The sequence below is a fragment of the Bidens hawaiensis genome, unplaced genomic scaffold (assembly GCF_021521415.1).
Source record: "Bidens hawaiensis isolate Kalapana, Puna unplaced genomic scaffold, B.hawaiensis_p1.1 tig00010730_1, whole genome shotgun sequence".
Classification (NCBI taxonomy): domain Eukaryota; kingdom Viridiplantae; phylum Streptophyta; class Magnoliopsida; order Asterales; family Asteraceae; genus Bidens; species Bidens hawaiensis.
This window is the reverse complement of record NW_027491820.1, coordinates 88,480-159,354: the sequence shown is the minus strand read 5'-3', so window position 1 is coordinate 159,354 and position 70,875 is coordinate 88,480. Positions and strand designations below refer to the sequence as shown.

Here is a 70,875-nt window from a genome sequence, read left to right as displayed (position 1 = left end):
TCTGGATGATGAAAGTGAAGTATGTTTACGTTTTTACTCTTTATTCAATTATTATTAGTTCTCTATTTTCTCATGAACTAACTGTTGTTGCAGAAGAGGGTTTTAACAGCATTGGAATTTTCACGTCCGATGGCTTGGTCAAAGATAAGGTCAAACAGTACTATTATATAATCGGCTGTAAAGTGTCCAAATTACCCTTGTTTGGAGAATAATTCTTATTGTAATTTTGTTGCAGGTACTCTTTTGTAGCACAGATATTGGACGGACTTCTTTTGTTCGGCAATTGGAACCTGATTGGCATATAGATTCAAATCACGAAATTAATTTTCAATTAGCGGTATATTATTTGCTTTATTAAATTTTGTCCACTTTTTACTTTTGAAAGTCAGCCCACTACATTTCATTTCCAATTTTATGATTCAACTTAGTGTTAATAAATATAATCATAAAAATAGACTATACATGTAGTAAGGGTAGAAACTGTTTGGTTCTTATAAAAGTTTAGAGAAATATAAGGTTTGACTTTCAAAAGTCAACATGCTGATTGATATATGCATTTGCTGTTCTTTCTAACATGATTGTTGTATTTGTTAATGACAGAGGTTCATCAAATGTCAGCTTCACATTTCACCAATCGAAACCGAACGGATTGCTTCTAATGTTTTCAGTTCTTCATCGTTGGAACAATTCTTTGGTGTTTGACTTTTGGGAGTCAATGATGCAAATATGTATATCTCTCTCTTTTAGCTGTGCAGCTCCAATGTATGATTATAATACATGAGAGATGATGTATGTGTAGTAGTTCTGCTTAACAATTACCATTTCTTGATATATATATTATTATAAACATGTTTAATGGATATGATTAAAAAAGTATTAGGTGTCAATCCGTATAAATATCGCCATTCGTCAAAAGTATAGTTGAACGAAAATAAAGTCAATTTCATTGAATCAGTTATATTATATTGCACACACTAATCAGTTATTGGAGTATTATAAGTGTGAAGATGGCGCAGCATGAATGTAAAATGAAATTTATAGGTTTAGGTTTAATTTATATGGGCTTGGGTCGTGTTTGTGTCAACCCATAGGCCTGTGTCAACCCGATGGGTCGTGGCCTATGGATTGACTTGTTTAACCCGTTTATTTTTTCAAAATGTGTTTAATGTAAATAACTTAAAAACTGCTTTTGTACTTTATTTTATGTCAAAGTTAAAGATTCAATATATTATTGATGTAGTTTAAACATAAACATAATTACTTATAGAGAAAACATTAGTACACAAAAAACTTTAAATAATTTTTGTACTCGGATTAAACGGATCATGTTGATGTCAACCTACCAATGCATGTGTTGCTTTCATGCCATATATGTGACACGATTTTCTTACTCGTGTCGGGTTCAACCTGTTACCAGTTCTAAACCTGTTTCTATTCGACTCGAGCCAACTTTTGTCACTCTGTGAATTAGCTTGTATTTCGGAATTTTGATGACTGTATAAATTTTTTATAGAAGTATCAAATAGTAACTAACAACAATATCAAATTATACAACTGTAAAATAAACAAAATCCTATGAACATGACATCAATCGGCTAAACCTTTCAGCTTCATCTGTCTGACCAGAACTAGTCAAGAGTCTTACAATACTCGAATAATGTTCTTCATTAACTTCCGATTTATACCTTTTTAACATCAAATCAAACACTTTACAACCTCCATCTACAAACCCACCCTTCTCACAAACACCCAAAACCACTTTAAAAGTAAACCGATTCGGAACAAACCCGCGTCTAATCATCTCATAAAAAAGATCAACCGCCTCTTGATACCGAGCATTACACCCATACGCCTCAATAACTGCGGTCCACGTCATCGTTCCCTTCACATGAATCATCCCAAAAGCCCTCACCGCCTTGCTTACATCACCACAAGACCCATAAAACCTCACAATCTCCGAACACACAAACGGAACCGACCCGAGATCTTTCTTCAAAACCTGCCCATGAATCTCCCGTCCGAGCTTCAACGCGTTAATCTCACCACACACACTCAACATTCTTGAAATTGTAACTGAATCCGGGCGGTGCTTTGACCCCACCATTGACCGAAAAACACCCATCGCTTCTTCGAAACACCCGTTTTCAACATATGATTCGATCATAGCCGTCCAAGAAATCACATTTTTACGGTCTAGATTATCAAACAGTTTAACAGAATAACTGTAACAACCACATTTTGCATACATCATCATCATTGATGTAGTTATAGATACTTGATGTATAAAGTTATTCTTAACAGCAAAACAATGAACTTCTTTACCATGTTTTAAACTTTTGAGCTTTTCAATTACGGGAATAACCGTGTTAATCGTGACAACATCGGGTTTAAACCGTTCTTGTTGCATCCAAACGATTGACCTTAACGCCTGTTCAAGCCTACCATTTGCAGCATATCCTGACATAAGCGCAGTCCAGGATATCGCGTTCCTTTCTGTTGACCCGTAAAAGACTTTTCTACCCGACCCCATATCGCCACATTTGCAATACATATCAATCAAACCCGATTGAATAAACAACTGTTTTGAGTACTCTTTTGTTTTGATCACATAAGCATGAACCTCTTGACCAAGTTTCCTAGATTTAACATGGCTAATTACAGGAAGAATTGTGGTTATAATAACAGAATTTGGGAGTATTTTGTCTTTCACCATCCATCTTAAATACTCAAGTGCTTCGATTTGCAGCCGATTGTGTGCAAAACCAGCAATCATGGCTCCCCATAACACCACATCTCTTTGATCCACACTAATTTCATCAAACACTTGATGTGCAAGTCTCGTCTTTCCACACTTAAAGTACATATCAATCAGACAAGTGGTTATAATTGAATCCTCAACGAACCCGTTCTTAATCAACAGCCCGTGTGTCTTCAAACCTTGAAAAAGCGCCGACGCGCCACCCAAACTTTTGATCAAACACGAAAACGTATAAACGTTCAATTCAACCCCTAATTCCCTCATTAACGAAAACGTCTTAAGCGTTTCCTGATGCTTCTTCCCACCCATAATAACATGTCCTCTAAGTAAAGCATTCCAAGGATAAACGCTTCTTGTCGGCATTTCATCAAACACCTGGTGTGCATCTTCCACAGACTGACAAACCGTGTACATATTAACAAGCTTTGTTTTCAAATACTCATTATTCTCAAGCCCGTTGATTCGGATGTGGGTGTGAATTATTTTCCCAATTGATAACGATTTCAATCGAACCACTGAAGCAATAAGTTCAGAGAATGTGGTTGTATTTACAGGAACCCCACGTTTGTCCAAGTAATCGAGTATGGTTAAAGCCTCTTTGAGCTTGTTTTGCTTGGCGAATCGTTGAATGTCTTTGTAAATGGCATTAGGGTTCTTGGTGTGCAGTGGTATGGATGATGGGAATGCGTGTTTTTCTTGGAATTTTGGTTGTTTTCGGTGGGTTTTTGATGTGGGTGTTTGGAATTGAGATTGGATTTGTGGGAAAGATTTGATTTTGGCTAGTGGGTTTGGCGGGAAAGGGTGGAGATGAATGGTTGTGGAAGAAGATAGGAAGAGGTTGCAGAGTGATTCCATTTTGGTTGATCGATCCAGTGTATCAAGTTAAAAAGATAAATAGTTTGTAATGGGCGCGTGCTTGGTTCGTCTCGTTTTGACTTACGAAAGAGTTTTCCGGGTGTTTGGGTTTCAAAGTTTTTAATCCATAATCGAAACCCAACCGAAATCTCTCACGGTTTATTCGGGTTAATCAAGTTTCTTGTATCCTAGGCGAAAAAACAATTACATTGCTAAATTTAAATGGTAACATATCCTTCTTTATTCGTAATGTAAATAAACCTAGAATTCGGAACTAATGATCAGCTCGAATTACTCCGGTCCAGGGTTGGGTTAGTTCGGGTCCGAGTACAAGTTTTCTTGGGTTGGGATTATGGTGAAAGTGACAACCCTACTAGAGCTCGAGTTTGGCTATTATTATTTCTTTATGTTTTGAGGAGAAACTTAAATGAGTTCAATACCACGTAGCAATCTTTGCAGACCTTTTGTGACCTCTGAAGGCCAGCTAATCACTTCGTTTATGATCAGAGTTTGCTGGTTTCGTCTTGCCTTGGACTCATCAGACGAGTGACAACAACTCCCTACCAGCGATGCGTTCGTCATGCAAGCACAACTAGACATGCACACTTCCTTTCTCGCTGAGGTCAGACCCAATGAAGTTCGAGACGAGCCTAGCAAACCTAAGCGTTAAGCACAATCCAAATAATTCGATCTTTAAATATTTGATACGTGACATCAAGCTTGTGTAGCAGCACCTTAAGTTTAAGAAAGGTAAAACTTACAATTACATGACGCTCAGAGCTCGAACTCAATAACTAAATGAGCTATTTTTTAAAAAACCAGGTCTGTTTTCATTATAATAATAATAATAATAATAATAATAATATATTCGGATAGGGTAAACAAAAGCTTAAACCCTTGGAGCCTCCAAAACCCAAACAAGGCATTACAGAAGCAGCAGCTTATTGGTAATGGAGGTGGTCTGCCCCATAGATGCTCAGTTCGCTCACCAAATCTCTATTCTCCTGGAACCACCTTCACCTGTACAAGTTCAGGAGTATTTCGATGAGCTTACCACACGTAAACTTACTCACGGAATTAAAGTCAAACCAACCAACGACCATGGAAAAGGTAATTCTTTTTATGCCTTTTAGGCAACTTAATACGGTTTAGAAATAACCCATTTCATCATTTTGTGCGTCTTAATGTCTAGTATTGTTAATTAGCAAAGGGGGTTTATTTCAATCTTTTGCACACCAGGTGTTTGATGAATTTCCTCAGACAGAAATTGTCTTTTTTTTTTTTTAAATAAATTTAAGGGTACACGTGTTTTCAATCTTGTTACATGAAGGGCGATTAATCTCAAATTTTGCCGTTTAATCTCAAATTATTACAAATTGTTAATTTCAATCTTCCTCACTTGTGTTGATTCCGCACAACGTAATGAGCATGCAGTTGAACATTATTATATTTAAACATACAGGTGTTTATGCTGACGTGGACTTTGAAGAAGAGGACCTTGTTTTGAAAGACCAAATGCTAGTTGGTATGCAGCATTCTTCAAATAAGGTGGTTCAGTTTGAGTATTCAAGCCTTTATGATTTGTTAATTTTTCTTGACTTTTATATTGTTCTGTTGCAGATAGATTGTCTTGTATGTGGTTGCTGCTTCTGTTTCATCGGGTCAATAGAAGTTCAAATTGGTAGAAAGTTGTATCTGCAGCATTTAGGCAGTTTAAAAGATGCTTGCTTTAATGAACAATTAGAATTATTAATGCAAGAGAAATTGGAATTGCCTCATTCAAAGAAGTTTCCATTGCCTGCGGTTATAAATTGCCCTGGTGGATGTAAAGAAGTTTATTATTGTAGGTGAGTTGGTAGTTTGATTTTGGTCATATTTTCGTTATTAGTTAGTCAACCATTATCTTGCATTCATGCCTCTATTTCTTTAAAAAATCATCAATTGAAGTTGATGAAAATATGAAATGCCACTTTTCAGAAAAAGGGTCAATCTGCGTTATGTTATATGTTATATTGACAACAGGCCAAAGATGTAAATTTATAAATTATTAGTACTTATTAAATGGGGCGAGTGATAAGCATGTAAAAGAATCTTTCGTTCAGTGAACTTTTCGTGAACCGTTCAACGGGAAGTTCGTTTATCTAATAAACAAGCGAACATGAACAATTTTTTGTTCATTTAGTTAAAAGACATTTATGTTTGTGAACGTTCATTTATTTACACTCATTTATGGCTGTTAGTTTACGCTGTTTTTTATATATTCATTTAAATTTTTTAGGCTCATCATAATTTAGTCTAATTTTATAAAATTAAATTATCACACATTACAATTTAGTTTAGTTTTAATAATATTACAGGCCTGATGTTCACGTTTACTTATAATGGTCGTTTGCTTGTTATGTTTGTTTATCTTTCTTCAATTATGTTTGTTCATATATGTTCAGTTATGCTTGTTTGTTTGCTTTTGTGAAGTGTTCGTTCATGCTATTAACAGACGGACATAAACAAACATGAACACACTCATTATCTTAACAAACGAACATGAACATAAAAAACTTGCTTGTTTAATTGTTCATGTTCGATCCCTTTGTTCGTTTAATCTTAAACTTATGTTTTTGCTAGTAATAGGCTGTTTTAAAGATGAGCTAATTAGATTCCAATTATTTGTAGCAAATCATGTGCAGAGGCTGATTGGGATGCATGCCATTCTTTGCTTTGTACTGGAGAGGGATCCAAATCATTAAGCAAAAAGGCACTTTCAAAGTTCATACAACATGCTAATGGTAAGGGTGTAACATATTAACCAATTATACACATATTGTCCTATGTTTTCCTTCTTCTCCTTGATTTCTAAGTTTATTTATTTATGTATTTTTTTTCCATCTTTCTATCATCTTTTCTTATCAGAGACAAATGATATTTTCATCCTTGCTGCCAAGGTAAGTTCCTTCTCAACGCCAATCAAGTTGTTGCAACCAATCATTTTATTTATTTGTTTTATAGGTTTATATATTTTATATCATTTGAGGGTAGTTTTGTCATTTGATATATGTAATTTTACGATTACATATATGAACAGAATAGTTTAATGCTTTTTTCTAGACATATTGTAGACGTAAGTATGTAAGAAGTAAAAGTTTAAAAAGATATGAACCACTGATAAAAAAAAATATATATATATATTTAGGTTTGTTCTTTTTTGTTCTCGCAATAATTTAGTGTTTTTTTTGTAATGAACGTCTCCCTGTATATAAGTATGTATGTGTGTGTTTGTGTATAATCAAAAGAATTATAATGACATTCTAATATATGTAAACATATTTGTTACATATGAAAGACAAATTTGTTGAATTTCTTGGCTTCCATTTGCAGGCGATTTCTTTTACGATCTTAAAATACAGGAAGTTGAAAGCAGTAAATAATAAAGATAAAGAGAAAGAGAAGACTCAACTTTCTGATGCTTTAGGTAACCACAATTTTTGCATTCTTTTGAAGGCTTGGAAGCCTATATTAATGGGATACAAGAGGAGGTATGCAATTTATTTTTTTCCTTTTTACCCTTGGGAAATATGCAATAACATATATAACTATTATTGCCTCTCGATGTTAAGGTAATAATATAAAGTTATGTAATATAGGTGGTGGGATTGCATTGCTTTGCCAGATGATGTTGATGTTTCTGATGAAGCTTCATTTAGAATGCAAATAAAACAGTTGGCATTTGAGGTCCGTCATATAATATTCAGTTTCTTAATATAGTTTCTAAAATTAAGCATACTGGTTAGTATACCTGTTCAGAACATCATAATATGATTACCCTCCGATCTTGAACTTGTCTCTTATTGTTTGAACTTGTTTTGGATACCATGATGAACAATCACAAATCCAAACCTTAATGCAACACAAAATGAACAAAAGATTGAAAACCAAATGTGAACACGATTAAACGTGATAACTGTTTACAACCAAAGTTCCTGATATCGTGGATTTGGTCTCATCAAGAACAAAGCGGATAAATTCGGTTTGTTGGTCTACGACCCAAACAAACGAACCCATCGAACTAAATAACCCAAACGGGCCCAACCATATATAACATAATTCTTATAAAGTACTAAAAGCCCAATAACGAAAATAAACTAAACGAGCAGCCCACTAATGAATTAACGGGTCATATAATTAAAGTAAGAAATAGTATTCCTTTTTAAATAAAGCAATTGGTTGTAAGTTGTAATTCATTTAAATGTACTCATGGCAACTTATGAACCATTTGACCTGTTCTATTTTTAGCTAAAAGTTAATTTATTATACATTAATCACAACTAGCAAATATTTTACATGTTTAATTGATATTGTTGTCATCTTTAATGCTGGTTGACCGTTAGTTTGATTTTTATAGTCACTGGAGCTCTTGAAGGGGGCGATATTGGATGAAGAATGTTTTCCATGTATCCTGACTTGTCACACGCTCAAATTTGCTATATTTTTATACAATCATCAAACTCACACGCTTATGTTTAAGCAATAAACATGTTGCTAATTTTTACTTTTGAAACACAGCACATTACTCATTGTTTTCCTTAATCCTTCCAAGTGTTCTCCTTAGAAATATACGGGAATATTATTGGCATGTTTGAGCTAAATAACCTGTAAGTTATTTAACCCATAAATTTATACCAAAATATTATATATTTTCATGTATGATATGAATAAACCTTTCGCATGTGACAGTGATTTGGTTGTAGCATCCCCGATGGAGGATTACTTTTTGTATATAGATGATCTGCCAGAAGCTGAAAAGGTGTTTGAATTTTTTAAATTAATAATATTAAGTTCTATTTTGCATGATTATATATCTTTTTGTTTATTATACCTTTGACAGAAAAAAGTTGATGAAATAACACAACCTTTTCTTGATGCTCTTGGAGAGGACTATTCAGTTTGTTGTGAAGGTAATATCAGTTAAACAAAAACACTTTTTAACATTTATTTGTAAATTGTTAGTGCATCAAATATGATTACAAAAGCTATATTATTACTGTTATTTTAATTATAGGTTTTGTAATTATTTGTTTTATTGGCAGGTACTGCATTTTTCCCTCTTCAGAGTTGTATGAATCATTCCTGTTGTCCGAATGCTAAGGCTTTTAAACAAGAGGAGGTATTTCTTTTATAATTTTAATATTTATCTTATTTCAGTAAATCTTCTCAAACAAATTTAATATTCTTAAGTGCAATTGCAGGATAGAGATGGGCAAGCAAACATAATTGCCACTAAACCCATCAAAAAAGGAGAAGAGGTGATGTTATTATTCCTCATTCCATATATTCGTTAACTTCTTTTTTCCTATTTAATGGATTTTTAAGAGTATATTGCTCACTGAAAATGTTTTACTATCCCTCAAACAAGATAAATATAAAACGAAGTATAATGTGACGAAATGAAAACATAAGCACCTAAATCATACTGGAGAAGTTATCTTTAGGGGCAATTTTATCTTTCAATAAAATGTGAAACTTTTCACTTTTTAAAGAAACTTCAGTTAGTTTAACCAAACGACTGCATGTTACGGAAGGAAAGAGGAAGGAGAATTTTGCTACGCTATAGGTGGTCTACATCAAGCATCTATAAGAATAAGTTGGGCCTAAGAAAATTTAATTAGTTAGGCTTTGAACTTCGGACCTCCAATTCCCCAATCTTTTTACTCCATGTTGATATAATTCACATTTCACACAAGGATGCTTATTTTATTTGATTGGTTAACACTAAAATGTGATTTTGCATTGCAGGTTACCATATCATACATAGATGAAGATCTTGAATTGGAAGAGAGACGAGCATTGCTTGCAGATTATGGTTTTATATGTAAATGCACGAGGTGTGTTGACGAAGAGGCATAGTTCACAATGATCCATTTTTCATATAACACCAAAGCTGAAATCGTAACGGTTTCTGCCTCCTGAGAGTTTCCAATATTATAGTGTTTTAGCAATTTTGGCAGTTGTTCTTGTCTTGCATTTAGGCAAGGAATAGAAATCATTTAGTGCTATTTAAATTAAGTTCATCCTTTGTATGCGTCTTGAACATTTTTTTTTCAAATCGTAATTTGAGACCGACTGGAATTGTTTTTAAATGTTTACAAACTCATATTTGAAAAATATTACTTATTTTCTTCAACTATGTAGTTTGAGGCCTTATTAACTGCAAAAGTAAGGTCTGTTCTAGTGATTGCTAGTATATGATGATACTTGGTCAGGTTTGCAGATCAGTGGGAGGCATGAAAGATGGAGTTGGCTTAGTATCTGAGAGACTATCCCTACAAGGTAAATCAAGAATGTCACATTGCCGCAAGGTTGGATCAGATTATTAAGGAACTCTAGGGTGTTACCCCTTCACCTATGGTGCATCTTAAAATGTCATAGCATTCACATTACGAAACTAAAGATTTTGTTCCGAAGTGGACTCTTTATTGGTCATTTCGTCCTAAAGGACTTATTATAACAATTTTATATAAGATCTACAAGACGTGCATTGTATAGCTAGGAACGCTATTAGGTACATTGTTAGGACCATTTTGAGAGTCCTAGTAAGGCATATTTGTTCTATTGTATGTTCTTACATTTAAATCCTTTCATAACAAAATCTAAATTTGACAGATTTTTACCTAAAACATGAAAATTGACGACTAGAATTCAAATTAAACATCAATAAATGTAAAATAAATAAAACCGCCTTTCATGTGCTTTTAAGATTAGAACGGAATCATTAATATCAATAAAATTATGAAAAACATTTATAAGTTATTAAGGCTGTTTTAAAGAAACTCAGGTTCAATAGTTAAGATGTAATAGACCATCCTTTATACCCATTTTAGTTATACCCATTTTAGTTACGCCACTATGTTCCCCTTTTACCCCTACCCAATTAGCCCACATCAAATCTCAATACTATGCCAATTATCATTTTCTCATATTTTAGTTCGATTTTTGGTGATCGTTAAATAAAAATCTTTCCTTTGTGGTCAAAACAATTTTCTCATATCCAAATCAAATCATTTCACTAACCCCTTTACTTTGAATGTTTTTGACTTTTTTCCATCAACTAAGATTCTATTTCAAAAACCTTATTTTCATCATAATCATATCATCACATGATCATCAAAAAGGCCATTTCTCATGTCCAATTCAACCCATTTCATCTTCAATCTTTTTCTCCAAACCTAAACAATGCGGAGTTATAAATTCAACAACATTGCATATAATTCTAGATTGAATACCCTCATTTTGGTTGTATCTATTTTGTGTTTGATTCTATATATTTCATCATTTTTGTTTTCTGTTCTTTCCAACACAAGCCCCTCCATGCACCATGACCTTTCATCCAATGACCCCATTTCCATTCATCATATCATTTTTGGGATTGCCTCGACCGCGAAATCATGGTCTAGACGTAAAGAATACGTTAACATGTGGTGGAACCATGATAACATGCGAGGTTGCATCTTTCTTGATGCTCCGTTAGACAATGACACGTTTCTTGATTATGATTCGGACATGCCCCCGATTTGTATCTCCAATGACACCTCCTGGTTCGGTTACACGTGGGATGGTGGCCTCCGGTCAGCCATTCGGGTGGCTCGTGTGGTTTCGGAGACCGTAGCATTAAACCATAAAAATGCTAGGTAGTTTGATATGTTTAAGGTTTTTTAACTTTTTTTTATATATATCTATGTTTTTATTTTTTGAATTGTGTTTTGTTATGATTTAGGTGGTTTGTGTTTGGGGATGATGATACCTTGTTCTTTCCGGAGAATCTTGTTAAGACATTGTCGAAATATGATCCTAATCTATGGTATTACATAGGATCGAAATCCGAGAGTTATGTACAAAATCGACATTTTTCGTTTTCAATGGCGTATGGTGGGGCTGGGTTTGCGATAAGTTATCCGTTGGCTAAGGTTTTGGCAAAGGTTCTTGACTCGTGTTTGGAGCGGTATGCACATTTGTATGGTAGTGATGGTCGGATTTCATCGTGTTTGGCTGAGCTTGGTGTTGCGGTTACTAACGAGCCTGGTTTTCATCAGGTAATATTACTAATCACCCTGATCCCATTGGTTAGCATTGGTTAACAGGGACGTAGGGTACTCGTTATTTTAATGGTTATTTTGTTAAATACTTAAATTTGGATTTTATTTCTATACTTGACTAGATGGATGTTACTGGAGATGCATTTGGATTATTGATGACACATCCAATGAACCCATTGGTGTCTCTCCATCACCCGGACCGCATTGATCCGATTTTCCCAAACATGACGGAAACAAACGCTTTACGCCATCTATACGAAGCTGCAAACCAAGATCCTCATCGGATCTTGCAACAAACCGTATGTTATGACCGCTGGTATTCTTGGACAGTGTCAATATCATGGGGCTATGCTATTGAAGTTTTCGGGGTCCATGTTCTTGTACCCGATGTACTTCGTACTCCAGTTACATTTCAACCATGGCTAAAGAATCGTGTTTTTAACACGTTTTTTAATTTTGACATGCGACGACATCACCACGAACCGTGTAGAAGACCGGTCGTGTTTCACTTGGATAGAGTGAACTCCACAAAAGATGGGATTACTAGCATTTATAGAATCATGGTAGAACAAAATTGCACATTTGGGATGTCATCTCCAAGAAGAATCCAAGAGGTCAAAGTATATTCCCAAAAGTTAAATCTAGACATAAAACAGGTAACATATTTCATATATAGACTATACATATACATAACTGCATAATCTAAAAATAATAAAATAAAATAATTAACATATGAATGATAAAAGTTATATGTATTAGCGAATATATATCCGCTAATAATATGTACTTTCTAAGTTCCAAAACAGACAAGACCATTACATTGACAAACTATAAAAAACGAACCATTTAGATTCCAAATCGGCCAAAAATTCCACCAAATTACTTTGGTTTGGGCGGTTTAGTTGGTTTAAACATTTTATAAGCACCCCTGTCTACTTAGATGTGGCAATTCTTGACGCTACTTGAAAAACAAGAATAAGATTCACAAATAAGTAGGTTTTGAATTGTCACGCCAAACATGTTAATAACCCGTGGTAAGTGGTCACATAAATTTGTCTTTTAAAAATTCAAAGTTGAGTTTATTACTAAAACTCATGATGTTTGGGTTATTTGTGAACAGTTGCAGGCCCCTAGACGACAATGTTGCGATATATTGCCTTCATCATCGTACAATTTAATGGAAATCAACATTAGGGCGTGTCATGAAGAAGAGCTAGTACGTAAGAAACCATAGGATTGATCATTTCGACTGTGGCCCTATATACACCAGAGACGGATAATCGATCAATGATAAGTCGTGTATACATGTAAAGATAGAGAATTTCTACTTGCACTTAACGCAATGATCGATGATAAGTCGTGTATTGGTTTTAGTTCAACATTCAGGGTCGTTAGGTCAACCTGATCACTGACTCGTTAGTTTGATCTCCAATTAGATTATACTTGTAGTTAATAGGTTGTTTAGGATCCAACTGTCATATATGTATAATCCAATACCTTTGTACAATATCTAAAACCTAACACTGATTCTACCATGTTGTCTTCCTGTCTTAACTGAATTTATCAAAATTATGTAAATGAAAGGAGTGATCAAAAATCAGATCAAGACTTACGCTAGTTTCAAAACTGCCTATTGCACCTGACTGATTAGTTTTTGTAAATTTTGTATATTAATGATAGTGCTAATAGATGACTTGTCACAAAACACATGACTCACGGTGACAGCATGAACATGATATATTTTAAATATTTTATAGCAACCCATCAATGATCCATAAGTACAATAAAATTCATTAAAACCCATATTCGTTTATTAACATGTGTTCATGTTTGGGTAATTGGCACGCTCAATTAGACAGGCTGTATTCATATTTGGTACCCTTGTTAATCATGTCATGTTAAAACACGCTTTTCTGACCCTCCCATCATGTCAAGATGATGCTGTAGTTTTCTTTAAAGGTAGATATATTAAAATCGAGCAAGGAACTAGAGCCGAGTACAACGAAATAGAAAAGGACAAAAGCAAATAATTACAAATAGAAATCTGAACAATTAAAGTGACTCCAATTCTCTCAGTCGATAGTTTTCAACTTGGACAGGGTTCTGATCCAAAGAAAGGACGGGGCCTTTATGTCGCCAATGGTCTTGCTCACGGAAGGGGGGAATTGTTGAAAACTAATGCGTTTCTTGAAAGCTAAATAACCCAAAAAGTAATGGCAAAGATGGATTGGAATCTTGGATAGTGACTTTATTGCTTTTAGTCAAAGTACAGCTTGTTTGAGTATTCTAGTACGTAATTCCAAAACCGAAGATGATTAAACGTGAGGAGGAACTTTCACCCAAAGGCAGATTTGTGTCAAGATCATAGAAGCAAAATTATAAAATAGGAGTAACTGCTTACTATTTTCTAGCTGCAAGTTACAGAAAGCACAGCGAAGGTTAGGTAGTGAGATACCACACGCCGAAAGAGTAATCCGGGTAAAAATTCGGTTTAGAAGACCCGTAAAGCGAAGCAATTGACCAAGAAACAACCTAGTAAAATAGAAAAATATAAATTGAAGGATATTATTATTTATGGATTTTTAGTTGTTTACTTAAAGCTAATCATAATATAATAAATTAACCGTGATTTTTATGCGATAATAAATCCATATTAATTAAAACAAATATATAAATTATTTATTTACACCCTTCTTCAATAATCTGCCACGTCTCACTTGGAACCCAAAAATAGTTTGTAACAGCAAAGTTTCTTCAGGATCGTCTTCTAACAAACAGGTTTTTTCCTTTGAAATTCACACGCAATAATTCCTTCCGTCACAATTGATTGCACCCACATTCTGATATTAATTCAACTGGACTCTCTGTTTCAGCATTTAAGTCTCCCAATTCCAGATCACTTGTTTTTTTTCATAGCATGAATTACATTCCCGTGCTTATTAATGCACACTATTCCATTCTCATTCTAATTTCGCAAACGAATTTCTTCGAGATTCGTGATATTTTATTGTTTGAGGATAATTTGCATTCTGAATGAATTGGCCCAAACGGGGATAGTTAGTTGATTTGGCGCATGAATTATTATTATTATTATTGAAATTATGGGGTGAATGTATATTGATGGAACTGGAATGTAGATTAAGAAGCCTTAGCCAATGGATGCCAGATGCTTATGTTGTTTAGGTATTTTCATTGCTTTTTTTGTTTTATCCGTAGCCGATTTCGGTGATGGTAACCTCAGAATCCTGGAAAAAGCAGCTTCATACAACCATAATATTATTGTATGATTCTTCAGTTTCTCTCTTATAAATATATCATGATAGTTTTTTATATTTATGTTGTTAGTTTTTTGGATTGAGTACGATTAGAGTGTTGTATGTGTACAGGGAGAACAAGTTTCAGTATTGTGTAGGAAAGGATTTGAACAAATAACAGAAGCTATTGACTATTTTAAGCTTAATTTACCAGAAGTGAGAAACTATTATACACACCCTCATGTAGAATTGTTGAGAACAATTCTTGTAAAGGAAGACGGTTATGGGAGGCCGAATGCTAGAATTCTTAAACCAAAATACCGTCGACGGAAAAGGCGGCGGCGGCGTAGGCGGAGACGTCGTCGTGATCCATGGGTTGAAGGCCCTGCGCCTGTGCCAGCACCGGCTAGTGGTCCATCTCCATGGTGGAGCCCCCCTGCTCCCCCATTAGCTCCAAATAGAGCCCCGCCGCCAACAACCCCAACTCCTCCAGGAGGGGCCCCTACTCCTCCTAGAAGTGCCCCGTCTCCAACCCCTACTCCTCCTGGCGGGGCTCCGCCTCCAAACCCTACTCCTCCTGGCGGGGCGCCGCCTCCAAACCCTACTCCTCCTGTAGGGGTCCCGCCTCCAATCCCAACTCCTCCTGGAGGGGCCCTTACTCCTCCTAGAGGGGCCCCAGCTCCTCCTAGAGGGGCTCCGCCTCCAAACCCTACTCCTCCTGGCGGGGCCCCACCTCCAAACCCTGCTCCTCCTGGTGGGGCCCCGACTCCTCCTAGAGGGGTGCCACCTCCAAACCCTGCTCCTCCTGGCAGGGCCCCGACTCCTCCTAGAGGGGTGCCACCTCCAAACCCTGCTCCTCCTGGCAAGGCCCCGACTCCTCCTAGAGGGGTGCCACCTCCAAACCCTACTCCTCCTGATGGGGCCCCGCCTCCAAACCCTGCTCTTCCTGGCAGGGCCCCGACTCCTCCTAGAGGGGTGCCACCTCCAAACCCTACTCCTCCTGGAGGGGCCCCGCCTCCAATCCCAACTCCTCCTGGAGAGACTCCGCCTCCAAACGCTACTCCTCCTAAAGGGGTCCCGCCTCCAATCCCTGCTCCGCCTGGAGGGTCCCCTTCTCCTCCTAAAGGTGCCCCGCCTCCAACCCCGGCTTCTCCTAGAGGGGCTCCACGTCCAAACCCTACTCCTCCTAAAGGGGTTCCACCTCCAATCCCAACTCCGCCTGGAGGGGCCCCTACTCCTCCTAAAGCTGCCACACCTCCAACCCCGGCTCCTCCTAGAGGGAAATTGCCTCCCATATCGACTCCTCCTGGAGCGGCGGCCCCTACTCCTCGTAGAGGGGCTTTACCTCCCATCTCGACTCCCCCTGGAGGGGCCCCTACTCCTCCCAGAGGGTCCCCGACACCTCCCAAAGTGCCCCCTACTCCTCCTAGAGGAACCCCACCTCCAATCCTGACTCCTCCTGGAAGGGCCCCGCCTCTAATCCCGACTCCTACTAGACGAGCCACGCCTCCAACCCCTACTCCTCCTAGAGGGGCCCTGCCTCCTACAAGGGGGCCGCCTATAGCACCGACCTATGGAGGCAGGCAGGTTGGGGCCCCGTCTTCGACAAGTGCTCCCAATAGGCCTGAACCTCAAAGGCGTGTGCCTAAACCATCACCAGATTTGGATCCTTATCCCCAGGAAAAGTCCCTGGATTTGCCGCAGAAAGACAATGGCAAAGAGCGTAAATTGTTGATCATTGCTATATCTTCAAGTATAGTGGCAGCTTTAGCAATTCTCTCATTGTGTTTGGTTTGCTTCTTTAAACTAAGAAAGAGAAGGAGACATAATGATGGGGGAAGGGAGCGTGGGCTTTTTGCTACCGGTAACTACTCAGCTGCAAACCTTTTCTTTTGTTCCTATAATGAACTTTGACTGTTCAGGTCAAACCTATGACTTTTTAAAAATTTTAAATTGCATTAATTTTTTTTATTTCACCATGCCAGCAATTTCTGACATGCATCACTTTCCTTATAAAGTTTAAATTTGTTAACCGTTCTTTGTTGAAACATAACATAATCATGAAATTTGAAATCCAAAAACAGTTAGTTTGACCTCAAGAAGGTCAAGGTGTAGTTTCTTCTTTCAACTAGAAATAAAAACTATCCAGTTTTTAAACACAGGGTGTTCGGATGTCCCTTTAAATAAAAATTGTGTTTCAGGTTCCTTGTGGAGATCTAAAAAAGCTGGAGGTACAAGAGAGGTGGCACACAATTTATCAACCAAAGGTGTTTCCATTCCTGGAGATAAAGTATCAGAGGATGGATCATTACCATTTCAACCAGGAGGAACCGTTCCTCCAACAACAACACCGCCGCCACCCCCACCCCCACCACCACCCCCACCCCCACCAACGCCACCTCCACCACCACCGCCGCCACCTCCGGCCCCTGAAGCACCACAACCCCCACCACCACCACCCAAGAAGGCCGCTAACGTGCCTAATCCACCAATGGCAAAGCCACCTCCACCTGGCAAGTCCACCAATGAAGACGAGGACGCTGCGGATTCTGATGCCAATAAAACAAAGTTAAAACCATTTTTCTGGGATAAGGTCAATACTAGTCCTAACCGGTCAATGGTGTGGCATGATATCAAAGCCGGATCATTCCAGTAAGACTCTCAACCACTAACTACATTATCTACTAACTACAGTTTGTAAATAATTATGCTTCTTAACGGACAGGTTCAATGAGGAGATGATGGAAGATCTATTCGGCTATGGTCCGGGTCCTCAAAAGAACGAGAGTGGAAACACCGCACCAATCCTACAAAACCAAACCAAATTGATTCAGATTATCGAGCCTAAAAAGGCACAGAATTTGGCTATTCTTTTAAAAGCATTAAATATAACAAAAGAAGAAGTCTCTGATGCCATCATGGAAGGTAACTCTCTCTAATCCCTCTTCAAGTTTTATATACGATAAAAATGTTTCATAAATATTAATACAACATGCATCAGGTAACGAGCTTCCGGTCGAATTTATTTCAACTTTGTTAAAAATGGCACCGACCCGTGAAGAAGAACTTAAACTTCGGTCATATAACGGGAATCTTGAGCTTCTCGGAACCTCAGAACGTTTTCTTAAAGTACTGGTCGATATACCGTTTGCATTCAAACGTCTCGAAGCTTTATTATTTATTGCGTCGCTTAACGAGGAATCCTCTTCCGTTAAAGAGTCCTTTGCAACTTTAGAGGTAGCTTGCACAACCTTAAGAAACAGCAGAGTCTTCCTGAAACTTCTAGAAGCAGTTCTCAAAACAGGAAACCGTATGAACGTGGGTACGTTTCGCGGTGGGGCCCAGGCATTCAAACTCGACACACTATTAAAGCTCTCGGATGTTAGAGGCACTGATGGCAAGACCACATTGTTGTCATTCGTGGTCCAAGAAATGATCCGGTCAGAAGGAAATAAAGCTGCCCGGAAAGAAAAAAATTCATCCTCGAAACATTGTCAAGGGTACGGTCTAGAGGTTGTTTCAAAGTTAAGTGAGGAACTTGAAAATGTTAAAAAGGCAGCACTTATTGATGGTGAAACCTTAACATCAGCTGTTTTGAAATTAGGAAACATGTTAAGGAAAACAAAAGATTTCCTACACAATGAAATGAAAACCTTGGAGGAAGAGAGCGAGTTCCAGAAGTTTCTGACCGAGTTTGTGGGCCGAGCAGAAGACGAGATCATGTGGTTGTTGGAAGAGGAGAAGCGAGTGATGGCTCTCGTTAAGAGCACTGGTGATTATTTTCATGGCAAGTCGAGAAAAGACGAGGGTTTACATTTGTTTGTTGTTGTTAAGGATTTCTTGATACTTTTGGATACTGTGTGTAATGATATAAGAAGAACATCCGCGACGGAAGCAAAGAAAAACCAAACAGAAGATCAGTCAGGGCGTGATAAGTTGTTTCCGTCTAGCAAAGATGATCCATCGGGTTATACTAGTTCGGATGAGGAGACACAAGAGAGTGATTCTTCTTAGTTTTTGGTTCTAGTTGAATAAAAGATATCGAGGTATATATGAACAAGCTCTAGAGTAGAAGGACTGAATGTGAAATAAGAGAAGTTGGGGGTCTTACGTTGTAAATAGACAAAAGGGTATACAATGTAAATGTAAATCAGTAAATATGTAAAAGATGATTGGAGAAGAGAGCCAAGAGAGTTATTGGTTCTCCTTAGTTCTTGCTTCTAGTTGAATAAGAAATTGGGGGTATATATGAAAATGTTCTAGATATAGGGACTGAATGTCAAATAAGAGAACCTGAGGGTCCTGCATTGTAAATATTCAAAAGGGTGTATAATGTAAATATACTGTGTAAGATGATGGAAGAACCGAGAACTTCTCCATGCTTTTGGATCAAGAAAACAGAAGATGAATATTTGGTACATCACATTCAATGCATGTCTTTAGGATGCCATTGAACAATGGATCATTCTGAGAGGGCTTGAATGGAATTAAGAGAAAGTTGAAGGCCTTGTATTGTGAAAGTTTGAAGGGCTCAAAGTGTTAATGTTATTTTTGTAAAACATTTTCTAAAATTCTATGTAATGTATAAAACCATTGACATTAATAGAATCCTCTTTCTTTTAAACATCTAGTATAATAACTTATTTCTATAAACGTAAACAAATGCTATAAATAATTTTTATCATATAATAGAAATATAGATATTTTCATGCATTTATTAATTTTTCATATATTGGTAGATCATATTCTGGTTTTCATCGATCGTAAGGTTACATAAATTTCAGTTACAGTCTCACTATTCACTCAAGCGTAACACTTTTGAAACGGATGATTGTTTACTTTTTGAGTTACGCTTTTGAAAATGACAAGTAAACAAGATAAATAAATTACTCATCATGGAATCAAACTACCAAGTTACATATTTGTAATGAAAGTTTCTTAACTTGCTAAAAGAAATTTCAAATTCCCATTGTAACCTATCCAAAATCCAAATCCATCATTTTGGACAAGCTCCAAAGGGCATGTTCCATATCATCATTTATAACCAACCGATTACTTTTACCACAACCAAACTCCACAACACCGCCATCAACTGCCTCGATCACACTCTTCCCACCCTCCTTAACCACCCCTTTCTCCAACAGAACCGCCCTCATCTTCATCACCTCATCCCACATTCCATTATCAGCATAAATATTCGACATCAAAACATACACCCCACTATCATCACCACCAATTTCCTTAATCTTATTCACCACAAATTCGCCAAACCCAACATTCTTTTGCACCCGACACTCCAGAAGAAGCGAACCCCACAAATCTTTATTCGGTTCCATGGGCATTGAACCTATAAAGCTCAATGTTTGATCCAATTTTCCACCCCGAACAAGAAGATCAATCAAGCATCCATAATGTTCAACTTTCGGGTTTCTTATTCTCCTAAAAATCTCAACACCTTTTGCTACAAACCCACTATGACTACAAGCAGATAACACACTCACATATATTAAATCATCCACTTCGATTCGTTCTCGCTCAAGTTGACCAAAACAAGTCAAAGCTTCATTTCCAAAACCATTCACACCTAGCCCAGAAATCATAACATTCCAAGTGACCACATTTTTCTCAGACATGCTATTAAAAACGGCACGACCCTCTTCAATGCTACCACATTTCATGTACATGTCAATAAGGGCTGTATTCACCACTATATCGCATGCAATTTTGTTCTTTTTGACGTACATGTGAATCCATCTTCCTTGATCAAGTGCACCCAATTGTGCACAAGATGAAATTGCACTCACAATGCAGAATTTATCCGGTTTTATGTTACGAGAAAGCATTTGATTGAAGACATTCAATGCTTCTACGGGATTATGATGATGCGTGTATCCGTTTATTATTATGCTCCACGAAATTAGACTCTTATGTTCCATTACATAAAATAGCTCCCGAGCTGCTACCATATCGCCTACCTTCGTGTACGAATCCAACATCGTGTTCCATGACACCAGGTCTCGTTTAGGCATTTCATCGAACAGCATACGGGCACGCGTCACGTCACCTTTTCTCTGCAAAAGAACATGAAACCACACACATGAATCGTTATCGAATAACACGAAATACTGTTTTAGTTCAAGATCATTAAGCAAACCTTGCCATACCCATCAATCATAACAGACCAAGAAACCACATCTCTTTGAGGCATTTCATCAAACACCTTGTGTGCTTCCACCATATCACCACACTCTACATACCCACTCACCATCAAATTCCAAGACACCAAATCCTTGTCATCAAACCAGTCAAACACAGCCCTTGAACACCTCATCTGCCGACACTTGCAGTACATACCAATTAACCCATTTATCACAAAAACATCCGAATTAAAAAACCCATATTTTACAACCTCTGCATGAACTTGTTTTCCTTCCCACAGTCCACGAATCATCTTACACGCCTTTAACACAATTGGGTATGTGTAATTATCGCGACGAATCCCATTTCTTTTCATTTTGACGAATATTTCGAAAGCTGTTTCTGGGAGTGGATTTGAATTAGAGAGATGCGATTTAATCAGTGTGTTGTAAGTGTAGGTGGTTTTATCGGGTTGATGAAGTTGAGAGAGCATGCGTACTACGGGCCTCATCGATGACAATGGCAATATCATAGAAGGATTAACCGCTAATTATTGGTCATAAATGTTTAGCACTGACCTGCTAGTATTTTAGTGTAATTGTATTAATTGGTCGACAATGTATCATAACGGGTCCCGTCTCTGTAATTAAGATTCACTAAAAATTTATGATTATGTCACACATAATCATAACTAATTTTAGGGTTTATTCTGTAACCATAATTGTCTTGGAGATAAAACACGGCTTTGTTTTTTACTGGCAAATTTTGTGGTTCATCTTCTTCACAAATTCATACTAAATTTTTGTCTTAATTTAGAGTTTTATCCGATTAAAGTGTTTCGAAAAACCATCAAAATAACTTTTAATCTGAAAGTTATCACACGACTTTCTAAATAATCCATGTTGCTATATTAAAATCCCCAGCACGACGATCGTTTGTCTAGAATACTAATGCATATGCGAGTCAATAATTTTCCTTGATAAAAACTGTAATGTTGCGTGACAGAATTTGTTACACACGTATGTTAGAATATAATTCCATGTTAAAAGCAAATTAATAAAACAATCTTAGTGTACTAAAGTTCAATACATGTATGGTAGGATGGTGTTGCTATTTTTGTACTAAAGGGGTAGCGGCGCAGCTTGTTACCCGCTTACCTAGCTCTCTATGTTAACTAGATCCTTTTATTTTATTTGTTAATAATAAAAAAGTTATTACATTCCAACATGCAACTCTCCAGATGGAGCGCTACCCAATTTTACAACTTGTCCCCGTGTTATTTTCTTCACCTCAGCAGATTTTCTAGCTACTTTTAGGGTACACATAGAGGCAACTAAAAGCTTGTTAAAGAAATATGATGCAAAGTAGCCGTCTTAATTTGATGTAATGAATTTTTCTTTGTCTAAAGCACCTTACAATTATATATTTATCTGAAATTATTAACAATGACTATTTTAAAAACTTTATGACTATGTCAATGTATTTAAATTGGTATCCACAACTGGTATATTAGAAGGTACTATTAACACATGTAAATTTAGTATAATTCTTAGATTGTAAAGATTGAATTATGGAATTATACAACCATGTCATATATTATTATTTTACATTTTAAAGTATTAGAAGCATTCATTCATATTAATCTGATTATTTAAAATTGAATGAACCATGCACGTATTATATGATATTATAAGTCTGAAATAAAATGCATGTCCATTTCCAAATTGGTAGTAAAATAAATGACAACATTTCCACACATTACATTTGGTAAGTTACCTTTTGACTCCTATGAAAACTAAAATCAATACATTAGATAGGGAATAATAAATTAGTCAATTCTATGAATGATAAAGGAGATCCATAAACCCGAAACTGTAAACTGGTAGCATGTTAATTTGGAAGAAAAGGTCAAAACAACATTTGATGATTTTGACGCTTCAGTGCATTGACGCAGAGGCAGTAACGTAATAAGCGATAGAAAAGAGGCTATGAACGAAGCACAATATCCCCCCGATGGAAAGGAAATGATGATGCGAGAGTCCACACGAAGCGTTCGATTTGTGATTTGCTTTTGTCCCAATCACCAGAAGCCCCAAGGCAACGGCTAGGATTATCCTGATCCATCGGCACCAATTAACACAAATCATTATTAATCAAATAAACCCATTAAAATAAGCTTACATAAAGTATATACTACATTTTATGTATTTATTGTTTTAACAAAAAAAGGCTAACATGTTAACGAAGTTGTGTTACATATAAAACATTTCATTAAAGTTAAGTGGTTTCAAAAGTATTATTTTCTAAAAGGTTTGTAATTATGAATTGGGAAAGAATTATATAAAGAAAATATATATACATGATATGGGAAAGGGAAAGAGTACCATGTAAAGAAGAGTGATACCAATGATAATTGTCTCCCAAGTGAAGCTTTATGGATCTCATCATGACTACAAGCGGTGCAACCACTTAGCAAATTAGCCAACACATGAGCCACAATCAAGAGCACAATGGCAGCAAAACCTAGCTTATATGCTTCTTGGCTTGGCTGTTTGCACTCAAACAACCACAACCTCAAATGCTTCTCCTATTTTCATCAAAAAAACACACATTCATTCATACAAATCGATTCATTTGTTCATATGAATAAACATTAGCGTACCTCATTCTGAGCAGCTTCAGCTCTGATACCAAGAATGCCCGCAGTTATATCCAACACGATAATGACAAGACAGACAAATGCGCCTACACCTTTGTTAACCATTGTGAGACAGACGTGGTCAAGAAAATGGTGAGATTGGTTGGGTTTTGAAAGTGTTGCTGGCTTTGAGATCAAAGGGATGTATTTAATATGTGGTTTTCATGCATAATGGGAAAAAGGGTATATAGATTTGTTTTTCAAAAAGGGGTTTTTGAATTCTTTTTGGGACGCTTTTTTTCTTACTTTGGATTCTTTGGAAGGGTTACAAGGAAAGCAGGGTATAAAACAGCTAAGGGGGAAGGTGGGTGTGTCTCAAAAGAATCTAATACTTTCTTCCATTAGTTGAAAACACAACCAATGCATAATAACCCATGTTTTAAGTTATCTTTGCACCCTAAAGTTTTAACCTTTAAAGTACATTTGAGCAACATATTATAAACTCTTAAACCATCTAGCAGTTAGAGGTGTACTATTGACGATTTGTCCCTAAGGTCGTCATTTACACTACTTGAAAACTGGTCATTGACAACTTCAATTTCGGTCGATAGGAAGATTAACAACTAGAGTAAACCCGACATAACTATACTCGACCCGTTCTTAAGGTCCTAATTTGGTTCTACTATGCTGTTAGAAGTTCAGGTTACAACCGTGATGAGTGAAGCCCAAGGCAAGAAACCATCATGTTGTAGAATTTGGAGTACTATTTAATCATTCTTTTACATGCCAACTTTTTTTTTCAACATTTTCCATGCAATGTTATATTCGTTAATGCCATATTTTACATTTAAAACACATACATAAGTTTTTAGACTGTTAGTATCTTTTTCACATATAGGGTTTGGATCAAATACAAATGAAATTAGCGTGCTAATTGTAGAGTAATTATATATACAAGTAGAGTAATTATGTAATTACATCATAGAGTAATTATGTAATTACTCTATGATGTAATTACATAATTACTCTACTTGATTCTCACAATTAGCACGTTAATTTTATTTGTATGTTAACTTTCCCCGTCATATATAATAACAATATTATTCAAATACTTTGCTTAAATCGTTGTGACGTTATCGTATGGTATTCAAATAATTAGCATACTTGATGGACTTTAACATAATAAATTAGGCTAGTGATTTATTTGTTTTTGTGAAAGTGACAGGCCACTAGAGGATCTGGTGACTGGTGAGTGGTCATTGACTTGGAAATGGGCCTTGGCCAACCGGTGAAAAAAAGAAAGCAGATGTAAAAGGAGTGCCCTTGAAATACATTTAGGGCTGAATTAAATCTCAGTGGCCCAAACAAAGATTAAAAGGAATTTGACTTTTGAATTAAATTAGACAACAGGCTCAGCCTCTACTGTTGACTCTGATCTAGACAGAAAGAATACGACAATTCTAGAAGAGTTTCTAAGCACACCAACTAGGACATGTTATGTTTTTGTTAAAATTAAGTTTTGAACAAAGTTAAATAAATTTTATCAAGAGTTTGATAGTGACGATATCTGTTTTCTTTACATTACGATCGGTTAGTATTCTTGTGATCATAACCGAATCATGCTAGCAATTTGTATTCAACATAACTTTTATCTTTATGTGTTTGATGTGTAAGAGTTTAGAAAACGACATGTCTTATTAACAAGATGCCACTTTTTTTTATCATTATTAAGTGTTGGTAATTGTTTAAACATCTTAGCACGGGTGCATATTTGATTTCATATTGTTAAGTAACTCGAACAGTTCCTTAGTTGTGCAACTACCGGTTAACCTAATATTGAACCAAGTAATGTCGACCTAACTTTCCAACCGGATAAATTAACTAGTTTATAATTGTGATTTTTCTCTATTAATTTGCGTTTGTTATTTTGTTTAAAAAATTAAATGCATAATTATGTTTAAATATTTTTCAACTTATGTGGTACATGCACCAATTGGTCTGGGTCTCGATGGTTGAGTGTTATGTGCCTTATGTCCAAGGCTTGATGCAAAACCACTATCGAGCCGGGGGTTTCACTGGAAGCAGCCTCTCTATTCCTATGGGGTAGAGGTAAGGCCGTCTACATCTTACCCTCCTCAGACCCTACCAATACCATAGCTTTGCTATTAGTGAGATTTACTGAGTACGATGATGATGATGATGATTTTTCAACTTATGATATAAATTTAATTGAAAACGGAGTTGTGTTAAACTAAAGTATTTCCTAGCAGACCAATATGCCGAACGATATTTACATGCCAATAAATTTTTCATTCAGCGGTGGCCGAAACAAACGCACGTAACCCATTAGTTGAAAATCACATTTACCAACATCCTAAAACATTTAACTCAATACAATAAATTTTCGGTTGTAAAATGATAAATATATCAGAGCACACGTAAGAGAAATAGTTTAGAAAATAACAAATTTTCGGTTTTAATAGCAAGATATTCTTAGTTTTTCAAAATGGATCTTCCTAATTCTACACAATATTTTGTAAAAATCAGTATAAATATGCGTCTGAGTACTTGATGATTAATTCTTGCGTATTCCCCGTCTAGATCGAGTACTAGGCAAGTAATTCCCAAGTACTCCCAAACTAGGTCGAGTAGTCGAAACTCCCCAGTCAATCAATCGCCAGTGTCTAACTACTTCTGCAACCATGATTCTACACAATCTAAAATCCATCTAAATATACATAATGGGATTTGAATCCTCGTTACCCGGTTGAAGGGACTTTTGTACATGGGTTAAGAACCCTTGGCACGAGATATTCTTAGTTAAAATTATATTTGAAAATAATTTTTTTTTATAGAATTAGATACTAAAAAAAAGTTCAGCATATCATCATCAATATTTATGTTGTTTGAAAAAGAGAAATGTAGGGTTCAAGTTGTTTATAGGTTCTTTATCTTTTAGAGAGGCTTAATAACTTCTAGCCATCGATGTTCAATAGATAGCTTTTTTTTAATGAATTATGGACTAAGTCATGCGTTGCGACAAGACATGTTGGAAATTCGGTCAACATCGATTCAGCTAGTTATGGTAATGACACTCGCTATGGTAAACAAAAAAGAAAAAACCAAAAAAAATAACATGGTAATAAGCACAAAAGGATATCAACACGTGTTCTATATCGATCGAAACCGAAAAAGAAAACCTAGATTTTAAAGTCGTGATATGCTTAAAAGAATATTGACACGCCGACCATAAAAATGAATACCAGGCCTAGATCTAATAATGCCGACTTCGGTATCGATGTTTTTAGGTCGGAATCGGTTGGGTTTGTAACGGTATCATTACGGTACCTGCACTCGTATAGCCTACGATACAAAAATAAATATTTTGAACACAACGTTTTTAACACAACTTATGCCGGAATGTCGAGATAAAAGTTTATATATATACAACTGCAAAAAACCAAAAAAATGAATGCCGGTACTGGTACTGATGTTCTGTCAAAATCGGTTTGGTTTGTTATGGTACTAGTATGGTATCCACACTCGTATAACATATGATAAAAATATATTATAGTTTAAATACATCACCATTTTAACCTATTTGCCAAAAAATCGAGAGAAAAATTAAACAGATACCGACTCATGTTATGATAATACAAACTCTGATGTTGTTCGGCCAAAACTAGTTTGGTTTGTCAAAGTGCGGGTAGGGTACCAACACTCATATTGCTCACGATTTCAAAATATGTTGTAGTTTTAAAATAAATATGTGATCGGCTTGCATATCTGTTATTTTATGTGGACAACATCATCTTAACAAGATCCTATTCGGGTATTTTACCCAATATTATCAAAACTCTCTCAGCAGTACTCAGTAGAGTTTGTTATGCCCGACCTCGAGGCATTTCTCAATTTTCTGGGTACCCGAGATCAACGAGGTCTATGTTTATACCGTGCTAACTATCAATGCTGTAAAAGTCGTTAGGCGGTCCTAGGCAGTCGACTGAGGAGTTGAGAGTAGTCGGGATTACTCAGAAAATACCTAAGGAGTATTTGGCAGAGGCGGGGAGTACTCGATCTAGGTGGGGAGTAATCGGGGAGCACTCGACCGCCTACTCGGAAGTTTTACAACATTGCTAGCTATACTTGTGACATTCTATAGAGTGCGTCTATGTCTTCATTCAAAATTTGCACCACACCGGTAGATACGTGCGCAAAAATTAGCACAAACATGGGTACCCTTTTACATGAAGATACCTGTGACATCTGCCCCGATCCGACCCGACCCAGGTACCCGTTTCCCTTATCCGATCTCTTTCTTTTATAATTTAATATTTATTTATACTTATACTTTACTTTTAATAATAATATATATTTTCCTTCCCGCCTCTTTCTCTCTCTTTCTTTCCGCCGTCCCCTCCCTCTTCCTTCTTATCTCTTTCCGCCTTGTTTCCCTCTTTTTCTTCTAACTCTTTGCTTGTCCTTTGGTTCTTCCCGCCTAAGGTTGTCTGCGCAGCTCCACGCGCCAGACCCCTTACAAGGAATCCTGCGTGAAGACCACCTGTTTCAGCGTTACGCGAGACGAACTCTTCTCGCAGCGCGCTAAGAATTGTAATTCTTCTCGCAGCGCGCTAAGGACGGTAGTTCTTCCCGCGACGCGCTAAGGATTTGTAGTTCTTCTCGCAGCACGCTAAGAATCGTAGTTCATCCCTCGACGCGCGAAGAATTATAGTTCTTCCCGCGGCGCGCTAGGAATTTTAGTTCCTCCCGCGGCGCGCTAAGAAATGTGATTCTTCCCGCGGCGCGCTTAGAAATGTAGTTCTTTCCGCGATGCGTCAAGGTTAGTTCTGTCTGCCTTCGCGCTCGCGCTCTCTTGACCTTCTGTGTCTGCCTTCGCGCCTTAGCCTTCCCGCGCTGAATCCTTCGAGTTTTCTTCTGTTTAAATCTAGCCGTTTGCTTTTGTGTTGTCTTATCTTTTGAGCTGTTGACCTAATCTGCTTTATGTCTGAAAAGTTACTTTCGGCGCAGCATGCGCACCAACCCCATTGGTTGACAGATAAAGTGACTGACATAATCTTTTGAGATCTGCTTTTTCCATGCTTGACCAGTACCTTTTTCTGAACCGCCCATGCCTTTTTACTGTTCCCTGACAGCTTTATCTTGCCCCCTGCAGCTGCCATATCTTTTGATATCTTTTGCTTTTGGAATCTTTTACTTTTTGAGATCTTTTCCCCTTTTTCTAGGGATTGTGTTCCCTAGGGTTTCTCTATAAATAATAGTATTATTTTCCTAACACTACACACACAAAACACTTAATCTCTCCTGTCCTCCTCCTTGCTCTCTCTGCCGCCTCCCTCTCTGCCTCCGTCTTCCTCCCTGTTCTGCCCTGCTTTTCCGGTAATATATATATATAATAATTTACTTATTAATTATGCTAACTTATATTCAAGACTTAAAACCAATCGTTAAAACAATAATCTTTAATTATAGGTTAACTTGTGCTTGTTTAAAGTTGGTTCTTGCTTTATCTTACACCGCATCGTTTATCAAGTGAGTAATCTCGTACCTAATCCCTTTTTGCTTTTAATGTTTTGGGATGTTCATGTGTTCATACAAACTTAGAGTCTTAAACTTGTTTATGAACTTTAGTCGCGCAGTATCCCATGTGTTGAGGACGTAGACTTGGCTGTTTATTTGTATGTGTGGATCATTAACCGTCTTGTCGGTCTATTCCGCAGTTTTCATGGTACCATTTGATGAACACGGGAGAACTATCGTTTATGATTTTCTCTTTTGTTTACACATGCACAGTTTGTTTTGTTTGTGAGCTCAATTGTGAGCACTGGCAGTCTTATGAATCTTAGAGTTGGTCCCGATCAGATTACACCCTTGTTGAAAACCAGACATACACATGTTGCGCGCATATTTATTGTTATCTATGTATTGTATTAAACTTGATTTCTCACCAACACGCAAGTGTTTGACGTTTATTTTAACACATGTTCAGGTTTGCAGTAGCTGTTTTGGAGCTTGTGGACACATAGGAAGTTTCTTTATTTTGGACCTAGATTAAAATGTATCAAGACAAGTTTTTGCTGTTCGAATATTATGATTTATAATATATTGATTTATGATGTTTTATGTTATCTTGTTTACCTTGCGCGTGCGCGAATGAATGTATTTATTAAATATTGACACCCAATAGTGTCACGAGTAATGAAACAATATGTGGCGCCCCGATGTATAATCCGCCTTTGGTCGGGGTGTTACAGATTGGTATCAGAGCTCCGTGACTTTAGGATAGGTGGTTAGACGTAACGGCCTAGAATACCTAAGAGTCCCTTCTCGCGCATGAGGGAAATCTCATGTTTGCGCGCTTATTGTTAATTACTCGTTATTTATGAATATGCTCGCGCTTGCGCAGTATATGATTTTATGTTTTATTTCGCGATATTTCGATTTTTGTTGAATTTCGATTTTTATTGATTTTACTTACATATTCGTTTGTTGGGATTGAAAATCCGAAAAGTCATGGTGATACATGAATAGTTGATTTTCAATTTCCATTTACGATTATGTTCTGAGGTTGGAGACTTGAAAAGTCATGGTGATACATGAATTGTCAACCTCCAATACTCATTTTCTTGTATATTTTATATTTTAGATTGAAAAGTCATGGTGATACATGAATCGTCAATCTCCAATACTCGTTTGCCCGTATATTTTAAATTGGGAATTCGGAAAGTTATGGTGATACATGAATTGTCGATTCTTGATTCGAATTTGTTACCTTTATTAAGTCTGCATTTAGGGTCATTTATTTTACTTTGGACAGTAACTGACTCCGTGAAACCAAGCTTTATAAGATTAAAACTTTGCGCTAAAACCAAGATATTAACTAAAATTAAAATTTTTATAGAATGCCTCCGCTATCTCGCCGATTTCAGAGAAGAGAAGCCTCGCGCATGCGTAGACAGCAACGTTCCCAGGAAATGGCCGCCGCGATAGCCCAAGCCTTGAGCCAAAACAATACCTCCAGTTATAACATTAAGTCCTTTAACGCGGGTAACCCTCCAAAGTTCACAGGTCTTGGAGGAGCCACCGTGATGCTCCAATGGCTCGAGAAGATAGAAAACACTTTCCTCCACACCCAATGCCCCTCAGACAGACGAACCCTATATGCTTCCAGTGTCCTGGAATCCAGAGCGCTTACATGGTGGAATGGAGTAGCTCATGCGCGTGGCGCAGAGGCTGCTTCTAGCATGACATGGGAGGAATTCAAGGAAATTCTTACGCGAGAATTCTGCCCTCCCAACGAAGTTAAGCGCCTGGAGGAGGAATTTTGGAATCTTAAGCAGTACAGCGGTGAAGCGCGCGAGTACGCGACGCGCTTCCATGAACTAAGCCTGCTTGTCCCTCACCTTGTTACCCCTTCCCGCCGAGCCATAGAGAAATTCCTTGGGGGTCTCCCCATGGAAATTCAAGATTCTGTATGGGCCAGAAACCCAGTAACCCTCTCTGACGCCATCGAGTTGGCCGCTGTGCTCAGCGACAACCATGTCAGAGCAGGAACTCTGTTCCTGCGGGGAGCTGAGAAGACCAAACTCACCAAGACTGTCCCTGAACCAACAGAAACCAAACCTGAACCCTCAAACCGTAACAACCTCAAGCGCAGGCGCAAGGCCTATGCGCTTACCAACCCGCCCATTGTCCAGCAACCCATCTACCAACCCCCAGTTTATGCGCCTAACCCACTGTCAACCTACCCAACACCTCCTGTAGTCCACAACTATGCCTTAACCAATCCAGCACTCCCTGCCCCGCCAACTAAGAAACCTTACACAGGAAACCACCCCTTTTGCCCAACCTGTAGATTTCACCACCCAACCCAAACCCCGTGTCGACTTTGTACCCGATGTGGCCGTACTGGTCACCTTGCAGAAAACTGTAGAGTCCTTCTCGCCAACCCAATTGCGCCAACACCACCAGTCTACCCGCAGAACCCACAATCAATCTACCAAAACCCACGACCCAGATCGTGCTTTAACTGCGGTGATCCCAGTCATTTCCGGAACGCGTGCCCGAGACTACAAGTGCAAATCACACAAGCGAATCCGGTGAACCAGATTTCAAACCAAGTGACGCGTGGACGAGCTTTTAATATAACCGCGCACCAAGCGCAAGCGAATAATGACGTAGTTAATGGTACATTTTTGCTTAACGGATTTTATGCTTCTGTACTTTTTGATACTGGCGCCGATCGAAGTTTTATCTCTCGCGCCTTTGAGCTGAAGCTTGCGCGACCGCGCGATAACTTAAAAGAAGATTTTTCAGTTGAATTGGCTAACGGTGAAACTGTTTTAATTAACTCGGTGATTAAAGATTGTACGCTTAACCTTAACGAAAACGATTTTCTAATCGACCTCATCCCCATGCCTCTTGGAAGTTTCGATGTTATTATTGGTATGGACTGGCTCTCGAATAATCGCGCCGAAGTTATTTGCGCCAAGAAGTTGATTCGCATTCCTCGAGAAAATGGTGATCTTCATATTTACGGCGAGAAACCTTCCCGCGGTCTTAAACTTATGTCTTGCGCCGAAGCCCGAAGGCTCATGCGGAAGAAGTGTATTGCATTTCTAGCCCATGTGGTTAAACCTGCTGGAGAAAAGAAGCTTCGCGATATCCCTGTTGTGCGTGATTTCCCTGAAGTTTTTCCTGATGATCTTCCTGGTATCCCTCCCGCTCGTGAAGTCGAGTTCCGTATTGATCTTGTCCCTGGTGCTTCCCCCGTAGCTAAATCTCCTTACCGTCTTGCACCCGCTGAGATGCAAGAATTGGCCAGCCAACTTCAAGAGTTGACTGCTAAAGGATTCATTCGCCCTAGCTCTTCGCCCTGGGGTGCTCCGGTGTTGTTCGTTAAAAAGAAAGACGGATCGTTTCGCATGTGTATTGATTACCGCGAGTTGAACAAACTCACCATTAAAAACCGGTATCCCTTACCGCGTATTGACGACCTCTTTGATCAACTCCAAGGTGCCTCTTGTTTCTCGAAGATTGATCTCCGCTCTGGCTATCACCAGTTGCGCATCCGCGATGAAGATGTTCCGAAGACTGCTTTTCGAACTCGTTATGGCCATTTTGAATTCTTGGTCATGTCCTTTGGTCTAACCAACGCACCCGCCGTTTTCATGGATCTAATGAATCGGGTGTGTAGGCCTTTCTTGGATAAATTCGTGATTGTGTTTATCGATGATGTTCTGGTGTATTCTAAGACCAAGGCCGAGCACGAGCAACATCTCCGATTAGTGTTGCAAAAGCTTAGAGTTGAGCAACTCTATGCTAAGCTTTCCAAGTGTGAATTTTGGTCGGATGAAGTACAGTTTCTTGGTCATGTTGTAAACAAGATGGGTATTCATGTCGACCCATCCAAGATTGAAGCAATCAAGAACTGGATTACGCCATCTACTCCTACCGAGATCCGTTCCTTTCTGGGCTTAGCTGGTTATTACCGGCGCTTCATTTCGAACTTCTCGAAGATCGCTTTGCCTTTAACAGCTCTAACGCACAAAGGTAAACCGTATATTTGGGGCTCGAAGCAAGAAGAAGCCTTTCTATCGCTCAAGCGTTTGTTGTGTGAAGCTCCTGTTCTTGCGCTACCTGAGGGTAATGATGATTTTGTCGTGTACTGCGATGCCTCCAACCAAGGTCTCGGTTGTGTTCTTATGCAACGAGGCAAGGTTATCGCTTACGCATCAAGGCAACTCAAGGTTCATGAAAAGAATTATACAACTCACGACCTCGAACTTGGTGCAGTTGTTTTTGCCTTGAAGATCTGGAGACACTACCTTTATGGTACTAAGTGTATCCTGTACACTGACCATAAAAGCCTTCAGCATATCTTTGATCAGAAGGAACTTAACATGAGGCAACGCCGATGGAACGAACTCATCAGCGATTACGATTGTGAGATCCGGTATCATCCTGGTAAGGCTAATGTGGTAGCCGACGCGCTCAGCCGAAAACCCTGCCAGCTTAACTGTATCTTGCCGCGCACCCAGCTTCACTTCGCGCCGATTCAAAGCAACCTTGAATCGCGTATTCGTGACGCGCAGCGCGCATCCATCAGTAATGGTAACATTCGCGCCGAGTTAGCGTGTGGCGCGGAAGCACTCTTTGTCCCTAATCTGAGTGGAATTCTCTGCTATCTCAATCGCATCTGGATTCCCTTTGATGAGAATCTTCGCGCTGATATCCTGAGTGAAGCGCACAAATCTCGATATTCCGTTCATCCCGGCGCTGATAATAATATATATTTTTCTTCCCGCCTCTTTCTCTCTCTTTCTTTCCGCCGTCCCCTCCCTCTTCCTTCTTATCTCTTTCCGCCTTGTTTCCCTCTTTTTCTTCTAACTCTTTGCTTGTCCTTTGGTTCTTCCCGCCTAAGGTTGTCTGCGCAGCTCCACGCGCCAGACCCCTTACAAGGAATCCTGCGTGAAGACCACCTGTTTCAGCGTTACGCGAGACGAACTCTTCTCGCAGCGCGCTAAGAATTGTAATTCTTCTCGCAGCGCGCTAAGGACGGTAGTTCTTCCCGCGACGCGCTAAGGATTTGTAGTTCTTCTCGCAGCACGCTAAGAATCGTAGTTCATCCCTCGACGCGCGAAGAATTATAGTTCTTCCCGCGGCGCGCTAGGAATTTAATATTTATTTATACTTATACTTTACTTTTAATAATAATATATATTTTCCTTCCCGCCTCTTTCTCTCTCTTTCTTTCCGCCGTCCCCTCCCTCTTCCTTCTTATCTCTTTCCGCCTTGTTTCCCTCTTTTTCTTCTAACTCTTTGCTTGTCCTTTGGTTCTTCCCGCCTAAGGTTCTTCCCGCCTCTTTCTCTCTCTTTCATCCCGGCGCTGATAAGATGTACAAGGATTTGCGCATTACTTATTGGTGGCCCGGTATGAAAAAGGATATTGCTGTGTTCGTAGCTAAATGTCTGACCTGTTCTAAAGTGAAAGCTGAACACCAACGCCCATCTGGTTTGCTCGAACAACCAGAAATTCCTACGTGGAAATGGGAATGTGTAGCAATGGACTTTATTACCAAGTTACCTTTGACAACAAGCAAACATGATAGCATTTGGGTAATAGTGGATCGTTTGACTAAGTCTGCTCACTTCCTGCCCATTCGTGAAAACTACCGTGTTGAGCAACTCGCGCAGCTTTATGTCAAGGAAATTGTCTGCCGCCATGGTACTCCTTTGAGCATCATATCCGATCGCGATGGCCGTTTTATATCTCGCTTTTGGAAATCTCTCCAATCTGCACTAGGAACTCGCTTGGACATGAGTACGGCATATCATCCTCAGACTGACGGTCAGTCTGAGCGAACTATTCAAACTCTTGAGGATATGCTCCGATCTTGTGTTCTTGATTTTGGAGGTAATTGGGATTCACACCTGCCTTTGATCGAATTCTCTTATAATAACAGCTATCATTCCAGTATCGGTATGGCCCCATTTGAAGCACTTTACGGTCGTAAGTGCCGCTCCCCGATTTGTTGGAGCGAAGTGGGTGAAGCTCAAATCACAGGACCCGAACTTGTTCAAGAGACAACCGATAAAATCGCCAAGATCCGTGATCATCTGCTGACTGCCAGAAGCCGACAGAAGAGTTACGCAGATCGTAGGCGGAAGCCTCTCGAATTTCAAGTTGGTGATCTTGTTCTCCTCAAAGTGTCGCCTTGGAAAGGTGTTGTCCGCTTTGGGAAGAAAGGTAAGCTTGCTCCTCGATATGTTGGACCATTCAAGATTCTCGCGCGTGTGGGAAAAGTTGCCTACAAACTTGACCTGCCGCCCGCGCTCAGTAATGTGCATCCAACGTTCCATGTATCCAATCTCAAGAAGTGTTTAGCTGACGAGAACCTTCACATTCCACTTGATGAAGTTCAAGTTGATGAAACTATGCATTTCGTTGAGAAGCCTGTTGAGATTATGGATCGCGAGGTAAAGCAAACCAAGCGCAGTCGCATCCCTATCGTGAAAGTTCGCTGGGAGTCCAAGCGCGGAGCCGAGTTTACATGGGAAAGGGAAGATCAAATGAAGATCAAGTACCCGCACCTGTTCTCTGCGCAACCTACTTCGAGATAAATTTCGGGACGAAATTTCTTAAAGTAGGGGAGACTGTGACATCTGCCCCGATCCGACCCGACCCAGGTACCCGTTTCCCTTATCCGATCTCTTTCTTTTATAATTTAATATTTATTTATACTTATACTTTACTTTTAATAATAATATATATTTTCCTTCCCGCCTCTTTCTCTCTCTTTCTTTCCGCCGTCCCCTCCCTCTTCCTTCTTATCTCTTTCCGCCTTGTTTCCCTCTTTTTCTTCTAACTCTTTGCTTGTCCTTTGGTTCTTCCCGCCTAAGGTTGTCTGCGCAGCTCCACGCGCCAGACCCCTTACAAGGAATCCTGCGTGAAGACCACCTGTTTCAGCGTTACGCGAGACGAACTCTTCTCGCAGCGCGCTAAGAATTGTAATTCTTCTCGCAGCGCGCTAAGGACGGTAGTTCTTCCCGCGACGCGCTAAGGATTTGTAGTTCTTCTCGCAGCACGCTAAGAATCGTAGTTCATCCCTCGACGCGCGAAGAATTATAGTTCTTCCCGCGGCGCGCTAGGAATTTTAGTTCCTCCCGCGGCGCGCTAAGAAATGTGATTCTTCCCGCGGCGCGCTTAGAAATGTAGTTCTTTCCGCGATGCGTCAAGGTTAGTTCTGTCTGCCTTCGCGCTCGCGCTCTCTTGACCTTCTGTGTCTGCCTTCGCGCCTTAGCCTTCCCGCGCTGAATCCTTCGAGTTTTCATCTGTTTAAATCTAGCCGTTTGCTTTTGTGTTGTCTTATCTTTTGAGCTGTTGACCTAATCTGCTTTATGTCTGAAAAGTTACTTTCGGCGCAGCATGCGCACCAACCCCATTGGTTGACAGATAAAGTGACTGACATAATCTTTTGAGATCTGCTTTTTCCATGCTTGACCAGTACCTTTTTCTGAACCGCCCATGCCTTTTTACTGTTCCCTGACAGCTTTATCTTGCCCCCTGCAGCTGCCATATCTTTTGATATCTTTTGCTTTTGGAATCTTTTACTTTTTGAGATCTTTTCCCCTTTTTCTAGGGATTGTGTTCCCTAGGGTTTCTCTATAAATAATAGTATTATTTTCCTAACACTACACACACAAAACACTTAATCTCTCCTGTCCTCCTCCTTGCTCTCTCTGCCGCCTCCCTCTCTGCCTCCGTCTTCCTCCCTGTTCTGCCCTGCTTTTCCGGTAATATATATATATAATAATTTACTTATTAATTATGCTAACTTATATTCAAGACTTAAAACCAATCGTTAAAACAATAATCTTTAATTATAGGTTAACTTGTGCTTGTTTAAAGTTGGTTCTTGCTTTATCTTACACCGCATCGTTTATCAAGTGAGTAATCTCGTACCTAATCCCTTTTTGCTTTTAATGTTTTGGGATGTTCATGTGTTCATACAAACTTAGAGTCTTAAACTTGTTTATGAACTTTAGTCGCGCAGTATCCCATGTGTTGAGGACGTAGACTTGGCTGTTTATTTGTATGTGTGGATCATTAACCGTCTTGTCGGTCTATTCCGCAGTTTTCATGGTACCATTTGATGAACACGGGAGAACTATCGTTTATGATTTTCTCTTTTGTTTACACATGCACAGTTTGTTTTGTTTGTGAGCTCAATTGTGAGCACTGGCAGTCTTATGAATCTTAGAGTTGGTCCCGATCAGATTACACCCTTGTTGAAAACCAGACATACACATGTTGCGCGCAGATTTATTGTTATCTATGTATTGTATTAAACTTGATTTCTCACCAACACGCAAGTGTTTGACGTTTATTTTAACACATGTTCAGGTTTGCAGTAGCTGTTTTGGAGCTTGTGGACACATAGGAAGTTTCTTTATTTTGGACCTAGATTAAAATGTATCAAGACAAGTTTTTGCTGTTCGAATATTATGATTTATAATATATTGATTTATGATGTTTTATGTTATCTTGTTTACCTTGCGCGTGTGCGAATGAATGTATTTATTAAATATTGACACCCAATAGTGTCACGAGTAATGAAACAATATGTGGCGCCCCGATGTATAATCCGCCTTTGGTCGGGGTGTTACAATACCCTATATAGTACTTTAGCTGGCGGTCTGCAGTATTTAACGTTTTTCCGTCTAGATATTACATACTGAAATGAATTCAATCGATAGTGATATCACTATATAGTGCTAATATCGCTCTTAGCACGTGAAGGGTATTTTACTTCTTAGAAGGAGATAAACTACCTAGATCTTTGTATGTATGGGTCTCTTTAATTGAAGATAGGAAAAAGACATCGGTAGGGGAGCGTTCCGCCTTAGAGTGAAGCACCCGCGCGAGCGGTAGTGGACGAAGCGGAAGCGAGAATGTCGGCTTGAGTAACGCAAACATTGGTGAGAATCCAATGCCCCGAAAACCTAAGGGCCCCTCCGCGCATCAGAAATCCTTGCTTACGCTCTGGAGAGAAGGATCTTTTCCAAGAAAGACCTATTGCCCTTATTACTCCAAGAGATTCAAAGCGGCTTTAGATTAGTAGATTAGACAATTCCTACTGCTGTGCTAAAGGTTAGAGAGGCAAGAAGAACATCTTACTCAACAAGAGTATCGGAAGAGATGCGCCTTCGGGACTTCCCTTTTAGCGTGGGAGTAGAGAAGGAAAAGGCGAAGCTGAGTCATATAATAAGTTAAGGGAACTATAAGGCGATTGAATTCATTTCAGTTTAGTCGATATGAAAGCTAGCAGAGCTAATATCGCATTTGAAAGTGAGATATCACTATTGATTGAATTCATTTCATTTCCGTCTAGATATTACATACTGAAAGTTTAGTCGAGCCGGGGGTCTCACCGGAAGCAGCCTCTCTATCCCTATGGGGTAGAGGTAAGGCTGCCTACATCTTACCCTCCTCAGACCCTACCATAGCTTTGCTATTTGTGGGATATACTGAGTACGATGATGATATGATGATGATATTACATACTGAAACTTATATATTGTATTTTAAATAGAAAAAAACTGTATTTTTGTCGATTCTTAAAAACTTAACAGAAACATTAACCCCGTCCGCTTTAAGAAAACAACACATTTAGAAAGTAAGAAACAAACGTATAAGTATATATATACATACAGGAGAGGGATATTTTGAGAACCATGTTGAGTTTTAAGAACTTAAGAACTCAATTCTAGGCCACACATTTAATTAAATGGATTGGAATATGTGATTGAGATTAAATCTGGCAAAAAAGTCAAAGTAGGAGAGATAATAAATATGTAAATGGTTACACTAACTTTTACGTCCGTTATACATGTGTAAAAAGTCGACTCGATGTGTAAAAAATTTTGTAATTTTTTTACATGTATGTAACTTACATATATTACGCATGTGTAAAAAAAATTCGAAAAAAAAAATCGTTACACTGAGTTCTTTCGAGTTCTTAAAACTCAAAGGAGTTTTTAACAGAAATCTCCCATATATATATATATATATATATATATATATATATATATATATATATATCGTTGAAGAGGTAGGTCCCAGCAGAGATCAGTTGGTCCCGCAAGACTCACCTTGAACAGGGACGTCTGCGCAAAGGCCATCTGCTCCCGCAGGACTCACCATGCTCATAGGATCTTACGCGCAGTACACAAGCTGAACACGCAGGGAAAGCCTCCCAATGGTGAAGTACCCCGCCTGTTCCCGCAGTTGCGGATACAAGCCATCAGGGAAGGCTACCCGCAGACAGCAGGGCTACACGCACAAGACACTAGCTACTTCAGTAGTCACATGAAGGAATGAGCAAGGCGGGAACAATCCCGCCTAAATGAGCCAGTCTGATTCTGAAAGATCTTTTGTACCATACCTACCAAGGTATGGAAAGGACAGACGATCTGACCAGAACAGCCCATGAGCCAATCACAGGGTGACAGCTCATCGACAACAGGGCGAGGAGGAGCACCCTCTAGTACTGTTTGTCACTATTAGCCGCTGCCTACTCACCAACCCTTACTGAGGAGCATGCGCGGCCTACAGTTGGTGGAATAGTGTTACTGTTGGCCGTAACCTATTCACCAACCAGCATGGCCTGCGTACAATCCACAGTAAGTAGGACGTGCATAATCTACAGTTGGTGGAATAGTGCAGCCGACTTTGTTACTGTTGGCCGTAACCTACCCACCAACCAGTATGGCCTGTGCATAGTCCACTGTTGGTTGAACAGGAATACTATTCAGCCGGCTGTACCTTCTAGGAAACCTACCTTCGGCTATAAATACTCCAATATCTTGGAATGGTAGGATCATCTGCTATCCAGTTATCTAGCAATCTCTTAATATACACTTATATTCAGAGCAACCTAGTCTGATTCTCACGCCGGAGGGTGGTCACAAGGAGGAACCCCCCCCTTCTCAGTGACGAGCTTACGGTGTTTGTTTTGCAGGTCTCCTGAAGAACAGCCTTCTCAGCTAGACCTCATCCGTGGGAAACATTACTTAACCCCCAGATTATCTATAATCTGTACCGGGTCACTTAGTGTTTCTTCAATCGTTTACCACATGAAGCATCCATATGTAATTAACTCAATCTGAGTAATTATATGTGATTACCCATGAATAGATGTACATATATCATTGAATACATAATAAGAGTTAGCTTATAATAGGAAGTGTGATTTTTATAGAAAGAACAAGAAGTAATCTAATCCATTGATTTTAAACATGGATGGTTGAGATTAGTTTATGAATGAAATCAAGTGTTAAATAAGAGGAAAAACATAATAGGGATATCACATTTGTTATTATCTTCCGCATCATTTTAAAACGTGCATAACTTTTTTATATGACATTTTTTTTAGAAAAATAAAATCATCATAATAACGAGTGTTTTTTTTTATCTTTTACATAAGTACCATATTGCTATATACAAATAAAAAAATTTAGTGGATTTTTTACAAATTGTGTTTTACAATAATAATTATCTTTTAAAAAATTGTATTATACAATTATGTTTTCCATTGTGCGTTTTCCAACGACTATTTTCCGGAAAAATTTTCAGGCCAAAAAAATTTCGACGACATTTCCGGCGAAAACTCCCGATGACTTTTCCAGAGAAAACTCACGACGACTTTTCCGGCGAAAATTTCCACCAACTTTCCCGTTGAAATTTTCCGGCAACTTTCTCGGCGATGGTAGTGGTGGGTGATGGTGGACAGTGGAGTAGTGGTGGTTGTAGGAGATGAGTGAATGTGTAAGTGGGTTTTGAGATTGAATTAAGTGGGTTTTTGAGATTAAAGTGGTAGAACAAAATGCCATCCTTTGTAACTTTCCTAGGAAAATCAAACTTGTTATTTGAACTTAACCCTACGTAACAATATCCTATTTATAAACTATTGAAATATATTATAAAATATCATAATATATTTTATACATGTGAATATGGTAGCTGTTAATGCTTTATGAATTATGTTATATGCTTTGAACTTAACATGTCTATTCCTAGGAAAGTATAAGTACATTAGTAGTTTGCGGCTATTCAAAGTCGGCAAGCCAAATAACTTCTTTGACCCTATGGTGTTGCTTTCGGATTTATGCTTAACTAAATTTGGTCAAACAACATATTATCTTAAAATCTTATTATCATATCTGGCACACAAAGTGACAAAACTAATGATGTGTTCAAGTTGATCGATCTAGTATTGGTATACCATGACCAGTTGTGAAGAATTTCTTTCTATATATACAGATCTAATATATGTCTAAGCTTCATCAAATAATAACCAAAACAATCTCTTCTTTCAAAATAAAGAAATCAAAACGAGAAATGCCGTCACAAATATTTTCGCTTAATTTATCGTCTGCATCCAATGTAGTTTCTTTGAGCGATGCTCAACATCCATGGCGGATGGTAAGTTATGCACCATGCAAAACCTCTAGGGTGTGCAGGTTCAAGTCTTTGCCTCGTGCCGCCACTGCAATATCAACAACACAAGGCAAAGATGTCAATCGTCGCCAACCCCTGGTAAATGTTTTGCGTTAATTATATATTTATATTGCATGCTTTGTTACAACAAATCATCATAAATGTGTTGAGCATGAACGTTTTGGGATAACTGTTAGGTAATTTCTTCGGAAGGAGATGCTATCAATCGAATCGATAAACTAAAGGAAAAGACAACGAAAGCTTTGATGTCAGCTTCAAACCGGACCGCGACCATGAAGCAAGTCGACTTTATTCAGAGACTGGTATTAGGGTACACATTTGAAGAAGAGATCAAAATAATATTAGAAACTCTGGCTCATGGTCAAACTGAGGATGATTTATATACAGTGGCACTTCGTTTTCGTATTCTTCGACACGGTGGTTTCCATCCTAATCCTGGTATTAGTCCAAATTTACGTATTTCTTGTTTGGATTTATCAGTTTTATATAACATGATTGATAGAATGAAATTAGTGTGGAGAAACATGGTTAAAGAATCAAAACAAAATGCTAGACAAGCTAAGGTTTTTAAAAGAAACATATTATTGAAGGGGCAACCTATACGCAAGTGCACACCATCTGCCATCTAATCCCACACCTTTTAAGCGGCTGTCTGACTATATAACGTGTACACCATCTGTCATTCTAATCCCACACCATTTTAATCGGTCGTCCGGATAGAGGTCGGGAGGCCGTAAAACTTTTAAAGTTTGACCATCTATGGTAAGAACAGTCGTCTGGATTTTGGGCCAATAAGTATGAACAACCCCCCCCCCCCCCCCCCCCCCCCCCCACACACACAATGAATGACCGCCTGACCAATAATTTTCAAAGTTTACCTTTTGTTTATCAAAACAAAACGGCCTTATAAGTGTTTTATGGACAGTCGTTTATAGTTTGAAATTAGATTGGGATGGTATAGCTACAACATGCCCCATTGGCCCATTATGAAATATTACTTTGCACTATTCAACTTAATAAAATCCAGTACCAAGTTGTTGTATAATTAAAAGAAAAAATCAAAACCACTTTAATGACACATAAAAAGTGTTGTAAAGCAAGAAACTTTCGATATTATTATCTTTACCTACGCATAAATAAAGAAGTATGGTTAAAGTGTCACGGATTTTTACCCTAAGATGGATTCAGACTTGTGTGGATTTCTAGATCTAAAGCGTATATTATTATTATTAGAGTTTTGGTCACAAGATTTTAACCATACTAGACACCGGTAAATTTAAATTTCCCTAGTCATACCCGAACATGGTGATACGAGTAAAACATATCATCTGCCCCGGGGTATATCAGTGATGAAAAAAAATATATATATATATATGTACAAGTATTCTTATGCTTACTAGTAAATAGTTCAGTTACTTCAAAGATCTAGCATACAACATAATATATCAAAGATCTTTTGGCCTCCTTGCAATTTCTTGCACCACTTTTTTGACTATTTCATACCGTTAAATTTTGCATCAGAAACGTAGGAAGTAATAATTGAAATGGAATAATAACACAAGCCTTGTGTTGTTAAGATCCACATTTAAGAAGCATAAAATGGACCCCGTTTATATGCTAAAACTACTCTGTTGGCTGCAAAATAGATGTTTTTGGAACATTTATGGATGCGAATGGTTTCCGCGAGCCACTAGTTGAAGATATAGACGGATTGCTGAGTTTATATGAAGCTTCAAACTTAGGCGCGAGCGGGGAAGATATTTTATCACGGGCTAAGGAATTTACGACAACACGCCTTAGAAAATCAATTCCACGATTAACCCGAAAACTAGGTGAACAAATTCTTCAGAGTTTTGAGATACCAAGGCACTTGAGGATGGCTAGATTAGAAGCAAAAAGGTACATTCAAGATTATGGAAAAGATATTGATCACTCACCAGTTTTCCTAGAACTTGCAAAGTTGGAATACAATCAAGTTCAATCACTCCATCAAATGGAGCTAGCTGAGCTTAGCAGGTGAAATAATATACTTGTTTTCCTCTAAATAACTTCATAATGATATATGCATAAAATAATCCCAGCTTCTGATGTCAGGTGGTGGAAAGACTTGGGTATAGCGAGCAAGCTAACTTTTGCCCGAGATCACCCTGTCGAGTGTTTTCTTTGGACGGTTGGACTCTTGCCTGAGCCAAAATACTCCACAGTCCGAATTGAGCTAGCTAAAACCTTATCAATTTTGCTGGTCATCGATGACATATTTGATACCTATGGCTCATATGATGATCTATTACTATTCACAAAAGCAATTCAAAGGTACGATCTTTCTAATATCCACAGTTAAATGTTGACACAATCGATTTAATTTAACGTAACGTTGTTGTATGGTAGATGGGATTTGGCTGAAATAGAACACCTACCGGAATATATGAAGATATGCTACATGGCATTGTATAATACTACTAATGAAATTTGTTTTGTGGTCCTTAAAAATCTTGGGTTGAGTGTTCTTCCCTACCTACGAAAAACAGTAAACTTTCTGCATTTAACTAGAAGTTTTATTTTTTTTTAAAAAAAATAATTATCACCACTAATTAGGTATTTGTATAAATTTGAAGTGGATTGACACAATTCAAGCATATCCATAGCAGAATGGGTAAGAAGTGGGAATGAACCAAATCTAAAAGATTACATAGAGAATGGGATAACAACAGCAGGCACATATATGGCATTGGTGCATGTATTCTTTCTCATAGGTGAAGGAGTTACACCAGAAAATACGAGTTATCTTCTTCATTCATACCCTCGTTTCTTCTCTGATGCGGGAAAAATTCTTCGCCTATGGGATGATTTGGGACTTCAAAGGTGCGTGCTTATTATTACAATTATTGTTTGTGGATATTGTGATTATTCACCTAGATCGTGCAAAACATCATATGTTTTGATCACGTGTGTAGGAGGAACAAGAAAGAGGTGATATTGCATCAAGTGTACAACTGTTGATGAGGGAGAAGAATATAAGGAATGAGGAAGATGGGAGAAAACAAATCCTGCAGCTTATCCAAACATCATGGAAAGATCTGAACGAGGCACTAGTCGCACCAAACATATTTCCCCTTTCGATAATTACAGTTGCCCTCAACATGTCAAGAGCATCTCAAGTTGTTTATCAACATGATCATGATGAGAATACTTATTTCTCAAGTGTGGATAATTATGCAACATCTCTATTCTTTACACCAATAGATATGTAATTATTTGATTTACTTCGTTCATCATGTAAGTGGATGCACAAGAATGTATAATTTTAAACCGGAAAATTCCCATTATTATATATAAAATTATAAATGGACCTTTTGTCGAGGCATTTTTGTATGTGCAACTGTGTTTCTTGTGTAAGAGGATATATCTTACTCAATTATTTCATTTCTTGATGTTAGCAATGTACAGTAGTTAAATAGGATCATTTTCTTCTCCGTACCTTTTACTTTTTTTCATCATGTGGGAATTAGAATTAATTTCAGTTTATCTACTTCTAGGAGAGCCATCGACTCCAACTAACGTCCACGTACGATCCATACTAGATGTAACCAACTACCCATCCTACATTGTTTACGTTCTTGAGAGCCCATCTTTGTCTTAGTAGAGTCAACTTGAATAGTTAGAACTTGACCTGATTTTAATGAGGTCCTTTTTTGTGTCTTCTTCCATATATACTGTCCCCAGAATTTGAAATTCCAGCAATATCTCCTCTGAAAGTGGTCGTCACGCTGAGTGTCGTATTTTGCACGACGTGTTTGAAAAGCCAATTACAACACGACAACTCGCACAAAACGACGCGTCCCAACCAGTTTCAATATCAATCTAACATGGAAGGCCACCCATCTGTTTTTGGCGCCGACAACGTGCTACAAATCTGTTCGCGGCCACGTGTTTAGGGACCTGTGGTCAGCGCATAGGTTTACAAACAACTTGCAACGACGTATTTAAATACTAACGAGACGTAGCGACGTGTTTGGTGGATGAGTTATTTTGGCAGAGAAGAAGGCTGCTTGTTGGGCTGGGACTTGGGAGAACCAAACGTGTAAACCAAAGGGTGTTTTGTAGTGCCTAATATAATTTATAAGGTTGTAGGCTTGGATTGAAACATGGCATGGGCTACCAAGCCCAAATTAAATGATTTGTATATGAAAATTTTATATAATGTTTTGTGTAATTGTGTGTATATTTGAAACGGTTTATGCTACATACGATGTGTAAAATACTCTCTAGTCTATATGACCTATGCTTTTATTTAATGTCGATATTATGTGCATACATTTGAAGAAATTACCTAATAGTTATAAAACAAAACAAAACCAAAAAAAGAGTTCACAATCAATATATATATCTATATCTAGATGCTTAATTAATAAAGTATTTTTGTTCATCGTTTAAAAAAAATTGTACCATTTCCTTTACTTCAGTTATTATTATTATTTCTACATAAAATTTTGTTTGCCTCACGTTTAAGATGAAATTTGTAACAAAACATGTAAAACATTAATATTGTCAAAATAATATATATATATATATATATATATATATATATATATATATATATATATATATATTCCTTTACATTGAAATAGAAGGCAAACGGCAAGATACTATAATATCTTCAGGGGTTGACGACGATTAGCAAGGAGAAAATCTTAAATCACTTGCTAAATTATAAGAATTCAATAGCGTGTTTTGATTTATTTAAATGGTTCACCTTTGTTTCAATAACAATATATCTTTAGCTTTTTGTTATAAGCCATTTGGTATTGCAGTATGGTGTTCAATCTTGAATTGGTAGTTTGTGAATGAGTGAGTCTTAAAAGTTTGTTCTACAACTATCACGTAATATAAACGTCTTGCAAAGTAATCTCTATATGATTTCCAACTAGGTACAATTGAATTGTGTGTGAATCTTATGAACTGTAAAACAGAGTGGTTACACTTTCTTATAATAATTTTGTTTAAAACCAACCAAAGTTTGTTGCTTTAGAAAACATTTCTTTAATCAAATCAAATACAGTCTTCATAATTTAAAAAAAAATATTTAAACACTAGCATTCTTCACGAATTTCCTATGGATGCGACAACCTTTTTCTATAATATAGTCTAAAGTATTTAAACACATCATTTTAATACATGTTAGATTGACCTTTAACACCTCGATAAAATGGGCGTTGTTGTCGGGGAATACGAGTATAAAGTGCTAGTTTTCGTTTTAATTTTAGTTTGTTTGTCTTAATTTGCTCGGTGATACATTTCGTTCAAGAGACGTTTTGCGTGGACTCATAAAAAAATTTGTGCAATGGTGATTTTGGAATCTTGTCTTTGTTTGGGCTTTCCTTATTGATGTATGCTAGGAGCCTAGGATAGATCACCTAGAAAAACTAAGATGAATGCATTTTATGTTTTTGCGCCTCTTCTAAACAAAACCCAACATGACAAAACATAGGTTGGTGTATTAGTTCACGAAAGATTGTTGTAACTTGTAACATTGGAATATGTAATGTAATTTGTTTGTTAGATTTGTAAATCTAATGTAGCTAAGTACTTGCTATGACCTAATTTTGATTTGTGCAATATTGGAGATTCTAATGCCCATCAAAACATATCAAGCCTATTAAGACTCAAAACTTAAGGTGGTAAAAAATATGTAAAGTTGGCCCAAAATAACTTGTTATTGGGAATTGGCCCAAAATAACTTGTTATAGGATAATGTTGAATCGTTAACGAAAAGTAACCTATGAAATGCTATCCATAAATATAAAATATGTAAAGTTGACTACAAATGACTTGTTATGAGACAATATTGCTTTGTGTAACCTGGCGTAACTCATAACATCCATAAATATGTGAACTTAACCCAAATGACTTGTTATATGATAATGTAGTTTCGTGTAATCTAAAGTAAATCATTACAACATATTGTAAGGCTAATAATGTGTGACTTGTGATAGTAATATGATGAAACCCGTTAAATATATTATAGTCAAGAACATAAATTGGGTGAGAAATCCGGATATAAGACAAGAGCTTCGGTGCACGCATTTAGCTTCAACGGAAGGAGATCTTCTTGAATATTTATGTTAGACTATATATAGGACTTCATTTTGTTGGTTTTAAGTGTGTGTTTGCATGGTGTTTTCACCCACCCAAGGGGAACTCACCTTGGGTGGGATCGGTTCGTTTAATATTACAAACCTTCTATTCAATACCGAGATCGTTCGTTTATATTATCTTTATTTGTTTTCTTTCGGTCGTTTGATTTCACCGCACCCGTCTCGATCGTTTATCAAGAACAAAATCCATTCGTTTGTCGGATCCGGTTTCGGGACATACATATATCAAGGCCTATTATGGTCAAACACTATAAGTTAGTCACACACACACACATACACACACATATATATATGAGAGATTTCTTTTGAGAACCACTTTGAGTTTTAAGAACTCGAAAGAACTCAACGTAACAATTTTTTTTGAATTTTTTTACATATACGTAATATGTATAGGTTACATATACGTAAAAAAATTACATAATTTTTTACGCACCGAGTCAACTTTTTACATAGTTGTAACGAACATAAAAATTAGTGTAATCACTTACATCTTTATTCTCTCTCCTACTTTAACTTTTTAATTAAATTTAATCTCAACCACATAATTTAATCTATTTAATTAAATATGTGGTTAAGAATGTAGTTCTTAAGTTCTTAAAACTTAACAAAGTTCTCAAAATATCTCTTCCACACACACACACACACACACATATATATATATACATACACATATATGGGATGGTTCATGCAAGAAATCAAGTTTATTTATTTTTTAATCTTACATAATTAAAAATATATGAAAAGTATATTAAAGTAATATAAATGTATTATCTCTCCAATTAGTATAATTTAGGAGTTTGGTGTCTCAATAGATTTTTTAATATTCTATAGTTTAGTTTTATATATTTAGGTAAATCATTTTGACATTTAATCAATTGTGATAACTTAGTTTGATGGTTGTTAATAAGTTTATTAGAGCTTAGGAAAGGAAACCACAAGGAATGTGCAAGTTTAAGACTCATCTCTAAAAATTTCTTGATAATCTATTTTGGAGACTACTTTCTTTGAATATCCTTTTGGTTTTTTTTTATTATTATTTTATTTGCGTTTTGGTTTAAATATGTTAGTTTGTCAAAATTAATATATGGGTTTATTTCCGATACAGTAACAAACTTATTCGATACCTATCGAATTCGAGTCGATTCGTTGTCGCAACGTCCGTGTTTTACCGATCACATAAACGTCGTTTTAAATATGTCATTTTTCGTATCATAAGGTATACGAGGGCTGATATCATACAATATTCACATCAGTTATCCGCCTCAACGTGATTTTTTTTGCTTTAAATATGTTAATTTGATGTATCTGGCCTAGTATTGGTACCGATTGGTACCGTCGGTATCAAATCAGTACCAAATTTTTTAAGTTTTGGTATCGATACGGTATGGTACTGGTATTTTCTGAACTCTACCTTCAATATCGGTACCGTACAGGTACCGAACCGATATCGGACCGAATATTTCGGTACCGGTATCAAGAATTTGCAATTTTCAGGATGGGGATTTTCGGTACTGGTACGGTACCGATCTCATCCCTATATCTGGGTTTTGACGAACTATTATTATTATTATTATTATTATTATTATTATTATTATTATTATTATTGCTGCTTAGCTTCGGCTACGTAACCCGATTCCGACCGAATTTGAGTTGGCATACAAAAAGCCAAACATCACCAGCCCGACGCAACACGCAGGGTAAATCACCCAGTTAATATATATAATTGAACCATACTAGTTACATCTCTAACTAATATAATTAATTTAATCACAATAACTAAAAGATTTAAAAAAATCAATAAATTTATCTTTATAATTGTTTACCTTATCTCTTGAGTTCATCCTACACAACTACAATTTTTTTCCTACAGCTCTTCAAATACGAATCTTTAATTTTTTTCATACACGTCTTAATTTTTTTTATTCACATTTTCAATTTCTTCGTACGCATGTTTTTCGTTCTACACATCTTCAAATGTTTCCTACAGATAAACAAATTTATTTCTACCCATCTTTAGTTTTCTCGTACGTATCTTAATTTTTTTTCTACACATCTTTACTTTTCTTATACAAAACATATTTTTTCCTACACATCTACAATTTTGCCGTACACTTTTTTTTCGTCCTACACATCTTCAAATTTTTCCTACACGTATGTAATTTCTTCCTACATCTTCAAAATTTTCTTACCCGTCTTTAATTTTCTCATACACATCTTAATTTTTTTTCCTACACATCCTTAATTTTCTCATACATATCTATTTTTTTCCTATACATTTTCAATTTATTCGTGCACATTTTATTCCGTCTTACACATCTTCAAATTATTGTTAATTTTTTTCGAAAGAGCAAATGATGACGAAGATACTAAATTTGCTTGAAGTTATAAATTAAAAACTTTTTATTGGCGAAAAAGGAACAAAATTAAATCTTACACTAACATATAAATTAAATAAATAAATTGTAACTTTCAAATTATAAATTTTGGATATTTATGCTTTGGACTTTTATTTAGGGATTAATGAGATAAATTAAATAATTAATTATTTTATTATGCCTAAACTACTTTTTTCTTATTTATTTTAATGTCTTTCAAATTTTATTAATTACAATAAATGCAATAATGTTTCAACCTTTGATTAATAATCTAATAGTTGAGATCACTTCTCGCTATACGAATTATTTCTGAAATGAACTCAATCATATATATATATATATATATATATTGAGGATCGTAAATTATTTTTTTGAAATTGAAAACTTTAAGAACCATTTTAGACCACAAAAAAACCATTTCAAAAAAATATTAAAAAACTATAAAACAAAAAAGCAGAAATTTTAAAAAGGTAAAAAGAAAAAAAAACAAAACGTTTATCTAGCATCACGGTTTCAATTAAAAAAAAACTCGGTTTTCTAAATTTTACGCGTGTGTATATTATTACTTAATCTCCAGTTATATAATATACACATATGTACATTATCATGTATTTTAATTGTACATATGTGTATAAAAATAACATGTATATATACATATATGCAAATACGTGTTTATAAGTATTACATATATGTATAATTTAGCAAGAGCAAGATTTTTTTATGAAACCGGAATGCTAGATAAATGTTTTAGCTTTTTTACTTTTTTTTTTATTTTCGCATTTGTTTTGGTTTTACAAGTTTTATTATTATTATTTTTTTATTTTTTCTTGAAGGTTGCTTTTGCGGTTCAAAATAGTTTTCAAAGTTCTTAATTTTCAAATAGTTCTCACAAGGTCTCATTTCTACATGAGAGGAGAGAGAGTGCGCATGTGTGAGTGTTTTTAAAGTTAGCCTAATATAACTTGTTATAACTTCATGTGTCTTGGTGTACCTAAATTAATTCATTAAGGGCAATTAAATTATAGAAAGTAAAATAGAATTAGCTGATGTCGTTAACCCAATTGTAATCACCGACGGTTTATTATGTCTATAGTAACTTGTGAACATCTACCGATGATATTGACATAATATAGGAAAAAATACTATTGACAGGATATCGTAAGATTGAATTTCTTCACCCCCCCCCCCCCCCGCCCCCGTCAGGAGAAGTGTAGGCATCAGAGAGGCCCCGTGCAGTGCTTGCCTTTCTACCTCTCTCCGTATTGCATTCATCCCCATCTTTCCGTTCTCTTATAATGAAGAGAAACTGCCTCTCAGGTTTGGTCTTATTTAAAAGGTGTTCTTTACATAACCAAGATTTGGTCGGTTCTTCCGATCTACCTGAATGAGCTATCCTTGCCCCCCTCGAACGAGTGGACCGGCGATACAGAATTGGATTTGACATCACAGGGGCCATCCATTAAGGCTATCGAGGTCTAGCTCGTCTCTTACAGTACAGCCCTCACTCGACTATGAATCAAACTGTAAAACTGAGTGCAAGGCCATATTCATCACAAGATTCTAAATCAAATCTAAGATCTGATTCTTCAGCATAACCTATTTATTTAATGTAGTTTACCTTTAATATTTAGATTTCTCATTAATTTATACTTTCAAGGAACTTGTAACTGATTTTCCAGAAATTTAAATAAGCTTTAGTATGAATTAATTAAAGTAAATTAATACTAGCAACGAATTACCGGTGGGTAGTTATGTTAGTAAAGTTTAAAGTTTAAACAAAGCCGTTAGTCTTTTCACATTAGTAATCCATTGGTGACTATCATAAATCTAACGACCATTTTATCAGGACTCTGTTAGTGATAGTCATTATTGATAAATTTAATCGTCGATAAGATAACACTCTTTATTAGGGTACTATTAAAAAATTGGCCTAAGGCAACCTTTATTGAACAAAAAAAGCTGCATTAGGTGAAGTTGCATTAGACCTACTGTAACATTTTTGTTAGATAACGCAACTGCTTTTTCAAATGCAACGTTTTAAAAAGGTTGCATTTGAAAGATACAGTTGCGTTATCTGATAAAAGGTTGTATTAGGTCTAATGCAACTTCACCTAATGCAGTTTTTTTTTGAAAAATAAAGGCTGCCTTAGGCCAATTTTTTTGTAGTATATGGAGCAAAGAGATTTATGGAGAATTATGGAGAGAGATCGACCAATAGAGTAGTGTCATGTCAAAACTATGAATTTTTCTTTTAAGATTTATTGGGTGTATGGAGAATTGGAGATTAATATAGAAAGGAAATAATTTATTTTCTATTAAAAATGTGATTGGTTGAAAGTGTTTACTCTCTCTCTCTAGTTTCTCATTGCCGAATCTCCTACTCGATGCATTAGGGGTGGACGGTGGTTGGAGCATGCTTACCGAATGAAACCGAGGAGGAGCTGAGCTCCACCCGGAACATCCTTACGTACGTAGTGATAGCCACACTCCATTTGCCCGAGTGAAGTAATAGTTTGATATCAAAACATCATTCATAATTTCATATATTTAAAGTGCTAACACATGCTTTGTTGCTTCCTATTTTAGGTCCACCAAAATCGTCCGATAGTGGGGTCTCAAATATGAGAACACAATCATTTTCAAAAAAAAGTAAATAAATTAATAAGTGCGTTCACATTATAACATTGTTCACACTTCACATGTAAAGAAAAAAAGGGGAAGCAAGGTGAGTCTTGGTATTTTCATTGACGTCAAGAGTGATATGTCATTATTTATGGGGTTTTCGTCATTTAGTGATCACTAATGCGTGTTTCTTGAAATCTCTCAATTTATTAAAGGTTTTCAGATATCAAAATAAAGATAATTATGACATATACATGGGATGATGGGAACGAAACAAATAACAATTTGGTATAACGTACTTAACAATTATTAATTTTTATTTAATTGGCTATCTAAAGAGTGATAACACTATTTTCGAATATGGGATTTTTCCCCTTCAAATGTGTTTTCGCTTGTACTATTACAAAATAACTAGTGTGATAACACTATCTACAAATATGCCATTGTTTTTCTCTTTCTACTTATGCTTCGCAAATTCTCTCATTGTTTAAAGTGTTATAGAAATCACTAATCGGGTGGTGGGGAGAGAACTATCGATTAATCGAAATTAGTCGAGGTTCATCGGATTACAACCTTAAATAAATTTCAATGCTATATATATGCATACGCATTTTTATATGTAATTTTTATACATACATATTTTATATGTAATTTTAATATATACACACATTTTTATAATATAAGTAATTTATATACATACACACATTTTTAAGTATATGCATATGGAATCCTCGAAAATTGACCGGAAACTGCTAGAATCGAAAAATTGCTGCAAATTTCCGCAAATCGGCCGGAATTAAGGCCGAAGTTAAGGACCGACTACCGATTTTCTTGCCAACTACCTAAAAATTAACCAGTCACTGGCCGACCAGCGATTGATCGCTGACTAGTCCTGATTTTTATAACGTACAACGATTGTATATGATCCATGTGTATGTATGTATGTGTGTGTGTGCATATATATATATATATATATATATATATATATATATATATATAGTGGTGGGTTATTGTACAATAATATCTTATCATACTTTACGTGTGCGACCTTCAAGAGCATTGGATTAAAAAACACGCGATGGCGGTTTCGTAATAACCCAAACTAGTTCATGATCAAATTCGTCGATTTCAAATCCATTATGATCCAAATTCTAAACTTATCGTTCCATCTCATCCAATTCCTAAAACCTAATCAGAGTTTAAAGTATGAAATCTCTAAAGTCAAAAACCAAAATCAAAATGAAATGTCGTTGAACATCAAGAATTTTCAAAATTGATCAAAAAATGATGATTTAATCAATTAAATTGATGTGTAGAAGGATTTAGATTCATCAATCGATTGTGAAATTGCAGAATACTATACTCAATTGAGTTCTGATTACGGTTCAAAAATATCATGTTTAAGCGTTCTAAACAAAACTGAAGACACTAGACCAAAAACGAACACATTTAAACGTTCAGACAAAAAAGGAACACCTTTAAATGTTCAAGTTAAACGTTCTGACAAAAAAACGAACACCTTTAAACATTCAATTTAAACGTTTTGATAAAAAACGAACACCTTTAAACGTTCAAGCTAAACGTTCTAACAAAAAACGAACACCTTTAAATGTTAAGATAAACGTTCTGTCCAAAAACAAACAACTTTAAACGTTAAGTTTAGAAGTTCAGAACAAAAAAAGTTTAGAAGTTCTATTTAAAAGTTCAGAACAAAAAAAGTTTAGAAATTTTGTTTAGAAGTTCAGAACCCTAATCAGAGCTCATATATGAAATTAAATGTTCTAGACAAACTTTTAAACGTTCAGAAGCTCAGTTCTGAAATTATACTCTCTGTATTATGAAATTAAACACTAAAATCACTTCATATAATCTCGTAATCATCAATCGATTATTGATTTAATCATCGATTTCATCATATGAACAAATCTGGAACGTATTTAGACTTCTATCAGTTGAAATCAATTTTCAAATTTTCAGTTCAATTGAAGTGAAGACTGCAATGGAGTCAGTGACGATGGTTGAATGATCGTAATGGTTAATTGGGATGGAAACGAATTGAAAGAATTTACAATATTGCCATCGCGTGTTTTTTTAAATCAAGAGTGTAACGGTGTCGCGTACGTAATGTAAGATAAGAGATTATTGCATTTGATCTTTTATATATATATATATATATATATATATATAAGAAGTATAGTTTGAAAACCCTATATATATATATATATAAGAAGTATAGTTTGAAAACCCTCTTGAGTTGAGAAAACTCATGAAAACCCTATGTAACATCGTTTTTTTTTTGTTACATATAATATATGTTGTTACATTTAATATAAAACATCGAAAACATAAAAAAAAATGTTTTGCCATTTTTTTTATATTTTTTTAGTAATTTTTATATATGTTTTCAGGAGAGAGAAAATGTAAATAAACTTTTACATTTTTATTAACTTTAATTGTGGACCACAAGATTTAATCTTAATTAAAAACATGTGGTTAAGAATGAGTTTATAGAGTTTTCACTACTCAAGTGAGTTTTTATTCTAACCTAACCCTATATATATATATATATTATTGGTGATAACTTTTACTAAATTTAAATGTTTTATTTATAAGAAAATATGGTAGGATGATAGGGACGAGAGCATTTCAATTTTCAAAGGTTTCAGATTGGTTGGAGGATGAAATGTAAATAGAGAGAAAAAACTGATGGATATGTAAAGGGTGTGGACTAGAGTTGCGGTGAAGATGATGTGGGAATTAAGGAGTTGAACTCTGAATCTCTTATCGCACCTAATCTCTTTTAATGCTTTACGTACCCAAATCCACAAATTGTAAAATATCTAATTAATCGAATTTTATTTATGTGCTAGCTAGCTAGCTTTATTTCATGATAATATATGAAATGGCGTGTGACGCCAAAAGTTAAGACAGTGTGTGGATATTCTTGTTTCAAAGAATTTTCTTGTGTGGACCCTTAAGTCAATATGTCGTTATCATCTTTATTATTTTTTGCCAATACTCACTACCATAAGTTTAGTACCTTTCGTGATGCACGTTTCTCCTGTTTGTGTTTCATGGCCATAAAAGCTTCACCATCATTCACAGAAATCAAAATCTGATCAAAAAACAACACACACACAAACAATTATTATTTTCCAAGAGTGTGTGTTTGTGAAATTAGAGAGAGAGAGAGAGAGAGAGAGAGATGGTGAGAACTCCAAGTTGTGATAAGAATGGTATTAAGAAGGGAACATGGACACCTGAGGAAGACAAGAAATTGGTGGATTATATTGCTGCTTATGGCTGTTGGAACTGGCGACAACTTCCTAAGCATGCAGGTTTACAATTTTAGACAACAATTTATTTTGAGTTGTTTAAGAAAGACATGAAGTTTACCTAAGTTTTAGCATATGTTTTAGAAGAGGGATATTCGATATTACAGGATACGTTTATTAGTGTTAACATGTGTTATTGACTTTAGGGTTATCAAGGTGCGGCAAGAGTTGTAGACTTCGTTGGATTAACTATTTGCGACCGAATGTGAGAAGAGGAAACTTTAGTCCGGAAGAGGACAAACTAATACTAGAATTGCATCAATCACTCGGAAATAGGTATGCTCTTGCTAAAATGTATAAATTAATGTTTTAAGGTTAGTTGGCATGTTTCTAAAGCTTGTGATTTTATGATACATGCAGATGGTCTACCATTGCCAAACAACTGCCGGGAAGAACAGATAACGAGATTAAAAACCACTGGCATTCGTCCCTCAAGAACCGTTCAACCAACTTCAAATCAAAACCAGCCGAAGGAATCAATTTAAGAGCGGGTAGTCGAAAGGAAGATGCGACGTATGAAGATTTTAATATCGACTCGTTGTTGGGCAATGCTGCTCACAATATACTCGAAAGCACTCCAATTGTTACATCACCACTGCCATCCTCATCCACCATATCATCACTTTCTCATAGTGATTCTTCAGGCATAAACATCAAAAGCTTTGGCATGGAAGACAACGCATGTTCTACACAGATGATTGGAGAAAATGGTAGTGATTTTTGGACCGAGCCATTTTTGCAAGATTTCGAGGGAAATATTAGTTGCTCTACTGATGATTTCTTGAAACCTTTTCTTGAGCTTGGGATTCTATATCCACCATGTCCCATTGATGATGAAGAAAGTTTCTGGTTTTATGGGCAACACATGGCACAAACAAATGACGTTCAATTGTGAAAACCAATCTGGCTAGTTCTATAAATAATATCGAGATGCGGCATATTTTACTCTTGCTGTTCAAATGATTTAGTTTTAATAAGCTTGTTTACCAACTAAGCGGCTCCTTCGTCGTCCTAGGATAATGTAGTTAATTAAGATGGTTAGTTTTCTTTCGTAACATCTCATCTATGCTTCTCATATAAATTAAGAACTGAAACAAAAACATCAATTAATCCTCGTTACACAATAACGTTTCCCTCGTTTACACGCGTTCCAGAGTGTATATTTTCTATTATTTCGATGCAAAGAGAGAAAGGGATCGGAGAAAAATTTCCCTATTTCAGATGAAGAAATGATTTTAATTCATGTTAGTGATCATTAACATATCATTTATTAACTAGGTTATTGTTGGATCCTATTCCGGCTGACCGGGGAAGGCTCCTAACGATTACAAGAATGGGATCAATGCAAGTGTGTGTGGTGTATTGGTATGTATTGAGTGAATAATGTTACAAATGTCATCTCCTCTTTATTTATAGAGGAGAACGTGTATATACAGAGACCTACGGTCTATGACTTCCGGCTGGGCCCTTTGGTCCGCTCTTCTTTCCCATGGGCCTTTCTTCCTACGAAAATCTTTATCTCCTGGTTACTATCCCCTATCCCGGATCATGCGCGTCTCGGGCCACCCACCGGATCAGACATGTTGCATGAGTTTCCCTCGCAAACCATTTTCCCTCCAAGCCTTCTTCTAGAACCTTTTGTGCTGTTGGGTCTAACCTTGTTGGGCCTTGCTTGAGTTACTGGGCTGAGGCCTGCCCATGAGTCCGTCTTATGGGTAGGCTCTTCAAGTAGAGATGGCCAAAAAAACCGGTTGGGGAACCGGTTTACCGGTTTAAACCGGAAACCGGTTTTTACGAAAACCGTTTTTTTAAAAACCGGTTTGACCGGTTTACAAACCGCCGGTTCGTCTTTCGGTTACAAGTTCTAGATCCAAAACCGGTTAACGAACCGGTTAATGGAAAAACCGGTTTTTTTTAAAACCGGTTATTATGAAAAAAACCGGTTATTAACCGGTTATTTTAAAAAAAAAACCGGTTAACCGGTTATTAACCGGTTCTAACCGGTTTCTAAACCGGTCCTAACCGGTTAGACCGGTCCGAGTTTTGCACCAAAAAAACCGGTTAATAAACCGGTCCGGTTATTTAAAAACCGGTTTTTTTCCAGGCCAAGAAAAACCGGTCCGGTTATTAACCAAACCGGTTTTTTTAAAAAAACCGATTTGTGCACCTCTATCTTCAAGTCCCCCCAGTCTATTGTCTTTGTTATTATGACAAGGACCATAGACTCATCTTGTCCTCCTTGACCCCCGGTTTGCTACTTTATCCTTGGGCCCCTTCCTCTATTGGTCTGCTTTCTATGTGCCCATGTTAAATTATTATTTTTTTTGGCCCATTTGAAAGGTCTGGCCCAATAATCAATCGCCCCTTTCTCTGGCCCATCCTTCATTTTGAATTTTTTGACGGTTTTACTTTCCCAATGCCAATAATAACCGCCCCCTCTTGTCACTTCACCATTATTGACCCTCTCTCTTCCAACTCTCTCCTCCCATGTTTTTCCGACGAACTTCTTCACCTCTGCCCATGTTTGTTTTCTTCGTTTTGCTTCATTATGAGTCGCGACGGTCGTTCTACCATTGTCTCAACCATGTCCTCCGTCAAAATGGCTTCCCTGTGTTCAACTTACCATATCCCTTTGTCTTTATCTCCCACCCTTCCTGGGCCGGACGAGACTGCTTGTAGTCGTCCTGGGTTCATTTCTTTATACGCCAAAAACCTTGAGTTTGCAAATATCCGTTACCCGTTAACTAAATTTCAGATTTCTCTATTGAAACACCATCGATTGTGCTTTTTCCAAGTCCATCCCCTAGGTTTTCTTCGAGTGACTCATTTTGAAGTTGTTTGTCGTGCTCTTGGCGGCCATGCCTCTGTTACCTTGTTTCGCCGTTTTTATCGTTTGAAGGCTGATGGTGATTGGTTCACTTTCGAACGGAGGGCCAGTAATAAACATCCCCTTGCACATCTTATATCCCTTCCGGGTTCTATCCTCGGGAGTGGAAGAATGACTTTTTCTTTGTTTCTTCCTCTTTCGCCCCCGGTCTTACTCGTCGACGTCATCTTGGTTCTCACATTGATGATCTTGCCCCTGGTTTTCCTTCCGCTCATGACTTGCTTTATAAGTTGTTGGTTAAAAATCCCACTGAGGCCGCTACATATCCTGAGCCTCTGCTGTACATGGCGGGACTTAGTCAGATTTGGCGGGATCCATTAACACGTCCGGCTATGTTTGACGGGGACCGAAGTTGGTGACTCCTTATCTCCTTTTTTTTTGCCTCGCGTTGTCTTATTTTTGTTTTGGCCCTCGGTTGTTTTGTTATTTATTTATTTATTATTATTATTTACAAAGATGGATTTGATAGAGATTTTTCAGAAATGTCCTGTGAAGGGTGCTGAGTTTGTTACCCTCCCTGCACCTGTTGATGGTTCTACCCAAATTGTTCATGCTGCTGATGCCTCTTCTGATTCAGATGCTCCCGGCTTTTCATCTGTTGCTGCCCAGGAGTCACTTAAACGCAAGAACGTTGTGTCTGACCTTTTTGATTCTTCCTTAAAGAGTCGCTTATGAAAATCCAAACGTTCTTATCTTGGCTCTACTGGTCAAGGCTCCTCTTCTGCTCATGAGGTTGTGGATCTTGACGATAATTTTTACTTCAAGGTTTCTGATGCGACCCCCGACCCACCATTTCCGCTCCCGTTTTCACAAGTAAAGACCCTGTTGTAACTGAGGCAGATCCCAAAGGCAAAACTCCCATTGCTCCTGAAGGCTCTTCGAATCCTTCCACAGGTGTGCCCCCCCCCCCCCCCCCGCTGACGTTTTTGTCCCAAAATGGTCTTTGATAGTGAATTCCTCTGTTAATACCCTTCACTTTGCCCATGAATTCCTTACGTGTGTTATTCCCCCCGTTGATCATGCTCATGTGCAAACCATGTTACCGGATGTTTTGGTTGGGGAATTTGGTACTTATCTGTACGTACCTTAGTGTTGGGCACTGCTCTTCGTCAGGGGTTTGTTGATGTTAATGTGGCCTACCACGATAGTCAGGAGGAGGTTGCGAGTCTGAAAAAGTATGTTGAAGGTTATGTCCGACGGGTTGGGGAAATGCGAAAGAGAGTGAACGTGGCTGAGGAGCAAAGTTTGGAGGTTCCTGGGTTGAAAGCTGCTCTGGAGTCTTCTAACAAGCAAGTCTCTGACTTGACTACCTCCCTTCAGCTTGCCCAGGGGAAAGTTGCCGAGTTTGATGTTGTTCAATCTTCCCTTCTTGACGCTCAGGCCAAGATCTCAAAGGTTTGCTTCTCTCTTTTCTCTATTTCTTCTGTTTTTTTCTTTTTTGCTTACCTTTTGCCTTGTATTGTAGTTTGAAGAGAGTCCCCCTCTCGTGCGGATACATGAGTTGGAAAATCTGCTTGATCAGGAACGCTCCTAGCATCAATCCGCTTTGCAACAGCTAGAGGTTTTCAGGAGTCAAGGGGAACAAAAAGTTGAAATCTTGTCGAAGGAGATCGAGTGGCTGAGGGGAGAGTGCTCCCGTCTTCAGGAGGTTGTTTCGATGCATGATGACGATCGGAAGTGGCTAGTTTCTAAAGGTTTTAAACAAGTATATAACCGGGCTTTAAGTTGTAGGGAGACCTTGGAGGTCCAGGACAATCTCAATCGGGCGGTGTTTGCTTCTGGTTTTCAAAATGGGCTTCGGGCAGGGTACGAACATTCCTCTCGTGGTATTTCCCTGCAGGAGGCTCCCTCCTATTTCCCTACTGCGGAGGTGGAAGCTCAGGAGGCCTTTGTGGCCCTTACCTCTCACGTCCCTCCCATTATTACCCAAGTGACATCAAACCCTGAGATCTCCATTGTGGACATCCAAGCCCTTGCCTCTATCGTTAATCCTCCCTCTCCTTTGCCATAGGTTTTACTTTGATGGTTTGTTTTGAACAAGTAAACTTTGTGTTGGTTTGTTTGTGTGCTTTTAGACAATGGTACCACTGTTTGCCCCTGTGGGCGCATTTTAACTTTGTATGTCTTTATATTTGGATATGTATGTATATGCTTTGGCGTTTGCCCTAGCATTTTGATTTTATGTTTGTTTGGTTAACCATTTAGCCTACCGGCGAGGCCTTCCCCTTCTGGGGAGCGTTGCGTGAGTATGTATGAGACGGACTCGTGTGTCATACTTATTGCATTTTAATGAGACGGACTCATTGTCTTGCATAATAAAACACTTTCTTGTATTAGGATCATGTTTACATCATGATTACAAAAAAAAATACAGTTTAGACTTTCTTGTTTTTTCATCACAGAGAGGTTATTGTTTGATCCTTAGAATTTTTGCTTATGCCTTTAGTCGTAATACTTTCAAAGTTGCATTGAATTCCAGGTCCTAGGAACCTCCTACCCCGCCGAATCTACCAATCTGTAGGCCACCTTGTCTCCGGCCCAGATAACTTGATAGGGCCCCTCCCATTTAGGCCCTAGTTTCCCCTGATCTTCCTTTCTACTTGCCTCATTTTCTCTTAACACCCAATCCCCTTTTTTGAATTTTACCTCCCTGACTCTTGCATTGTAGTACCTTTTGATCCTTTTCTTGTATTCCACCTCCCGTCTCGCTGCCTCCTCCCTCCTTTATTCCGCGAGATTCAGGTTCAACCTCAAATCTTCCTCCACTCTCCCTTCTCCTTGCAAAGTTCGCCGGGTTGGTACCCCGATCTCCACAGGGATCATAGCTTCTGTTCCATACGTTAGGCTGAAAGGCGTTTCTCCGTTGCTCGTTTTAGGCATTGTTCTATGCGCCCATAAGACATGAGACAATTCTTCTACCCACGATCCCTTTTCTCTTCCCAGTCTTTCTTTGATTCCTTCTACCACACTTCGGTTTGCTCTTTCTACTTGGCCATTGGATTGGGGGTGGGCTACTGACGTGAACGTTTGCATAATCTTCAATTGCAGGCATAATTCCCTGAACGGGTTGTTGGCGAACTGCTTCCCTTTGTCACTGACTATGGCGTATGGTAGCCTAAAACTGCAAACAATGTTTTCCCATACAAACCTCTTGATCTGCTCACCTGTGATAGTTCGAAGCGGCTTGGCTTCCACCCATTTTATGAAGTAGTCCACCAAAAATTTTGCCCTTCCTGTTCCCTCCGGAAAGGGTCCCACAATATCCAACCCCCACTTTTGGAATGGCCACGAGGAGCTTACCGGGATTAGTGCTGATTTTGGTTTTCTTCCCACCGGTGCATGTATCTGAAACCTGTCGCATTTTTGTATCTCTTTGACAACACTAAGGCACATTGATTGCCAGTAGTACCCAGCTCTCATCACCCGTGCCACAATCATTTTAGCTCCCATATGCATTTCGCAAATCCCCTCATGTATTTCCCTTATCACATATTCTGCCTCTTCCTCATTAATACACTTTAGGGAGGGTCCCAAATAAGACTTCCTGTATAAACTACCTTCGATCATTTCATACTGTAATGCTTTGACCTTCAGTTTCCTTTCTTCCTCTTTATCCTCGGGAACCTTCCCCTCCCGAAGGTACTCGACGATGGGGGTCATCCAACTTTCTCTTTGGGTTTCTACATTGGTTACCATAGCTTCTGTTACTGATGGTTTCTTGAGGGTTTCCACTTTTACTTCTTTTGCCAAATGATCAGAAGCTACTGCTGCCATTTTACTCAAAGCATCTGCTTTTTTATTCAAACCCCTTGGGATGTGTATCACTTCCGCTTCTTCGAACTCCTTCATCAGTTCTTGAGTTACTCTCAAGTACTATCTCATTTTCTGGTCCCTAGCGTCGTAGGTCCCTCCCACCTGGTTAGCTACCAAAAGTGAGTCAACGTGAGCTTGCACTTTTCTTACTCTTATTCCCTTGGCGATCCTGAGCCCAGCCAAAAGTGCCTCATACTCTGCTTCGTTGTTCGTGCTTGGGAAATTCAACCGTATTGCATAAGTCAGCTCTATCCCTTCGGGGCTTACTAAAATTAGCCCTGCCCCACTTTCCTCCTCGTTGGAGGCCCCGTAAGTGTATAGTTTCCACCAAGGTTTCTCATCCCTTACCATTGCCTTCTCCATACCCCCTGCCTCATATTATTCTCCTTTTTCATTATCCTCTCCCCCTTCCGTTTCTGCTAGAAAATTGGCTAGCACGTGTCCTTTGATGGTCTTCCTTGGTCGGTACTCGAGTGTATGATCCCCCAACTCTACTGCCCATTTTGTTAGACGGCCCGAGACCTCGGGTTTCGAAAATACTTAAAGGTTGGTTGGTGAGTTCTCGTACGACGTGCGCCTGGAAGTATCTTCGGAGTTTCCTTGCTGTGTAAATCAAAGCCAATACCAATTTTTCTACCGGCAGGTATCTTTCTTCCGGTCCCTTCAATGTTCGACTTATGAAATAGATGGGTACCCGTGTTTCTCCTCTTTCCACCATCATCACAAAACTTATTGTTTTTGACGTTTGGGAGAGATACAATGTCAATGTCTCTCCTGGCTGAGGAGTTGTGATTTTGTGGGGAGGTGGCATAGGTGTTTCTTCAACTCCTGGAAAGCTTCCTCTGCTTCCCTGTCCCAGCAGAACTTGCTCTTCTTTGTACTTCTTCTTAGGACAACCATAAAGGGTAAGGTCCTCTGTGCTATTTTGGAAAGAAATCTGTTAAGAGCCACAAGTCTCCCATTGAGCATATGTAGTTCTTTGAGGTTCTTGGGGACTTCATCTGGATTAGTGCCTCCACCTTCTCCGGATTGGCTCGAATTCCCTCTTTTGTTACCAATACCCCCAAAAACTTCCCTTCTTCCACCTCGAAAGAGCAATTTCCTGGATTTAGCTTCATTTTGGCCCTTCTTAGTGTTTGAAATGTTTCTCTTATGTCTCTCAGCATTCCCTCTTCGTGTTTGCTTTTTACGACCAGATCATCTACATAAATTTCTACGTTTCTGTCCCTCTGCTATTCAAAGAGCTGGTCCATAAAACGCTGGTACGTGGCCCCTGCGTTTTTCAGACCGAACAACATCTTAGTGTAACAAAAGGTCCCCTCATCAGTATAGAAAGTCGTCTTCTCCTCATCTTTGGGGTCCATTTGCACTTGATGGTATCCCTTATAGGTGTCCAAGAAGCACCTTAGGGGATATTTTGCCAAAGATTCTATCTTCTTTTCCACTTCAGGGAACGGGTACGCATCCTTCGAGCAAGCCTTGTTTAGATATTTGAAGTCGATACACATTCGCCAACTGTTGTCAGCTTTAGCTATCATCACTGGGTTGGAAATCCACTGAGGGTATTTTACCTTTCTGACTATTCCAGCCTGTAATAACTTCCGGGTTTCCTTCAGTACAGCTTGGCTTTTTTCTGGCCCCAGACTTCTTTTCTTTTGCTTAACAGGTTCCATCTAATGGAACTCTTTAAGGCTGTGCTGAACTTGGTTCGGGGGATCCCCGTCATGTCTTCATGTCTCCATGCGAATATATCCACGTTCCTTAACAGTAGTTCTTTCAGCCCCGCCTTCCCTTTATCTGTCAACGAGGTTCCTATCTTGACCGTCTGATCGGGGAACTCCCCATTGAGGACCCATTCTTCGGTCCCTGCATGCTTCTTTTTTTACTTTACTTTCGGGTCAACGCTGGCTATAATCTCAGCTGAGGATCGTATTGTTGCTATCCCTTCGGGGGTTGGAAATTTGATGAAATCGTGTGCAGTGTATGCAATAGCTCGGAGGGCTCTCATGCCAGGACGTCCTAGTATGATGTTGTATTTTGAAGGAGCTCTAACCACCGAGAACCGAAGCTGGACGGTTCGAGTCTTCCTGCCCTCCTTTAGGCTAAAAGAGAGGGTAATGGAGCCCAAAGGCTTGACTACCTCCCCCGAGAAACCTACCCGAGGACATACGTCTTCTTCCAAACGGTCCTGTACCTCTTTTTGGAGCCTTGCGAAACAGTGCTCGTACATGACTTCCACCCCGCTTCCCCCGTCTACGTGGACTCGGGCAACCCGGTATCCTGCCACACTGGCTGATATGTTCAAGGGCATTTCCCTAGCGTCCTCATTAGTTAGCCTTGAGAACGATAGGGGGACATTCATCCATACAGGATTCTGGGGAAATGCCTCACCTTTCCCCCTCTTAATACGCTGGTCTTCATGTCCCTCCTCTTCCCCTCTTCGTCGAATCATGTCGACAAAGTGTTTATCTTCATCTTTTTCCTTGACCTTTGAAGTTCCTTCCTTGAGAGGGAGTGGCAAGTGTCCCGCCATTAGGGCCGCTTTCCATAATTTCTTTAACTGCACGCAGCTCTCGGTGGAGTGCCCCGGACTCTTGTGATAGTTGCAATACACCTGAGGGTTGGGCCGGTAAGGCTGATTTAGTTGAGTGGGGGCTCTCGGGGAGTACTTGGTTCGGTCGGCCATCATCACATCTCTATGCCCTGTGTTTAGCCGATCTCCCAGAAGAGGTCTAGGACAAAAGGCTTCTGTCCTACCAGGGGTGGACAACCGAAGAGGATAGTAGGATGCGTTGATAGTATGTGGGGACTTGTAAGGGGATAACCAGATCCCTCCTCCCGGTGTCCTTCCCCGTCCTGCTTGGTTGCCCACATATCTTCCCGCCGTTCCCCCCTTTTTTCCTTCCCACTCCCTTAGCTTGGACCCTATGTCTTTCCCCCTGACGAAAGCTTGGACTCTGTCCATGAGCTGATCAAAGGTGGCTGGAAAATCTTCTCCTAGCTTTTCTGTGAGCTGGGAAACCTGACCCCATTAATAAACCCACTGATCTTCATTACTTCCGGCACCCTCTTTATATTCATGCTTTTAGATATGTACCTTTCCATGAATTGTTCTACTTTTTCTTCATCTCTTCTTCGTATATGAAGGATTTCGTTGGGATTTTTCATGGCCTTTTATTGCTGACTGAAATTTCGGAGGAACTTCTCCCTTAATTCTTTATAACTGTCAATACTCCCAGGCTCTATGCAATTGAACCATACCCGGGATCCCCCTGTCTGTGTCTATGGGAACATTAGACACCATACCGGCATAGACCAACCGCTTACAAGCCCAGCACCCCGATAGGCATGCAGATGGTCTTCCGGATCCCGCGTGCCGTCATACTTGTCAACGGTGGAGGGGTATTTTAAATTTGGGTGTAGGGGTGCCTCAACTATACGTTTAGTGAACTTGGAGATGTCGGACGTGTCCCAAGGCCGATAGGGACCTTCCAACGGGTTTCCCGATACTTTCTCCTTCCCTTAGCGGTGGACAGGAAGGTCACCAGGGATTCTATAAATGCTTCGGGACCCCCGGTGGGGACACCAGGGCCTTCTGTGTTCAACTGTGGCCCGGGCGTCTCGAAGGAGAGCCGTGTACGGAGTGTTTCTAGTTTTTCTTTCTTTTCCTCTTCGTCCAGAAAGGCTCTTAGAGCGTCTCTATGAGCTCATATGAACTCTGGGGTAACCTTCCACCCTTCCTTCTCTCCGTCTTCCTCTTGGGGTTCTTCTTCCTCCCCTTCTCGTCCCGTGAGATCCTCCACCAGGACAGGTCCCCCATCTGCTGACCGGGCGTCTGGTTCATGCTAGACTTTGCTTGCTTCTTCGTTAACAGCGTGACCTTTCCCTGAACTTGAAGGGAAAGGTGGTGGCATGCCTTTCAAGGTTTGATCGGCCATTCTTGGATGTTACGGTAAGACCCGTGATCAAGAGGTCTCACGGATGGCGCCAATATTGGATCCTATTTCGACTGACCGGGGAAGGCTCCTAATGATTACAAGAATGGGATCAATGCAAGTGTGTGTGGTGTATTTGGTATGTATTGAGTGAATAATGTTACAAATGTCATCTCCTCTTTATTTATAGAGGAGAACGTGTATATACAGAGACCTATTCCGGCTGGGCCCTTTGGTCCGCTCTTCTTTCCCATGGGCCTTGCTTCCTTCGAAGATCTTTATCTCCTGGTTACTATCCCCTATCCCGGATCATGTGTGTCTCGGGCCACCCACCGGATCTGACATGTTGCATGAGTTTCCCTCGCAAACCATTTTCTCTCCAAGCCTTCTTCTAAAACCTTTTGTGCTATTGAGTCTAACCTTGTTGGGCCTTGCTTGAGTTACTGGACTGAGGCCTGCCCATGAGCCCGTCTTATGGGTAGGCTCTTCAGTTATAATGCTATTTGGATAGAAAAAGCAGGGTAAACAAAGATATTAATTATTATAATGTTCAAGAAATTGTATTCTTATCTTCGAAACAAAAAACAACTTTTTTAAAAGCAAATTAATCAACTGGAAAAGGTCTAGCATATCGAAATAATTACCCTCAACGAATCATCTTTAAACATTTAGTATGCTCTTATAGCTTTATTAAGGCCAATACAATAAGTATGTGCAATTTAATGTATGATACAAATGTATTTTTGTTAACTTTTGTTTACCACGGAAAACAAAAATCATATACATATACGCTCATATATGAATAATGTTGCATCCGAATCCGGCCCGGACTTTGATATAGGGCCGAAGTGCATCTAGTGTTTCCATGTTGTTCCTAAACTTAGATGTAAGCTGCGAGCAACCATAAAGGACTTGTTAGAAGATGATTTGAGGGCGAAGACCAGTAAACATATATATTTTCTTTTGGGTAAGTTAGTAATCTATATCGAGATAAACATGTACATAGTATAGAGGTGGAATTTTTCTTCAAAATGGGAGAAAACTAAGTGGGTAAATGGTTTATAGGAGACATGGAGGTTTTGTCTGAGATCTGTCATTTGAAATGACGGAAGCTAAAAAAATAATGTGTAAGCCTCTATTTGAAATGATAGATCCTGAAAAAAAGATATGCATTATATTTGAAATGTACAAACTAACGAGTGTATTGTTCAAGATATGTTATTTCAAATGGCGGATCACTCATTATTTGTATAGCTTTCGTCATGTCAAATGACATATCTCAGAAAACCTCTATGTCACCAGATAAGATCTAGCAATACCAGAACAACTTTCTAGATTCATCATTTCAAATGATAGATCACCTAAAAAAATCTCTCTCCTACAAACCATTTACTCACCTACATTTTTCTTATACCGAAAAAAATCTATTGAAGTGTGTAAGTAACAACAAAGCTATGCAACGTAAGATAGAAAAGTAGGGTTTCAAGTCCCGGATCAATAATCAAACACGATGTAAACAAATAACTCTTGTTTATTAATGAGATTACTCTATAGAATAGTAACCAAGTTTTGAAATTGTTTCAATTATATCACTTATAAAATATTTTGTTCCAATAGGGTCACTAAAGTTTCATTTTTGTTCCAATCTTAGATGTTTTACCTAGATAGCAGATTATCTAGGGTTTTTTTTATTTTTAAAAAGTTTGGCATTGCAAAATATTTTTTAAATTTTTAAAAATTGAAAAAATTATTAGAAATATAGAAAAATAACTTTTAAATTGCGAAAAATGGCAAAAAAAAAAGAAAAATTTAATTTAAGGTTTTTTTTTTAAGAAACCACCATTTTTAGAAAAAAATTCAAAAAGATAGTTAGGTGATATTAAAATATTTAATATTAGAATTATTAATTGCTTCGATACACATAAACAAATTAAAAAAAAACAAGAACATATTGATTATATTGTAATTTTTAGCAATTTTTTAGAATTTTTTTTTTGCAAATTTTCATGTTTTTTTTTCCAATTTTTCGCAATTTAAAAATTATTTTTCTCAATTTTTTCTATAGTTTAAAAAAATATTATGCAATGTCAAGCTATTTAAAAATAAAATAAAAACCTAGATAACCTGCTATACAGGTAAAATATCTATGATTGGAGCATAAATGAAACTTTAGTGACCTGATTGGAACAAAATATTTTATGAGTGACCTGATTGGAACAATTTCAAAACTTAATTACTCTTCTATAGAGTAATCACTTTATTAATCATAAAATATTACTCAAAAAACTGAATACAACTCTCAAACCCTAACTCGTTAACTCCTTATGAACCCTAACTTGGTTGCATCAACTTTATAATCTATAATGTCTAATCATAACTGAGTTTATATAGACTAACCTATCTTGCTAGTTGTCACACCCCAACCTACGGCGGAATATGTCGGGGCGCGACATAATTGTATCATAACTCAAAAGACACTAAATTATAATACACGTGTCAATATCTAAATTATTCATTTCATATATCAAGTACGCAAAGCACAACATTGTCTCCAAAGAAATAAACATTACCAATGAAAAATAATTAATTTCATCTTAAAGTCTTTATCCGTCATGCAACCTAAAGTCCAACTAAGCTTTAACTCGTTTTCTTCATCCAATATAGCTACCTGCGCCATGCGTGAAAATACATAGTTTGTCAACATAAAGTTGAGCAAGTAATCACGGTTTTTTTTTACATATAATATTAAAAAGTCAATTCCTTGCGATAAATATGAACTACTACAACTAGCATAACAATAAATATAAAAATTGTCTTTTCACTCGAATCATATAGATAACGAGCTACTCCGACGGGTATGATCATACTAATGAGGATGAGGATGAGATACCAACCACCAAACATAAAATAAACACATAGTCACATTTACACGTATAACTAATTGAGCAATATCATATAACGCAAATAATAGAATTGTAGTAAAATATGATTAACGCATAACGCCCCCAAAATGTAAAACAGGAAAAAGGGGGATGTGAATTACTTACCTTATTAAATGGATTAATGAATGTGAAACGATGATAGGAAGTTAATATAGGCTTTGTCACGCTTCTCGAGACACGTCACAAAAGGTCCTATTTGTAACAATAATATTAATACACAAACAAAACTTAATAAAACATAATGATTTGAGATTTGATGGGATATTATTAGTTTGATCATCATTATTGCGGTTGATAATCGGTTTGAAAGATTTGGGAGTTGTTTAGGGTTTAGATTGTTATATATACATTATTTATTGTTATTATAATTAAGATTATTATTATTATGTTGTTATCATTATTATTATTTTTATTTTCGTTAGTGTTTTTATATAAATAGAATAGATATTATAATATGTATATTAACGAGAAGTTAGACGAGAGATTCATATTGAAAGAAAGAAAGAAAAGGGTTTCCGTTTGCTAAAAATATTGATTCCTTAATCTTTTATTATATGTTTATTATATTTATTATATTATATAATATATATATACAGACACACACACTAAAGATTAAAAGAGAAATAAGCGTTCCAAGACAAAAAGAACAAACCGGGGCTCGGTTTATTAGAATCGTATTTAACTAATGTTATATATACATATATATTCATAATAGAAAACATTTAAAAAATGAATTTTAAAAATATAAGTTTAAAAACCGGGCCTGGGGAAGATCGAACCTGCGCCCCAGGCCGGTTCCGGCTAATGGAAATTGTGCACAGACGACCAGACTAGCCTGTTTGTTTGTTAAAAACATAGAGAACCAATTAATTAAAAAATACACAGCATGTTCATCCCTAAATACAATAACAAACCCTAGATCTTAATTCAGTTTAATGGATCGATGTTCGTTCAAATTGATATGGGGGTTTTGTTAATTGCTGAAATACGAACTGACTGTATAAATCAATTACCTATATCGCCAACAAATTGGGTATGAACGAC

The 70,875-nt window shown here is 37.7% G+C and overlaps 6 protein-coding genes and 3 pseudogenes across 7 annotated transcripts in view; 6 read left to right on the top strand and 3 right to left on the bottom strand.

Annotated features, from left to right (window-relative positions):
- The window catches only part of LOC143535938 (peroxisome biogenesis protein 22-like), a 3,595-nt pseudogene extending 2,731 nt beyond the window's left edge, over window positions 1-864 (top strand). The window contains exons 5-8 of the transcript XR_013135798.1: window positions 1-19; window positions 94-149; window positions 236-337; window positions 601-864. The exon at window positions 1-19 is cut by the window's left edge and continues 83 nt beyond it. The product of XR_013135798.1 is annotated as a peroxisome biogenesis protein 22-like (transcript). The remainder of the gene's footprint in view (window positions 20-93; window positions 150-235; window positions 338-600) is intronic.
- A 709-nt stretch (window positions 865-1,573) lies between these two features.
- Window positions 1,574-3,640, bottom strand: LOC143535917 (pentatricopeptide repeat-containing protein At1g71460, chloroplastic pseudogene; annotated as a pseudogene).
- A 911-nt stretch (window positions 3,641-4,551) lies between these two features.
- Window positions 4,552-9,611, top strand: LOC143535937 (histone-lysine N-methyltransferase ATXR2-like). The gene is made up of 14 exons (XM_077030047.1): window positions 4,552-4,723; window positions 5,076-5,161; window positions 5,234-5,460; window positions 6,284-6,396; window positions 6,521-6,552; window positions 6,986-7,143; window positions 7,252-7,339; window positions 8,010-8,058; window positions 8,205-8,259; window positions 8,342-8,411; window positions 8,493-8,562; window positions 8,695-8,771; window positions 8,854-8,910; window positions 9,401-9,611. Exons 1-14 carry the CDS (start codon window positions 4,564-4,566, stop codon window positions 9,509-9,511), a joined length of 1,353 nt encoding a protein of 450 aa, XP_076886162.1. The 5' UTR covers window positions 4,552-4,563; the 3' UTR covers window positions 9,512-9,611.
- Window positions 9,612-10,972: 1,361 nt separating this feature from the next.
- On the top strand, window positions 10,973-12,931 carry LOC143535916 (uncharacterized). Its single transcript, XM_077030034.1, has 4 exons — window positions 10,973-11,292; window positions 11,379-11,694; window positions 11,820-12,353; window positions 12,824-12,931. Exons 1-4 carry the CDS (start codon window positions 10,973-10,975, stop codon window positions 12,929-12,931), a joined length of 1,278 nt encoding a protein of 425 aa, XP_076886149.1.
- Window positions 12,932-14,852: 1,921 nt separating this feature from the next.
- On the top strand, window positions 14,853-19,102 carry LOC143535977 (uncharacterized). Its single transcript, XM_077030078.1, has 5 exons — window positions 14,853-14,978; window positions 15,084-16,815; window positions 17,153-17,603; window positions 17,677-17,876; window positions 17,953-19,102. The coding sequence occupies exons 1-5, from the start codon at window positions 14,853-14,855 to the stop codon at window positions 18,963-18,965; spliced, it is 3,522 nt and encodes a 1,173-aa protein (XP_076886193.1). The 3' UTR covers window positions 18,966-19,102.
- Window positions 19,103-19,797: 695 nt separating this feature from the next.
- Window positions 19,798-21,600, bottom strand: LOC143535936 (pentatricopeptide repeat-containing protein At1g08070, chloroplastic-like). Its single transcript, XM_077030046.1, has 3 exons — window positions 21,106-21,600; window positions 19,928-21,022; window positions 19,798-19,897 (listed from the first exon to the last, which is right to left on the bottom strand). The coding sequence occupies exons 1-2, from the start codon at window positions 21,598-21,600 to the stop codon at window positions 19,928-19,930; spliced, it is 1,590 nt and encodes a 529-aa protein (XP_076886161.1). The 3' UTR covers window positions 19,798-19,897.
- A 1,275-nt stretch (window positions 21,601-22,875) lies between these two features.
- LOC143535935 (protein VASCULATURE COMPLEXITY AND CONNECTIVITY-like) lies at window positions 22,876-24,020 on the bottom strand. Its single transcript, XM_077030045.1, has 3 exons — window positions 23,752-24,020; window positions 23,474-23,676; window positions 22,876-23,204 (listed from the first exon to the last, which is right to left on the bottom strand). Exons 1-3 carry the CDS (start codon window positions 23,851-23,853, stop codon window positions 23,027-23,029), a joined length of 483 nt encoding a protein of 160 aa, XP_076886160.1. The 5' UTR covers window positions 23,854-24,020; the 3' UTR covers window positions 22,876-23,026.
- A 16,318-nt stretch (window positions 24,021-40,338) lies between these two features.
- On the top strand, window positions 40,339-45,018 carry LOC143535934 (monoterpene synthase TPS4, chloroplastic-like; annotated as a pseudogene).
- Window positions 45,019-56,119: 11,101 nt separating this feature from the next.
- On the top strand, window positions 56,120-57,149 carry LOC143535933 (myb-related protein 308-like). Its single transcript, XM_077030044.1, has 3 exons — window positions 56,120-56,257; window positions 56,401-56,530; window positions 56,615-57,149. Exons 1-3 carry the CDS (start codon window positions 56,125-56,127, stop codon window positions 57,147-57,149), a joined length of 798 nt encoding a protein of 265 aa, XP_076886159.1. The 5' UTR covers window positions 56,120-56,124.
- The last annotated feature ends 13,726 nt before the right edge of the window (window positions 57,150-70,875 follow it).

What these genes read in the sequence shown, in the direction of transcription:
- LOC143535916 (XM_077030034.1), top strand. Translation starts at nt 10,973, where the DNA reads ATGCACCATGACCTTTCATCCAATGACCCCATTTCCATTCATCATATC. An exon ending in ACGAGCCTGGTTTTCATCAG is followed by an intron (nt 11,695 to 11,819) that starts GTAATATTACTA and finishes ATACTTGACTAG; the next exon opens with ATGGATGTTACTGGAGATGC. An exon ending in TAAATCTAGACATAAAACAG is followed by an intron (nt 12,354 to 12,823) that starts GTAACATATTTC and finishes GAACAGTTGCAG; the next exon opens with GCCCCTAGACGACAATGTTG.
- LOC143535935 (XM_077030045.1), bottom strand. Translation starts at nt 23,853, where the DNA reads ATGGTTAACAAAGGTGTAGGCGCATTTGTCTGTCTTGTCATTATCGTG. An exon ending in CTGAAGCTGCTCAGAATGAG is followed by an intron (nt 23,677 to 23,751) that starts GTACGCTAATGT and finishes TGATGAAAATAG; the next exon opens with GAGAAGCATTTGAGGTTGTG. An exon ending in GTATCACTCTTCTTTACATG is followed by an intron (nt 23,205 to 23,473) that starts GTACTCTTTCCC and finishes CCGATGGATCAG; the next exon opens with GATAATCCTAGCCGTTGCCT.
- LOC143535933 (XM_077030044.1), top strand. Translation starts at nt 56,125, where the DNA reads ATGGTGAGAACTCCAAGTTGTGATAAGAATGGTATTAAGAAGGGAACA. An exon ending in ACAACTTCCTAAGCATGCAG is followed by an intron (nt 56,258 to 56,400) that starts GTTTACAATTTT and finishes TATTGACTTTAG; the next exon opens with GGTTATCAAGGTGCGGCAAG. An exon ending in CATCAATCACTCGGAAATAG is followed by an intron (nt 56,531 to 56,614) that starts GTATGCTCTTGC and finishes TGATACATGCAG; the next exon opens with ATGGTCTACCATTGCCAAAC.
- LOC143535977 (XM_077030078.1), top strand. Translation starts at nt 14,853, where the DNA reads ATGGATGCCAGATGCTTATGTTGTTTAGGTATTTTCATTGCTTTTTTT. An exon ending in CATACAACCATAATATTATT is followed by an intron (nt 14,979 to 15,083) that starts GTATGATTCTTC and finishes GTATGTGTACAG; the next exon opens with GGAGAACAAGTTTCAGTATT. An exon ending in CTCTGATGCCATCATGGAAG is followed by an intron (nt 17,877 to 17,952) that starts GTAACTCTCTCT and finishes AACATGCATCAG; the next exon opens with GTAACGAGCTTCCGGTCGAA.
- LOC143535936 (XM_077030046.1), bottom strand. Translation starts at nt 21,600, where the DNA reads ATGAGGCCCGTAGTACGCATGCTCTCTCAACTTCATCAACCCGATAAA. An exon ending in TGATTGATGGGTATGGCAAG is followed by an intron (nt 21,023 to 21,105) that starts GTTTGCTTAATG and finishes GTTCTTTTGCAG; the next exon opens with AGAAAAGGTGACGTGACGCG.
- LOC143535937 (XM_077030047.1), top strand. Translation starts at nt 4,564, where the DNA reads ATGGAGGTGGTCTGCCCCATAGATGCTCAGTTCGCTCACCAAATCTCT. An exon ending in CTATTCAGTTTGTTGTGAAG is followed by an intron (nt 8,563 to 8,694) that starts GTAATATCAGTT and finishes TTTTATTGGCAG; the next exon opens with GTACTGCATTTTTCCCTCTT. An exon ending in AGGCTTTTAAACAAGAGGAG is followed by an intron (nt 8,772 to 8,853) that starts GTATTTCTTTTA and finishes GTGCAATTGCAG; the next exon opens with GATAGAGATGGGCAAGCAAA.